This window comes from Oncorhynchus mykiss, chromosome 28, assembly GCF_013265735.2.
Source record: "Oncorhynchus mykiss isolate Arlee chromosome 28, USDA_OmykA_1.1, whole genome shotgun sequence".
Classification (NCBI taxonomy): Eukaryota; Metazoa; Chordata; class Actinopteri; order Salmoniformes; family Salmonidae; genus Oncorhynchus; species Oncorhynchus mykiss.
The window spans coordinates 14,344,634-14,402,944 of NC_048592.1; the positions used below are offsets into that span (position 1 = coordinate 14,344,634).

At 41.3% G+C, this 58,311-nt stretch overlaps 1 protein-coding gene across 1 annotated transcript; it reads left to right on the top strand.

The window, feature by feature from the left end:
• Positions 1-8,811: 8,811 nt before the first annotated feature.
• On the top strand, positions 8,812-52,464 carry klhl14 (kelch-like family member 14). Its single transcript, XM_021589256.2, has 9 exons — positions 8,812-9,277; positions 10,167-11,070; positions 16,872-16,993; positions 41,039-41,128; positions 41,303-41,381; positions 47,179-47,369; positions 47,702-47,860; positions 49,962-50,119; positions 51,082-52,464. Exons 2-9 carry the CDS (start codon positions 10,190-10,192, stop codon positions 51,220-51,222), a joined length of 1,821 nt encoding a protein of 606 aa, XP_021444931.1. The 5' UTR covers positions 8,812-9,277; positions 10,167-10,189; the 3' UTR covers positions 51,223-52,464.
• Positions 52,465-58,311: the final 5,847 nt, after the last annotated feature.

Genomic DNA, 58,311 nt, shown 5'->3' on the forward strand with positions numbered 1-58,311 from the left:
GGCTACTTTGAAGAATCTCAAATATGAAATATATTTTGATTTGTTTAACACTTTTTTGGTACTTCACTATTATTCTACAATGTAGAAAATAGTCAAAATAAAGAAAAACTCTTGAATGTGTAGGTGTGTCCAAACTTTTGACTGTTACTATAGGTAGGGTTAAAAGTGAATAGGCAATCAGGATATGCCTGTATAATAAACACTGTAGCAGCAGGATATGTGGAGAGTGTGAAAGTGTGTGTATGTGCCTGCGTGTGACATCGATATGTGTGTGTGTGTGTGTGTGTGTGTGTGTGTGTGTTGGACACTGATGGAAAAAGTACCCAATTGTCATACTTCAGTAAAAGTAAAGATGCCTTAATAGAAAATGACTCAAGTAAAAGTGAAAGTCACCCAGGAAAATACTACTTGAGTAAAAGTCAAAGAGTATTTGTTTTTAAATATACTTAAGTATCAAAAGTATATGTAATTGCCAAAATATACATAAGATCAAAAGTAAAAGTATAAATCATTACACATTCCTTATATTAAGAAAACCAGACGGCACAACTTTCTTGTTATTTTTATTTAGCCAGGGGCACACTCCAGCAACATAATTTACAAACGAGGCATTTGTGTTTAGTGAGTACACCAGATCAAAGGCAGTAGGATGACCAGAGATGTTCTCTTGATAAGTACATGAAATGGACTTTTCAACTGTCCTGCTAAGCATTTAAAATGTTTCCAGTACTTTTGGGTCTCAGGGAAAATTGATGGAGTAAGTATGTGTGAGTGTGTGGGTAAGAGTTCAGTGAGTGTGCATAGAGTCAGTGTAAGAGAGTCACTGCGTTTTTTGGTTGATCTAAGAATTCAACACGTTACAAGTATTCCTTTTATAAAGGAAAAACTTGATCTGCATGATGTGTATTGGCGACTCTTACCAAAACCCCTCAAACTTTGTCTTGTGTGTTGGTATTGTGATTGTGTGCTTCTACCTTGAGCCTGGGTCATATTTATGTTATGTGTGTTTGTGTTGTGTCTGTGTATGCTGTGCTCTTTATGTGTGATTGTGCTACCTATGCGCCTGTATGTACAGTACCATGCCTCTGTGCTGGTCAGTGATGACCTTGCCTGAGTTGCTGGACATCGATGCATGTCCATGATGTACAGGACAGGACAGTCTGTTGCTATGAAGGGCACTGTATGTACTGTACTGTATATTTACGGTCAGGTTGTATTCATATTGTTCCTGCCATCCACCAGAGCGTTATCAATGTAATGGTGTGAGCAATAACCTGGTAATAACCTGGTAATAACCTGATGATATTAATAAGGTCTTGTTATGGGACCTATATCCATTCTAAGGCCGGAAACCAAACTGAGCATGTCTGTCCGTCCATGCTGGGGACTGTGGTGACTACATCATCAGCTAGGATGACCTCACGGACTGTGTGGTGACTACATCATTCGCTATAACCTCTCACTTAACAGGAAGTAGTATTTTCCTCTCTATCAAAGAGCTCTTCTAAATGGGAGGGCTTATGTGTAGTTTATGTCCCCGGGGTTGGTCATAGCAGCTTGCCATTGTATTAATCATTGTTGGGGAATCCAAGGGGTGTGGATAATACAGAATGCACTGGTTGGTCCCCATTTGTTTTACTTGTCAGTGGAGTGAATAATTGGGAGTGCTGACAATATTAGCCACAAAGAATATTCTAAAAGATACAACTGCGAGAGTAAAAAAATGAAAAGGCATAATGTCTGAACATTTTTCGAATCAATATGACATCGTGTGTAAGGTCCTCGGGTGCCAAGAGCATTTACTATGTCTGTTATATATTATATAATTATATATCAGTTCTGTCCTGTGTCACAGCCAAACTCTGCTTTATGATAGAAAATTATGCTATACATCCCCTTTCATACTACTATGGTTTTAATCAGTGTCGTAAAAATACTTTAAAGTACTACTTAAGTCTTTTTTGGGTATCTGTACCTTACTTTACTATTTCTTTTTTCCAACTTTTACTTCACTTCACTATACATTCCTAAAGAAAATAATGTACTTTTTACTCCTTACATTTTCCCTGACACCCAAAAGTGCTCGTTACCTTTTGACAGGAAAATGGTCAAACTCACACACTTATCAAGAGAACATCCCTAGTCATCCCAACCGCCTCTGATCTGGTTGACTCACCAAACACAAATGCTGTGATTGTAAATAATGTTTGAGTGTGCCCCTGGCTATCCGTCAACAAAAATGTAAAAAATAAAATTGTAATGTCTGGTTTGCTTAATATAGGGAATTTTAAATGGTTTATACTTTTTCTTTTCTTTTCTTTTCTTTTTGATACTTAAGTATATTTGAGCAATTCCATTTACTTTTGATCCTTAAGTATATTTAAAACCAAATACCAGTACTGGGTGACTTTCACTTTTACTTGAGTCATTTTCTATTAAGGTATCTTTACTTTACTTGTCCACCACTGGTTTTAATTGACATGAATACTATAGGGACTGGACTGTATGTTCCATTTAAATGATTGATTCAATAGTTTGGTATAAAAAAAAAACATCTTACCAAAACTGGAAATACAGCATTTGTTTTGCAGATACCACATTTTCTTTGCATCCCTTAAAAAAAAGACGTTCGTGGCTCAACAGCATTGATACAATTTGGGGTGGGGTAGTGAGGGGTTTGCTAATACAATGGGGCTCATCTTACAATTCTCCCAAGGAATAACTATCAGTTGTGCAACAGCAGCTCCAGCGTCCCTAGGTGACCGCGCCACTGAGCCCGTGCTTGCTCCACCGCACCCCACTCCACGTCTGCTGCCACCCTGAAGGTAGATGCATCACGCGGGGGAGACTGCACATTGGCACCCCCTTTCTCCCCCCAGCCTCCAGCCCTCACACACCACTCTAGTCTACACTACCGTGGCTTTGGTTGGCCCCTTTTGTCCTCCACACCTTGATGTCCTCTCCAGTCTCCACCACACCTCTTCCTGTCCCAGTAGCCTCTCCCTAGGTGAGTCTTTCCTCCCACCGTGTCACTTCCCGGTCCCCTCTGTCTTTTCCTCCTCTATCGCTCATCCACTCTCCTTTTGTCATTTGAGAATGCCTCGCTCCCTCTCTCTCACACACACACACACACACACACACACACACACACACACACGTACGCTCCTGTGCTCACTCTGGAGGGGACACCGCCTGTTCTTCTCTCTGCTCACCTCCCGGCTGCTGGCTGACTCTGTGAGCCGTGTCTGTGTCTATGGTGCCTACACTCCGCCATGTGTGAGGATCTGGGGGTTTCAAAAAGCAGCAGCAGGCCCTCTCCATGGTCCCAGAGTTACCAACGGCAGCAGTAGAATTAATACACGGTAGACTTTAGATGAGTTCTAACACTAACTTTTCGCTGACATGAAACCTGTACTGTAGCCGTCCACATATTAGAGGAGTTGATCATTTTATATACATCACAGCTTTACTTCTCCTTACAGTGACGTATTAGCAGCTGGTGCTGTACAGACAACCACACCTTTCACTGTGTAATTGAGGGACTTCCTTCCCATGGTCATGGATCATTTTCAATAACAGAGCAGGCCAATAACTGACTTGGTTTATAACTGGAATAGTTTGTCTCCAGCAAATTCCAACGGCTCTTTTTGTGACTAGACTGTGCAGAGTGGAGATGATTGAACTGGTGAAACTGGCGTCGGAGGCAGTTAACAGTGCTTAAGGTTCTGGAGCAGTGAATCAAATCAAATCAAATTGTATTTGTCACATGCGCCGAATACAACAACCTTACCGTGAAATGCTTACTTTGCAAGCCCTTAACCAACAATACAGTTTAAAAATAGTTAAAAACATATTTACTAAATAACCTAAAGTAAAAAAATATATAAGTAGTAACACAATAAGATAACAATAATGATGCTATATACAGGGGGTAGCCGGTACCGAGTCAATGTGCGGGGGTACAGGTTAGTCAAGGTCATTTGTACATAGGGTTAAGGAGTAAAGTGACTATGCATAGATAATAAACAGTGAGTAGCAGCAGTGTAAAAACAAAGGGAGAGGGGGGTGTCAATGTAAATAGTCCGGGTGGCCATTTTATTAATTGTTCAGCAGTCTTATGGCTTGGGGGTAGAAGCTGTTAAGGAGCCTTTTGGTCCTAGACTTGGCGCTCTGGTACCGATTGCCGTGTGGTAACAGAAAAAACAGTCTATGACTTGGGTGACTGGGCCTTCCTCTGACACTGCCTAGTATATAGGTCTTGGACATCAGGAAGCTTGGCCCCAGTGATGTACTGGGCTGTACGCACTGCCCTCTGTAGCACCTTACGGTGGTCGGATGCCGAGCAGTTGCCATACCAGGAGGTGATGCAACCGGTCAGGACGCTCTCGATGGTGCAGCTGTAGAACTTTTTGAGGATCTGGCGACTCATGCCAAATCTTTTCAGACTCCTGAGGGGGAAAAGGCGTTGTCGTGCCCTCTTCACAACTGTCTTGGTGTGTTTGGACGATGATAGTTTGTTGGTGATGTGGACACCGAGGAACTTGAAACTCTCGACCTGCTCCACTACAGCCCCATCAATGTGAATGGGGATGTGTTTGGGCCTCCTTACCATGAACTGTATTTGTCCCCCACTTTATCTTGAACTGCCTTTACTCACACTAATAATATCCCTCCAACAGGAGTGAAACTCTTATCAAATACAATGAAAGCCTGCAGTGATTAAATAAAGAGGAAAGTGTTGGAGTTTACAGTAGACATCAGATGCAGAGGTAATTTGAGGTTACACCTGGGAAGAACTGCAATTGCTATCGTATTGTCAATGAAAGCTGTTAAATCAATAGTAACTGATCATAAAACATGAATTGTACACGTTATGTACAACAGACATTTTGTATGAAATTACTATTTGATGTGTATAATTTATGCACATTAAAATTGATAGCGTTGGTGATCAAACACAAAAAAATTGGTGTACATACATTTTGCCACATAATGAGATTTTAGAAATGTGCTTCCCATCGCAATATCTTCATATTTTATTCATTTTCCAAAGATTTTTGGAGAAAGGAATATAAAGTCTTTAACCTAGAACACTTACATCGAAAATCTCTAAATTAGAACTTTCCCTCTGATCCAAGGTTGCCATACCACCACACTTAGTTAACAAAATATTTTTTTTACAAACAAGATGATATCACCCTCTCCATGATATTAATATGATATGTTCTGTGATCTGTAAACAGCTGGTTATCTTGCTTTTCCATGATAAGAGAAAGTGCTGAGGATTTCCGGTTTGTGAGCACATTTGGGCTGAATCTTTCACACGTCACAAATTGCAGATGGGATGCAGTGATCTTGAACAGCCGATCACATTTCCGTGACCATCTGACACCTTCCATTTAGGAAAATAATACTTTCTATCTTAGCATACCCTCTGCTGCTGTTGCAGCAGCCAGCAAAATGAATTATGCCTGGTAGACTTTGTTATGCTTTAACCTCCAGATAGATTCTCCATGTTTTGTTTCATTGGATTGATTAGATGAAATGCTTTAATCTTTTATCTGTTCATTCTGGGCGGTAATCATTTTAGCAGTTTTGTATTATTTCGGTATTTCTATGTATTGCTGTTGATATGCCTATCGCCACAATGTTATTTCCATTATTGACATTGTAAGAGCGTCGATATATTTAGTGATATCTTTCACAAAAGTAAACAGTTTAGTTCACATTTTGTTGAGATGCACAAAGCGTATCGCATTCACATTTCTTAACCATTCCTACATATTTCACACAAAATATGTTTTCTTTCTCTGCATATCCTCTATGTAGAAGAGCAGTGGGCAGCAACCTTAGTCTTTGACAGCTACAGGGTATCAGCTTTTCTTTCAGCCTACCACAAACAGAATTGATTCTGCAAATCAAGGTCCTAATAATTAGTTGATTATTTCAATCAGGTGAGCTGAGCTGGAACAAAAGCCTGCATACCCTGTGGTTCTCAATTACCAGGACTGAAAACCACTACTAGGGTTAGCCCCAGCCTTAGAGCTCACACCAAAGCTCAAAACACATTCATATATTCCATATATTAGCAGTACATCAACAAGTCAACTCCGGTCAACAGAAGTAAGTTGATATTCCGGTCAACAGAAGGTCAACAGAAGTAAGTTGATATTCCGGTCAACAGAAGGTCAACAGAAGTAAGTTGATATTCCGGTCAACAGAAGGTCAACAGAAGTAAGTTGATATTCCGGTCAACAGAAGGTCAACAGAAGTAAGTTGATATTCCGGTCAACAGAAGGTCAACAGAAGTAAGTTGATATTCCGGTCAACAGAAGGTCAACAGAAGTAAGTTGATATTCCGGTCAACAGAAGGTCAACAGAAGGTCAACAGAAGGTCAACAGAAGGTCAACAGAAGTAAGTTGATATTTGAATTATGTCTTGAGGTGGTTGTAAAGCATTTTGCTTCTGTTTGATAACAGAGTAGATATAGTGTTCAACCTTATTTTTCAATTACCTTCCATAAAATAGATTGTAATTCCCTCTTCAAGGAATACATTCGGTACAGTGTATGTGATATGAATGTGACAGATAAATATGAGTTGGGTTAACTGGTATAGAGAGAGTTGTAAATCACTGTACTGTGATTCTCTGTCTCAACGGGTTTAATTAGTCCAGAAACTCTTCTCTTGTCTGATGACTGACCCCCCCCCCCCCCCCCCCCCCCCCCACACACACTTCCTCCCTCCCCCTCTCCTCACTGTAACAACCTACCACCATATAAATGCCCTGCAATTTGAAGACCAGTGGCCTCAGGAGACTGAGTTGCTACAAATAGCTGAAAGAGTTGGAAATTGTCATTTCATAGCACTAGAATGGCTCGCCTGAGACTTGCGTAATGCCATCCTAATTGACTGTTGTATTTTCTTTGGCAAATATTATAGTCCCAGACATACCTCAAAATGGGTTATAGCTAGGCACTAGAATGTGATTATACTGTATGTTGAGTCCTTTAAAGGATTGAAGTATAACCAAAACGATTGTGTTTTAACATGATAAAACACTAATTCATTTAACAATATCTAGTGATGGACATTGCTTGAAACATGTACAGCCAAAGCACCAGATGAGTATGCAGGATGCTCAGATGGCCTTGTTCCACTTTACAAGAACAAATGGCTCTGGTAACAACATGATCTTATACACCACACTGAGTTGAGAAGTGGTCCTGTCCTGTTGTCAAACATTCAACCATCAAAAGGCATCAAGAAGGATTATCTTTGAACAACGTTATAAACCCACTGTTTGCGTGGCCTGCTATTATCTGATGGTTGCCTGTGGTGTTACTCTATTTCATAGTACGTGAACAAGCCCATTTATCCCTATCTGTCATTTTCGAACTTGTGAGGAGGTATCTGTCAGTTCTCGTCCCAGGGGACAACTGGATGGGCAGGTTTTTGCTCCAATTGAGCTCTTCATTTAATTGACAGTTCAGTCCAACCTAATAAGTGCTTTAACAGATTTGAAATTGATTTGCTTGAAGGCTTTGTTTTCACCGTTTACTTTGTGTGAAATACATGTTTGATGGACTTGCTTCGTTACACATGGCCCCTCGATATGACAATTGTGATGAGGCATCCATTTTAATGCAGCATATAGTCAATTAAGAATGACAATTGAATTGTAAGTGATAAGATACGGTAATACATAGTGGAAACACCAAAAAGTTGAACCAGACAGTTCTGGACATAAGATGTTACCTCCCAAGATGCGTGTAGTGTTACAACAAAACTTTTAGAAACAGAATTATGTATGGGTTTTTAACATATGTAACATGCTCATAACAGTAGATGTGTTCAAGAGCTCCTTCATTGAGGCCTTGAAGATGGCTGACTCATTGACCCACCTGAACATGAGTTATAAAAGACCAAATATCAGACAAATATGTGGTGTGTCTTTATTCAAGTTGTACACCTTAGATGTACACCAACTATAAGGTGAAATGACTTACAAATGCTGTCAAAATAGGTTGAGGCCTATTTTGTATGGGCTCATTTGTAGTGATGTGTAGGCGGAATATATAGAAAGGGTATCTACTTACATCAAACCTATCCACACAGGATGGATCATGTGAGTCCGGTTCATATTACACTCATTCCTTCTATTGTGTAGGCTCTACAGCAGGACTATATCCATGCAGGACTATATCCATGCAGGACTATATCCATGCCACAATAATTAGTCTATCAAGCTACAAGTATCTGATAGTTAACTTCTGCTTTTAGATAATAATATAATGGATGTTTTTATGCATAGGGATTTAAGTTGATACAATGTGGCTGGTTACTGGAATGATGGCCTTATGATTTGTCAAACATAGAAAAATATGTTTCATTATTCAATTTTGACAAGTATTATACATGTAATGCGATACTCTATGTTCAAATGTGATGCATATAAAGCACTAAAGTTTGTATAGAGCATCTTTTGAAGGACTAGCAGGAGCAGAATGAGATGAGGGGTTATTTTGGTGATGGAGATTAAGGCAGCCTTTTTGTCATTTGTGCGAGACAAGCCATTCATCCATCCAGTTCACAGCCAAAAAAAGGCTGGTCCCAGAAATTAGCAGTTTCAGCTCAGCAGCAAAGTCGTCGGGCTGTGAAGGCAGAGAGAAATTGACTAATTAGCAATGCGCACTAAAACTTGACGGTTCTCTCTATTTACAGCGAGGGAAAGACTCGGTTTTTCTCCCCCTTTCTCTTTTCTTTCTTCCATAGATGTTTGAAATCGCAGTCATTTACGCTCGACAGTTTTTACAATAGCCTTGAGCCATAATTTTGCGAGTCTCTTCAGCATCCATACCCCTGCATGGTCTCTCTCCACCGGCCATGCACGACCGTTTCTCTCCCCAACCGTGGATTTCCTATTACTCTCGTTACGACTCACTGAGCCCCAGGCCCAAGGATAATGATGTGTTGTTTCTTGGTAGCATAATTTGTCACACGTATATTTCTTCTTCTTCTTCTCTTGCAGAAAGCACAGCTCCCTCTCACACACTCACACACTTCTTGTTAATTCAGAAGAACAAATTACCAACGTCAACAAATAACCTGAAATAGTGACTTTATGAGTTGAAATCAATCATTATTTTGAGGCACCGACCATAGACTTTTAAAGGAAAGGAATACAGCAAAAGAAAAAGGAGAACAAAGGAAAGCCAAGTGAGAATATTGGGAACCTAAAGCTTTACTTTCTTTTTTTGTCAAGATCGTAAGTCAGGTAAGTTTGGCTTGTTCTCAAGCAAGCTGCTCACATCATTTAGTTGTGACAGGCGCTTTAGAAAATGTGGCGACTATGAAACGAGGTAGTACAGGACGCTTATATCAAGTTTACAAACATATTTCATACAGTAAATGCATGTTTGGCGTTATACAGCAACATACCCATGTGCGTGTTTCATTTATATTTGAGGGATAACTGCATGGAATTAATAATTTCGGATACTCACGTTTGAATAGTCGTAACTCAGGTATAAGGGAAAACGCACACGCACAGTGATGATGTCGGCTGTGTGAGGGACAAACTAATTGCTTTTGTATCACTCCGTGCGTGCATTTGTGGATGTGTAAATTTCCTCATTGTGGGAGTGCAGCAAGATAAGAGGAGAACGATAAGTGTTAGCTGAATGCTGCATAGTATCCGTGCACGGCACCGTAGGGGTTGCCTTTTCCTCTAATCCAATAACTTAAATTGCGTTATCGAAGATAATAAGGCGATGCAGCATCTCCTATAATATTTTGTTTTGACAGTGCGCTTCAAACAACAGCGTCCATTTAAAATGATATTGTCTTGAACGACTGACAATAGCAAGGGAATAGCACATTATTGGGACTATACGTTTTTGTTTTCTCTTCCGACCTGAGCCAAAGTTCAAATGATACCGGACTGAACGATATTGTTCACTGTAGAATAATATCGGAGGGAGCAGCATGACGGTTTACAAGTTCAGTCGTGTGTATATCCACCATTTAACCATGTTGCTCGGTATAACGTGAAGGTATTAGAGACAATTCCAGCCTGACTGTAATGATGATATCATGTTATGTTATTCACAAATAAATGGGCTAGCGGTAGGCTAAATGGCTTGCGTGGTGTATTTGTTGCCTAGGTGGCGTTAACAGTCAGGAAGTCATGTCCAGATCCGGTGATAGAACCTCCACCTTTGACCCTACACACAGTGACACCCTGCTGCACGGGCTCAACCTGCTATGGAGGAAACAGCTTTTCTGTGATGTGACTCTCACTGCCCAGGGACAGCAGTTCCACTGCCACAAAGCCGTGCTGGCATCCTGCTCACAGTATTTCAGGTCTCTCTTCTCCAGCAGTCATATGCTCAACAACGAGGGGAACAACAACAACAAAGACCAGGGGAGCAGTGGTACCCCGTCTTCCTCCCCAGATGACAAGCTGATGGCCAGCCCCCGGTCCATCAACAACTTGGTCCTTCAGGGCTGCTCCTCCATCGGACTACGGCTAGTGCTGGAGTACCTGTACACTGCCAATGTCACGCTCTCCCTGGACACTGTGGAAGAGGTGCTCTCGGTCAGCAAGATCCTCAACGTCCCTCAGATCACCAAGCTCAGCGTGCAGTTCCTCAACGACCAGATCTCTGTGCAGAACTACAAGCAGATCTGCAAGATCGCGGCGCTGCACGGCTTGGACGAGACCAAGAAGCTGGCCAACAAATACCTGGTGGAAGATGTGCTGCTGCTGAACTTTGAGGAGATGTGCGCCATGCTGGATGCTCTGCCGCCCCCGGTGGAGTCGGAGCTGGCCCTCTTCCAGATGTCGGTCCTCTGGCTGGAGCATGACCGGGAGACTCGCATGCACTACGCCCCGGACCTGATGAAGAGGCTGCGCTTCGCCCTCATCCCGGCCCCAGAGCTGGTGGAGAGGGTGCAGTCGGTTGACTTCATGAGGAGTGACCCTGTATGCCAGAAGCTGCTGATGGACGCCATGAACTACCACCTGATGCCCTTCAGACAGCACTGCAGGCAGACCACAGCCAGCAGGTGAGGACAGATACACACACTCACACACACACACACACACACACACACACACACACACACACACACACACACACACACACGCAAATAAGGGTTAGGAGGAGTGTGTAAGATGTTGTTAGCAAAGGTTAGTAAAGGTACTAATATTGCATACTTGCATAAGGTTAGGGTTAGTGAGGATGCTTTAGAATGGTCTACCTTATTTTGCATACCATCTCAATTCCAACGCAACACTATATAACTTAGTTAACTCTTGGTAAAATATTTTTTTCTCTGTAAAGGTTTTAAGTGCAGAACATATGGAGGAACATACATTTAGTCAATAGTTGTACAGTACATTCAGGCATTTTTTCTGAAATAAGAAATTCATCTCATTATATAATTATGCTAACTTTGGAGAAGGCGACAGGAAAACTTCAACACAAAACAGAATTCAACATATTCACACATGTCAATATATAGGCACACATGTAAATATATAACATAAGAGCACATAACATTTGTGTTGACATAACCTGGGTAGATATCACCTATAACTTATAACCTATTTATACACAACCAGTAGGTATATTTCTTTATTAGCAAGGAATGGAAAACAACTCATGGGTTATAGAGTTATAGGTCTGAGTGATCCATACTTAGGAAAGTTGCTTGGTCTGCCTCACCTACAGTACACAACCATTGGAGATACAGTACTGCATGGCCAGGTATGCTTGTCATGGTCTGTTTGTCATGATGAGCATTTTCAGAGATAATTAATGGACAGGATGTTGACAGGAAGATGATTGATTGGCAGTGCTTTATGATGCCGTTGTTTATAGAACACAATTTAGTTATTATAAGTCTCAAGTATTATGGAGCAATTTTGACTTTTATATTTGTCTAACGTTATCTGCTTCATTCAGAAACAGTAGACTATATGATTGGAAAAATATTTGCACAGTATTGTAGAAAATAGAAATCCACAATTATATTGCAGTTGTAGGGTACTATTCATTTACCGGGGTAATTTATGGCATGGGTAATTTCACTATTTCTTTCTCACAATATCTTTATAGAGCACATAAGTGGAAATCCAATAAACAGTTTTATCATAAATTCAGAGAGGAAACAGCTGTGATATTACAAAGCTGATTTTCTGTATTCAGAGGTAACACTATTATTAGGAAGTATTATCATGTACATTCACATGATTGTTAAGATGTTACAGCTATGATCTACTGGATATAGCTCACCGGCGTTGGCCAATATGGACTTTTCTCCATGATAGGGAACATTATTTTGTTATCTAAGTCTTCCATATAGAAAACGGTTACTGTGCATTCGGAAAGTACTCCAAAAAATACATACAATAAAAAGTTATGTGGAATGGAGAGGGCCTGCATGTGCTGTAGCATGTAGCCATTGCCTCGTAGTCTCAGTGAGATACCCATAGATGGGTCCAGACACAGCACAGATCTAGGGTCTAGACTGCTCATATTCGTATCACAATCCACTGTTTCTCTCCCCTCAATGAATTAGCCTTATCTATGTTTAGTGGCCATTTGCAGGTGAGAATAACCCCCCAAAACACGAGTCGGCCAGTATCCAAGTGGGTGCATGAGAGGGCGGTCATTTAGTCAATCGTAAAACGAGAACGGATGCAAATGCCTGGAATTAATGGCCAATGTTGTTTAAACGACTGTTACTTTGTGGTTAGTTGTTTAATTGCATTGCACTTAATTAGATGACTGGACTCAATGTACAGTAAAGTATGTGGCCCTGAAATTGTGTTTCACAAACCAACCCCACAGCTCAAGAATACGCTGCACAATTGGCTCAGAACTATCACATGGAGAGTCTTTGCCAATGGAATAGCAAGATTTTATGTAGTAGTTGATCTACTGTGTATTGTCCAGTCATAATATTATTTGCCTCACTGTATGGAACCCTGGCACCCTGTAGAAAAGTTCTGATGAGTTCACACCTAATTGAACAGATATCTTTAGGCTGTAAACCCTCTTTAGACCGAAACCGAATGAAAAACAAGCTTTATTGAAAGATTTATCATAAATTCAGAGAAAAAACAGCTGTGATATTACAAAGCTGATTTTCTGTATTTAGAGGTTACAATAGTATTAACATGTTGTTACCAAATACATAGGAAGTATTATCATGTACATACGTGTGATTGTTAAGACGTTACAGCTGTGATCTACTGTATATAGCTCATTTAGCGTTGGCCAATATGGATTTTCCACCATGATGGGAAACATTATTTTGTTATCTAAATCTTCCATATAGAATACAGTTACAGTGCATTCGGAAAGTATTCAGACCCCTTGACATTTTCCACGTTTTGTTATTTTAGAGTTTTATTCTAAATTTTTATTAAATAATTTTCTTCCCTTGTCAATTTACACACAATACCCCATAATGACAATGCAAAAACATAATTTTTGCAAATGTATTACAAATAAAAAACAGTTACTTAAGTATTCAGACCCTTTACTCAGTACTTTGTTGAAGCACCTTTGGCAGCGATTACAGCCTTACAGTTTTCTTGGGTGTGACGCTACAAGCTTGGCACACCTGTATTTAGGGAGTTTCTCCCATTCTTCTCTGCAGATCCTCTCAAGATTTTCAGGTGGGATGGGAAGCGCTGCTGCACAGCTGTTTTCAGGTCTCTCCAGAGATGTTCCATCGGTTTCAAGTTGGGGCTGTGGTTGGGCCACTCAAGGACTTTCAGAGTCTTGGGCCTCCCGGGTGGCGCAGTGGTTAAGGGCGCTGTACTGCAGCGCCAGCTGTGCCATCAGAGACTCCAGGCTCTGTCGTAACCGGCCGCGACCGGGAGGTCTGTGGGGCGACGCACAATTGGCCTAGCGTCGTCCGGGTTAGGGAGGGCTTGACCGGTAGGGATGTCCTTGTCTCATCGTGCACCAGCGACTTCTGTGGCGGGCCAGGTGCAGTGCGCGCTACTAGTCCCTACCACTGAAAAACATATCCACAGCATGATGCTGCCACCACCATGCTTCATTGTAGGGATGGTGCCAGGTTTCCTCCAGACGTGACGCTTGGCATTCAGACCAAAGAGTTCAATCTTGATTTCATCAGACCAGAGAATCTTGTTTGTCATGGTCTGAGAGTCCTTTAGGTGCCTTTTGGAAAACTCCAAGTGGGCTGTCATGTGCCTTTTACTGAGGAGTAGCTTCCGTCTGGCCACACTACCATAAAGTCCTGATTGGTGGAGTGCTGCAAAGATGATTGTCCTTTTGGAAGGTTCTCCCATCTCCACTGAGGAACTCTGGAGCTCTATCAAAGTGACCATCGGGTTCATGGTCACCTCCCTGACCCTTCTCCCCCGATTGCTCAGTTTGGCCAGGCGGCCAGCTCTAGGAAGAGTCTTTGTGGTTACAAACGTATTCCATTTAAGAATGATGAAGGCCACTGTGTTCTTGGGGACCTTCAATGCTGCAGAAATGTTTTTGGTTCCATTCCCCAGATCTGTGCCTCGACACAATCCTGTCTCTGAGCTCTACGGACAATTATTTTGACCTCATGGCTTGGTTTTTGCTCTGTCAACTGTGAGACCTTATATACAGTAGGTGACAGGTGTGTGCCTTTCCAAATCATGTCCAATCAACTGAATTTACCACAGGTGGACTCCATGAAAGTTGTTGAAACATCTCAAGGATGATCAATGGAAACAGGATGCACCTGAGCTCAATTTCGAGTCTCCTAGCAAACAGTCTGAATACTTATGTAAATAATGTATTTCTGTTTTTTATTTGAATACATTTGCAAAAAATGTCTAAAAACCTGTTTTCACTTTGTAATTACCGGGTATTGTGTGTAGATTAGTGAGGAAAACATTTAATTTCATACATTTTAGAATAAGGCTGTAACGTAACAAAATGTGGAAAAAGGAAAGGGGTCTGACTACTTTCCAAATGCGCTGTCCCTGGTGTCATGACTGTCCAGATAATCCAAATAGATCAGGTTTGCAATGAATAACTTCAATCAGACCCCCTCTCACCTGCAGAGGGGGGAGAAAATAACTAGTGGGGTTTGACATTCACGTCCTGTTGTAAATGAAGGGAGAAGATCCAGGCCTGCGCTCTCAAGATTCACCAAAGGAATGTGCTTTGTTTCAACAGACCCTTTTTCCTGCTGAAACGCTAACACATTCAAAAATGAATAGTGGAACAATATTTCTAACGTAGAACGTGGGGAATGGTCTGAGGCGAACTATAGAACACTAATGTAATTTTGTTTGTTATTTTGTGATGTCATTAAAAATGTTATGAAGGAAATACTGTAACTTGGAAAGTATACACACTACATGTATGAAGTTTCCACACTATGCGTTGTGCATGTAATATGAAAATGATAAAAGTGTTTTCCATAACTTTGCACAGTGAGTAATCACCGCCCCGGATTGAGGTCAGGGAGCGTGCCAGCCTGCCGGAACAGCCCCTTTCGAGCAAAGGGTATAAACGATGGGTTAAGAAGTTAACACGGGACCAGAAAAGTGTGAAGCTTCAGCTACATGTTTAAAATGGTTTGAACTTTGAATCTCAACAAGAGGTGGAGACGATAAACTCACCTCCCGGACAATCACTGGTATGGCGGATTAGCTGTCCTAAGTAAAGTTACTTCGAAAGTGAATTTAAGCTCAAACCATCGTATTACGCTACTCTCATCACCACACTGGGGAACCATCGATATGGCTGGCCATTATTTCTTCAAAGAAGCATCTTCAAGAGAAAATGGAAGGAACATCAACTCTGTAGTTCTGTTCAGGACCCAACGACAAGTCACCGGATACTGGATAACTACGAAGAAGGACAACAGTAGAAGACTTGTTGGAACCCATTTCGGATTATCAGAGCCTTACAAGCATGCAGAGAAAATTCCCTACCCCCTTTCCAAGGCTGCCCGGTTCACTGAGAGACCCCCGGCGAACCCAGGCATTTCACGTAAATACATTCATCATTATTTTCTCAAAGCGGGCGGCGGTTCGTGTGCAAAGTATATGGTTACTTTAGGTGGTAGTAGTTTCTGAATGTTGCAATGTTAAGTGTCTCTTTCTCTCTATCTTTTCTTTAACAAGAAGCCATGTTGTTGTCATTCCGCTAGGGACCTATTTTCAACGTGTTAAGTCTCCAGTCAATAACTGGTGCAGAGTGTGTATGTTTATCTGTATTCCCATTTAAGTAGCTAGTAAATAAATAATTCAACCAATTTGTGTAGTACTGAATCATAATTAAGGCTCAGGTTTTTGCAGATGCAAGGTTACGACTGTTCAGAATGACATGATATGAGGTTTTGATTAATACGTTGACTGGTTATAGATGTGACCGGGAAAGACCTTTTAGAGTTTAATTCGGGAGATGGTAACTCTTTAAAGAACCGCTCTTGTGGTGCCCCAGATCCTAATGAGTTAGTTACATGATTAATTGAATTGGGCAACAATTAAACATAGTTAGTTAATTAGATAAATAACAGTCTTCAGATTAATGTTAAAGTCAAGTCACGACAATGGGCTACAATTCAATGACAACCAACACAATGACGTTGTTGGGATTAGTTACAATTGGCTTTCTACTCAACAAAAACGGTTCTCTGTATGTTTATGTGTGCAACTGGTTGTTTTATTTAATCTATATATGTTATGTAATCTATGTTTCCCGGCTCTTGTCCCCCCAACCCACTCCATACCCTAACCCACCTCCACACCCCAACGCCTCCACCCGAATCGCTCCAAATCCCAAACCCCTCTACACCCCGAAACCCTCAACACCTCCTCACCCACACTACTCCAGGATTCGTTCCAATAAGAGGATGCTGTTGTTGGTGGGTGGCTTGCCCCCTGGACCCGATCGACTCCCCAGTAATCTGGTCCAGTACTACGATGACGAGAAGAAGACATGGAAGATCCTCACTAGTGAGTAGAAACCCAATCTTTTACCGATATGCTCTTTCTGTTATAAGCTTAGTTAATAAAGAGGAATCAACGTGCCAACATGTCAACGTACACATTTTTCTACTTCATATTCATCATCTCCAGCAACACCCCAACTTCAACCTATGTGATAATGGAGTGTTTCAATGTTTTGTGGTCAGAAAGATACAGGAAGATAAGTGTTTACAAACCTTTGCCTACTTATAGTTGTTTAGAATCACATAATGTACACCAGATAATGTCAAAATTGCTTCTAATGACATTGTTGATCATCTGGTGTGCATATTTTTGACTACAAAACATAAAAATACACCGTATTCACATTTGTTGATGTTGTGGTGGGGCAGAAGATAATGAACCTTACATGTTCACAATTGTGAAATGTCCCTTCAATCGATTTTTGGGTTGAATTCACAAAAAGCAATCAACATAATAATTTAACCAGATTTCAACCACAAATGAATGACAGGATTTTAAGAAGTGGTTTATTTCAAGTTGAACATTCCTAAGGTTTTGTCTTGAGCACAGGTTCATTTCCAGGTAAAATGAAGGGAAGAACAAAAGGAGTTCCTTAAATCCTAGAGGTAATGATGTATCACTGTCACTTTTAACGCACGTTTTTTTAAACTGAGCGTGGCTTTACAGTAACAGCCCTGTGGCGTGGAGCTTTCCGCCTGGTTTTCCCTTTTTTTGCTGAAATCTCTTGGCAAAGATGCATGGCCAGATTTATAATAATCTAATAATCTTGTGAAGTGTAGATCTAACATTTTATAATTACATGTTACTGTCCAGCTGCTTTAAAATACAATAATATTAAGTTATAATATATTATTATAAAATATTGAATATGCCAGATAGATAGCAGAGCGAGGGAAGGAGAAAACATCCCTCCAAGATGATAAAACCATTTGGTAATTGGACATGCATGGACGTCTTGAAAAACCTTGCAAAGCCAAAAGATAATTGTGTGGGTCTTTTTTTGCCCAATAATATGTTAAAATATATTTTTTCCCGCAAATGTTGACATTGAATTGAATAATTCTAAAATTCCTAATTATATTGATTTTATGGTACAGTTGAAGTCGGAAGTTTACATACACCTTAGCCAACCACATTTAAACTCAGTTTTCACAATTCCTGACATTTAATCCCAGTAAATATTCCCTGTCTTAGGTCAGTTAGGATCACCACTTTATTTTAAGAATGTGACATGTCAGAATAATTGTAGAGAGAATGATTCATCTCAGCTTTTATTTCTTTCATCACATTCCCAGTGGGTCAGAAGTTTACATATACTTAATTAGTATTTGGTAGCATTGCCTTTAAATTGTTTAACTTGGGTCGAACGTTTCGGGGAGCCTTCCACAAGCTTCCCACAATAAGTTGGGTGAATTTTGTCCCATTCCTCCTGACGCCTTCAGGCGTTTGGAAATTGCTCCCAAAGATGAACCAGACTTGTGCAGGTCTACAATTTATTTTCTGAGGTCTTGGCTGATTTCTTTTGATTTTCCCATGATGTCAAGCAAGGAGGCACTGAGTTTGAAGGTAGGCCTTCAAATACATCCACAGGTACACTTCCAATTGACTGAAATGATGTCAATTAGCCTATCAGAAGCTTCTAGAGCTATGACATAATTTTCTGGAATTTTCCAAGCTGTTTAAAGGCACAGTCAACTTAGTGTATGTAAACTTCTGACCCACTGGAATTGTGATACAGTGAAATAATCGGTCTGTAAACAATTGTTGGAAAAATGTCCTAACCGACTTGCCAAAACTATAGTTTGTTAACAAGAAATTTGTGGAGTGGTTGAAAAACGAGTTTGAATTACTTCAACCTAAGTGTATGTAAACTTCCGACGTCAACTATATATAGTTGATGGTAGAACTCCAGAGTATATAATGCACACAGAACTCAAACAAATTATCTAATTGCTCCTGCAAATACAAAGAACAAGCTTTCTATTACAGTACTATCCTGTAATGAAAAAGCAAAAACAGGCTTTTAGAAATGTTTGCAAATTATAAAAAAAAAAAAACTTAAATATAACATTTACATAACAATTCAGACCCTTTAATCAGTACTTTGTTAAAGCACCTTTGGCAGCGATTACAGCCTCCAGTCTTTTTGGGTATGACGCTACAAGCTTGGCACACCTGTATTTGGCGAGTTTCTCCCATCCCTCTCTCCAGATCCTCTCAAGCTCTGTCAGGTTGGATGTAGAGCATCGCTGCACAGCTGTTTTCAGGTCTGTTTTCAGATGTTCGATCGGGTTCAAGTCCGGGCTCTGGCTGGGCCATTCTAGGACATTCAGAGACTTGTCCCTGTTGGAAGGTGAACTTTCACCCCAGTCTGAGGTTCTGAGCACTCTGGAGCAGGTTTTCATCAAGGATCTCTCTTTACTTTGCTCCGTTCATCTTACCCTCAATCCTGACTAGTCTCCCAGTCCCTGCAGCTGAAAAACATCCCCACAGCATGATGCTGCCACCACCATGCTTAACCGTAGTGATGGTGCCAGGTTTCCTCCAGATGTGACGCTTGGCATTCAGTTCAAAGAGTTAAGTCTTGGTTTCATCAGACCAGAGAATCTTGTTTGCCATGGTCTGAGTCCTTTAGGTGCCTTTTGGCAAACTCCAAGCGGGCTGTATTGTGCCTTTTACTGAGGAGTGCCTTCTGTCTGGCCACTCTACTATAAAGGCCTGATTGGTAGAGTGCTGCAAAGATGGTTTTCCTTCTGGAAGGTTCTCCCATCTCCACAGAGGAACTCTGGAGCTCTGTCAGTGTAAGCATCGGCTTCTTGGTCACCTCCCTGACCAATGCCCTTCTCCCCCGATTGCTCAGTTTGGCCAGGCGGCCAGTTCTAGGAAGAGTCTTTGTGTTTCCAAAATTCTTCCATTTAAGATTGGTGGAGGCCACTGTGTTCTTGGGGACCTTCGATGTAGAAATGTTTTGGTACCTTTCCCCAGATCTGTGTCTCGACACAATCATGTCTCGGAGCTCTACTGACAATTACTTCAACCTCGTGACTTGGTTTTTGCTCTGACATGCACTGTCAACTGTTGGCCCTTATATAGACAGGTGTGTGCCTTTCCAAATCATGTCCAATCAATTGAATTTACCACAGGTGGACTCCAGTCAAGTTGTAGAAACATCTCAAGGATGATAAATGGAAACAGGATGCACCTGAGCTCAATTTCAAGTCTCATTGCAAAGGGTCTGAATAGTTATGTAAATAATGTGTTTCTGTTTTTTATTCTTAATACATTTGCAAAAATGTCTAAAAACCTGCTTTCACTTTGTAATTACAAAGTGTTCTATGGGACTCCCGATCGCAGCCGTTTAGGATCGAACCCGGGTCTGTAGTGAAGCCTCTAGCACAGCGATGCAGTGCCTTAGACTGCTGCACCAGTTTAGTGTCCTATGCTCAGTCTCAGTTGAGTATGTTGACCCTTTGAGATACACCATTATATTCTTGCCACGTTCCAAAGATCAAACAGGTGCTAATGGGAAACCTTATCTGTCCTTTGCATCATCATCATCATCATCTTCTGTCTCTCAGTTGAGTTGTTGTCCTCTTGTCTGGCGGGGAGCATCTCTCACTAATGTCTCTCCATTCATCGGTATTAACCACTGGCCGATGCTGTCAAATACCCTGTATACTCTCTCACAATACAATACAACTTTCTAGTCCATTTGTCACAACTGCTCTCAATCCCACCCCAGACAACACACAAACAACAATCACTTTGTGCCCATAGTTATTTCTGGTCCTGGTCTGTTGGTGCGAGTATCATGTTCCATGATGCCATTTTAACACATTCCATCTGTAGCTAGATAGAATTGTTGTAGTGTTCCCAAATATTACCCACCTGTTTACTATCTGTCAATACTCAACAAGTTAATCGTCTGCTCTATTTGGTGTTACATTAATGGTATTTTAACATTTGCCTCAGATTTTTTCATACATGTACCTGTTTTCGAAAAACATTGATATTTCACTGTTGACATTTTTTTCCATTAAAACTCATCGATATGTGTAACCGTGTAAAACAACTAAAAGGTAAATGGGGATTACCATTATTCAAAACTAAAAGTTAACGCTCAAATGGTCCGAGTCTGAGTGGAAGGACAAAACTGCAAAATCATCCCCTTAATGTAACACATCGATCGCCACCTTATGGAGCTGCTATTACACCGGATGTGGAATAGAGCATGATTAACATTCAATCATAACTTTTCAGGACAACGTTTGATTAAGACTTTTATCAACACAGTTTAAGGAGAATCTGATCCCTCTCGTCGCGTCAGATCACTGCAGCTCGTCTGTTCTACAAACTAGAGGAACACTTGCTTGCCATCTAGTGTACCTAAAGCACCGTGAAGAAGCAGGGGAGGAAAGTAAGACAAAGACAGTGGCTCATTTAAAGTAGTGACTGTCTGTCCACAGGCTGATTCTACAGTACCTTGAGTCAACATTGCATTAACACCTCATGGCTTCAAAAATAAATCGTTATCCGTGACGTTAGATGGCAATAGTAATGCAACGTTGGTTGGTCCAGTTGCCGTTGAGTTATTCTGTCGACCCCGACCAAGCGTGTTTCAATGCGAGGTATCTAACTCCCTCTAGTGAGCCTGAGAGCGTACTGTAAAGCTAAGACAAGTCCAATTCTAAGGGGCTGGGTTTGTGCCCCATAGTGGTCTTACTGTTTAGGCTCCAGTTCTAAGTTAGGGAACAATTCATTGACAAAAATGTTTGATATCAACATTCAACTTTCAACATCATGATCCCTGATCAAATGAATTAGCCAACTTGAACGTGTGTTATGGATAGTAAAACCGCTGTTTTGAGTCATGTTATTACCTTTACCCCTTAATGCAGGCAAAGTGTCTGGTTACCTATGTAAATAAGGTATCTGTTTTGTATTTTTTAATAAATTAGCAACAATTTCTAAAAACCTGTTTTTGTTTTGACGTTATGGGGTATTGTGTGTAGATTGATGAGGGGAGAAAATGATGTAATCCATTTTAGAATAAGGCTGTAACATAACAAAATGTGTAAAAATGACGGGGTCTGAATACTTTCCGAATGCACTGTTCTAAAAAATATATATGTTTCTTCATTATATATTTTACTCCCCTAATTGGAGTAAACTAATGGGCAACAACATTTAGGCTTCTACTTCCAGCTTATACATACTATGTACATTTTACGGACACAGTATTCTTTACATTAGTTATCTTGTTGTTTTTTTGTCCCACCCTTCAACTGAACCCCTCCCACCTATCTCTGAACACCATCCAGTTTTGATTTCTGTTTTCCATGTATTTTCCAACTGTGCTGAGATGTTTCACAAGTTCTGGACCTTTCTATTCTCATAGTTTTTCAAGTTTGTAACTTACATTTTTTTGGTTAAGAGCATTATTATATTATTGATCGATTGACTATTACTTTTCACATTACCCATTAGTGCTATTTGCAGAGTTAGGTAAATGTTGCAATTCTTTAGCCATTCCTGAACCTGTGACCAAAATCAAGTCACATACTGTATGGACAGTACCAAAACAAATGATCTAATGGTTCTGTCTCTTCGCAGCAAAATCTGCAGAGCTGTGATGGTTTATTCCCCCTATATATAACATTCTATTGGTTCCAAGGATTTTGTATAATCATTTAAATTGAAAAAATGTAGGTTTTGAATCAAGCGTTTTTCATAAATCATGTGTCATGGAATCGGTACAAAGAAAATCTCTTCACAACTATTTTGCAATCTAATGGCACAGTTGTCAAACCTTAAAATAAACTGGTATAATTTTCTATTATTCACAATTTTCTTTAACCAATTTTGGTCTTTAATGCAGAAAAGTTCCTTACTTTCTCCCCCTTCCACTTGCTCTCCCATTTTTTGCCGTAATGCTGCAATTAGTTGGCTGTAATTTTGATTAGAGCAGACATTTCCTACCCTAACCAGAAATCGTGGATGGATGGCAGCATTCGCACGAAACTTAAAGCGCGTTGAACTGCATTTAACCATGGAAAGAGGTCTGGGAATATGACTGAATATAAACAGTGTAGTTATTCCCTCCGCAAGGCAATCTAACAAATGCCAGTACAGGGACAAGGTGGAGTCGCAATTCAACGGCTCAAACACGAGATGTATTTTGCATGGTCTACAGGAAATCATGGACTACAAAAAGATAACCAGCCACGTCACGGACACCGACGTCACGCTTCCAGACAAACTAAACACCTTCTTTGCCCGCTTTGAGGATAATACAGTGCCACCGTCGCAGCCCGCTAACAAGGACTGCGCCTCCCCCACTCCTTCTCAGTGGCTCACGTGAGTAAAGCATTTAAACGTGTTAACCCTCGCAAGGCTGCTGGCCCAGCCGCATCGTCAGATCATGCGCAGACCAGCTGTCTGGTGTGTTTACAGACAAATTCAATCGCTCCCTATCCCAGTCTGTTGTCCCCACATGCTTAAAGATGGCTATCATTGTTTCTGTACCCAAGAAGGCAAAGACAACTAAATGACTACCTCCCCGTAGCACTCACTTTTGTCATCATGAAGTGATTTGACAGACTTGTCAAGGATCATATCACCTCCACCTTACCGGCCACCCTAGACACACTTCAGTTTGCATATCACCCCAACAGGTCCACAGACGACGCAATCGCCATCACACTGTACACTGCCCTATCCCATCTGGACAAAAGGAATACCTATGTAAGAATGCTGTTCATTGACTACAGGTCAGCGTTCAACACCATAGTACCCTCCAAGCTCATAATCAAGCTGGAGGCCCTGGGTCTCAAGCCCGCCCTGTGCAATTGGGTCCTGGACTTTCTGACGGGCCACCCTCAGGTGGCGAAGGCAGGAAACAACATCTCCACTTCGCTGACCCTCAACACTGGGGCCCCACAAGGGTGCGTGCTCAGCCCCCTCCTGTACACCCTGTTCATCCACGACTGCGTGGCTATGCACGCCTCGAACTCAATCATCAATTTTGCAGACGACACAACAGTAGTGGACTTGATTACCAGCAACGACGAGACAGCCTACAGGGAGTATGTGAGGGCACTCGGAGTGTGGTGTCAGGAAAACTACCTCTCACTCAACGTGATCGTGGACTTCAGGAAACAGAAGATGGAGCACCCCCCTATCCACATTGAAGGGACCTCGGTGGAGAAGGAGGAAGGTTTTAAGTTCCTCGGCGTACATATCACAGACAAACTGAAATGGTCCACTCACACAGACAGTGTGGTGAAGAAGGCGCAATAGCGCCTCTTCAACCTCAGGAGGCTGAAGAAATTTGGCTTGTCACCTAAAAACCTGACAAACTTTTACAGATGCATAATCGAGAGCATCCTGTCGGGCTGTATCACAGCCTGGTACGGCAACTGCACCACCCTCAACCGCAAGGCTTTCCAGAGGGTGGTGCTGCCCTCCATGACACTTACAGCACTCAATGTCACAGGAAGGCCAAAAAAGATAATCAAGGACATCAACCACCCGAGCCACTGCCTGTTCACACAATGCCACTCTAAATAATGCCAGTTTAATAATGTTTACATATCTTACATTATTCATATCACATGTATACACTTGTATTTTCTACCATCTATTGCACCTTGCCTATGCGGCTCAGCCATTGCTCATCCGTATACTTACATGTACATATTATCATTCACCCCTTTAGATTTGTGTGTATTAGGTAGCTGTTGGGGAATTGTTAGATTACTTGTTCGATTTTACTGCACTGTCGGAACTAGATGCACAAGCATTTCGCTACACTCACATTAACATCTGCTAATGTACAGTGCCTTGCGAAAGTATTCGGCCCCCTTGAACTTTGCGACCTTTTGCCACATTTCAGGCTTCAAACATAAAGATATAAAACTGTATTTTTTTGTGAAGAATCAACAACAAGTGGGACACAATCATGAAGTGGAACGACATTTATTGGATATTTCAAACTTTTTTAACAAATCAAAAACTGAAAAATTGGGCGTGCAAAATTATTCAGCCCCTTTACTTTCAGTGCAGCAAACTCTCTCCAGAAGTTCAGTGAGGATCTCTGAATGATCCAATGTTGACCTAAATGACTAATGATGATAAATACAATCCACCTGTGTGTAATCAAGTCTCCGTATAAATGCACCTGCACTGTGATAGTCTCAGAGGTCCGTTAAAAGCGCAGAGAGCATCATGAAGAACAAGGAACACACCAGGCAGGTCCGAGATACTGTTGTGAAGAAGTTTAAAGCCGGATTTGGATACAAAAAGATTTCCCAAGCTTTAAACATCCCAAGGAGCACTGTGCAAGCGATAATATTGAAATGGAAGGAGTATCAGACCACTGCAAATCTACCAAGACCTGGCCGTCCCTCTAAACTTTCAGCTCATACAAGGAGAAGACTGATCAGAGATGCAGCCAAGAGGCCCATGATCACTCTGGATGAACTGCAGAGATCTACAGCTGAGGTGGGAGACTCTGTCCATAGGACAACAATCAGTCAGTCGTATATTGCACAAATCTGGCCTTTATGGAATAGTGGCAAGAAGAAAGCCAAAGATATCCATAAAAAGTGTTGTTTAAAGTTTGCCACAAGCCACCTGGGAGACACACTAAACATTTGGAAGAAGGTCCTCAGGTCAGATGAAACCAAAATTGAACTTTTTGGCAACAATGCAAAACGTTATGTTTGGCGTAAAAGCAACACAGCTGAACACACCATCCCACAAACATGGTGGTGGCAGCATCATGGTTTGGGCCTGCTTTTCTTCAGCAGGGACAGGGAAGATGGTTAAAATTGATGGGAAGATGGATGGAGCCAAATACAGGACCATTCTGGAAGAAAACCTGATGGAGTCTGCAAAAGACCTGAGACTGGGACGGAGATTTGTCTTCCAACAAGACAATGATCCAAAACATAAAGCAAAATCTACAATGGAATGGTTCAAAAATAAACATATCCAGGTGTTAGAATGGCCAAGTCAAAGTCCAGACCTGAATCCAATCGAGAATCTGTGGAAAGAACTGAAAACTGCTGTTCACAAATGCTCTCCATCCAACCTCACTGAGCTCGAGCTGTTTTGCAAGGAGGAATGGGAAAAAATGTCAGTCTCTCGATGTGCAAAACTGATAGAGACATACCCCAAGCGACTTACAGCTGTAATCGCAGCAAAAGGTGGCGCTACAAAGTATTAACTTAAGGTGGCTGAATCATTTTGCACGCCCAATTTTTCAGTTTTTGATTTGTTAAAAAAGTTTGAAATATCCAATAAATGTCGTTCCACTTCATGATTGTGTCCCACTTGTTGTTGATTCTTCACAAAAAAATACAGTTTTATATCTTTATGTTTGAAGCCTGAAATGTGGCAAAAGGTCGCAAAGTTCAAGGGGGCCGAATACTTTCGCAAGGCACTGTACATACAACTTTAATCCATTGAAGAAGAGATTCTCCAAAATTGAAATATTCCAGGCATTTATATATAAATTCCAGTCGTACTTTATCAAAACTATTTTCAAAGTCAGCTATGAATACCAGGCCAGGTGTCCCATATTTTTCATAGTGTTCTATCGTTTCCAGTACTTGTCTTACATTATCTCAAATGTATCATCCATGTAAAAACCTGTCTGATTAGGACATGTTATCCGGGACATGCTATCCATTTTTCTACTAGAATTTCTGCATCACAACAGTGAAGTGTAAGGGGCCTCCAATTTTTTTTATGGACTGGATATTTTTTTCTATCACTTGGGTCATGTTTCAGAACTTATTGTTGAGAATCTGATAATCTATCATTTTTTATGGTTAAAACATACTAATAATTGTCCTCTGGTATACCTCCTTGAATCCACTTGTTCTAATAAATCCATGATATTCGTGATTTCCTTTCCGTGCATGAGGGTAATAGTTTGTAGTGTGATTTCCTTTAGGGTCCATTGAGGTATTTAAAACCGTATTATAATCTCCCACCATAATAACAGAGTCTTGTATGGCTTGTAAGCTTGATCAATTATTATTATTATTTTTAAAGAAGCGTTGATCATCATTATTTGCACCGTAATTTAAAAAGAATCCATCTACTAATTCATATCATCAACCCTTTTTAAATACTTTGCCCATGGGAGAACTATATTCTGTTCCTCATCAATCTACACACAATACCCCATAATGACAAAGCAAAAACAGGTTTTTAGAAATATTTGCAAATGTATAAAAAAACCTGAAATACCTTATTTACATAAATATTCAGACCCTTTGCTATGAGTCTCGAAATTGAGCTGTTTCCATAGATCATCCTTGAGAGGTTTCTACAACTTGATTTGAGTCCACCTGTGGTAAATTCAATTAATTGGACATGATTTGGAAAGGCACACACCTGTCTATATAAGCTGGATGGGTTCCGCTGGTGTACAGCAATCCTTAAGTCATACCACAGTTTCTCAATTGGATTGAGGTCTGGGCTTTGACTAGGTCATTCCAATACATTTTCCCTTAAACCACTCTAGCGCTGCTTTATCAGTATGCTTAGGGTCATTGTCCTGCTGGTAGGTGAACCTCCGTCCCAGTCTCAAACCTCTGGAAGACTGAAACAGGTTTCTCTCAAGAATTTCCCTGTATTTAGCGCCATCCATCACATGTATCATTCCTTCACACCAGTTTCCAAGTCCCTGCTTATTAAAAACATCCCACAGCATGATGCTGCCACCACCATGCTTCACTGTGGGGATGCTGTTCTCGGGGTGATGAGAGGTGTTGGGTTTGATCCAGACATAGCATTTTCCTGGATGGCCGAAAAGCTAAATTTTAGTCTCATCTGACCAGAGTGCCTTCTTCCATATGTTTGGGGAGTCTCCCACATGCCTTATGGCGAACACCAAACATGTTTGTTTATTTCTTTCTTTATGCAATGGCTTTTTTTCTGGTCACTCTTCCGTAAAACCTAGCTCTGATACTCCAATCACCGCTGTGGAGCTTTGCAACTCCTTCAGGGTTATCTTTGGTCTCTTTGTTGCCTCTCTGATTAATGCCCTCCTTGCCTGGAGGTTTGGTGAGTGGCCCTCTCTTGGCAGGTTTGTTGTGGTGCCATATTCTTTCCATTTTTTTAATAATGGATTTAATGGTGCTCTGTGGGATGTTCAAAGTTTTGGGTGTTTTGTTATAACCCAACCCTGATCTGTAGTTCTCCACAACTTTGTCCCTGACCTGTATGGAGAGCTCCTTGGTCTTCATGGTGCCGCATGCTTGGTGGTGCCCCTTGCTTAGTGGTGTTGCAGACTCTGGGGCCTTTCAGAACATGTGTATATATACTGAGATCATGTGACAAATCATGTGACACTTAGATTGCAAACAGGTGGACTTTATTTAACTAATTATGTTACTTCTGAAGGTAATTGGTTGCACTAGATCTTATTTAAGGGCTTCATAGCAAAGGGGGTGAATACATATGCACGCACCACTTTTAAGTTTTGTATTAACTTTTTATTTAAAAAAATTGGGGACTATTTTGTGTACGTCCACTACATGAAATCCAAATAAATTACAGGTTGTATTGCAACAAAATTCAAAAACGCTAAGGGGGATGACTACTTTTGCAAGGACCTGGATACCCAAATACACACAAATCTAAGTAAAGGAATGGAATTAAGAATATAAAAATATATGGACCAGCAATATCAGATCGGCATAGAATAAGACACAGTAGAATAGTATAGGATACAGTATACACATACAGTTGAGTCGGAAGTTTACATAATTTGAGTCAATTGGAGGTGTACTTGTGGATGTATTTCAAGGCCTACCTTCAAACTCAGTGCCTCTTTGCTTGACATCATGGGAAAATCAAAAGAAATCAGCCAAGACCTCAGAATTCTTTTTTTTAGACCTCCACAAGTCAGATTCATCCTTGGGAGCAATTTCCAAATGCCTGAAGGTACCACATTCATCTGTACAAACAATAGTACGCAAGCATAAACACCATGGGACCAACAGCAAATGACCTTGTGAAGATGCTGGAGAAAACAGGTCCAAAAGTATCTATATCCACAGTAAAACGAGTCCTATATCGACAAAACCTGAAAAGCCGCTCAGCAAGGAAAAAGACACTGCTCCAAAACCGGACTGGTGCACTTCACAAAATAGATGGCATTATGAGGTAGGAAAATTATGTGGATATATTGAAGCAACATCTCAAGATATATTGAAGATATATTGAAGCAAGACATGAGTCAGGAAGTTAAAGCTTGGTCGCAAATGGGTCTTCCAAATTGTCAATGACCCCAAGCATACTACCAAAGTTGTGGCAATATGGCTTAAGGACAACAAAGTCAAGGTATTGGAGTGGCCATCACAAAGCCCTGACCTCAATCCTATAGAAAATGTGTGGGCAGAACTGAAAAAGCGTGTGCGAGCAAGGAGGCCTACAAATCTGACTCAGTTATGACTAATTTATCGGCCATGGAGAATGAGAGCCCACTGTTCTTGGTAGCGGGCGGCGTCGGTGGCACGGTGTTATCCTCAAAGCGGGAAAATTGTCCGTGACATGGCTGGTTTTCATTTTGTAGTCCTTGATTGTCTGTGGACCCTGCCACATACGTCTTGTGTCTGAGCCGTTGATTTGCGACTCCACTTTGTCTCTATACTGACGTTTTGCCTGTTTGATTGCCTTGCGGAGGAATAACTAGACTGTTTGTATTCTGCCATATTCCCAGTCACCTTGCCATAGTAAATGCGGTGTTTCGCACTTTCAGTGTTGTGCCAATGCTGCCATCTATCCACGGTTTCTGGTTAGGGTAGGTTTTAATAGTCACAGTGGGTAGATTTCCTATACATTTCCTGATAAACTCAGTCACCATTATCAATATTATTCTCGGAAGCTACCCAGAACATATCCCAGACCGCGTGACCAAAACAATCTTGAAGGCCTACAATAGGCCTACATAGGCCGCACTGCACTGGTTAATGAATGAATGGAATTCTAATGGTTTCCGGTTTCCGTGGTGAATTATTAGCTAGCTAGCCTGCTGGCATGGGAGAGATCGCGTTTGTAAAATGATACATGCTTGCACAGGCCGTAGAGGCATACAGGTAGGTTTATACAACCCCCAACTTTTGCGAACCAAATAGTAATAAGGAAAAAATAATGTGTAGGTGCTTTTTTCCCGAGCGAGATTACGCTTATGAATTTCCTGCATGGGCTGCGGGACAGTGGAATTATGACATTTCCGAAACCAGAGACAGAGAAACAGCTTCTATATCCAGGCCATCAGACTGATTAACAGCCACCACTAGATGACCTCTGCTCAATACCCTGCTCTCTGCCAAGTACCCTACTCTGCCCCTCAGTCACTGTCACTAGCCAGATAGCACCGGGCACTGTACCCTGCACCTTAGGGACTTCTGCCCTATGTTCATAGTCATTGAACACTAGCCACTTGAATTATGTTAACGTACTATTTATATATCTTCTGCTGTAAAATGTTGGATTATTGTGTGCTTGTTGACATTTACTGCATTGATTGATAGGAACTAGGAACATAAGCATTTCGCTGCACCCGCCATAACACCTACTCAGCAGTGTACGCGATCAATAACATTTGATTTAACTAAAATAACCACTCGTTCAAATCTTTAAACATCAACTGAATGTTAAATATTAAGGCATTTAAGGAAATCTGACACCTACATGCTCCTTCCATTGTGATGCACTGAAGTCAGGGACTATAATCCCCTTTCCTCATTCAAGATAAAGCTGTGTTAGTTCCCCTATCTGTCTGAGGCTCAATGGAAGACCTCCGCGTGTCAGCCACACACACACACACACACACACACGTTACACACACACACACGTTACACACACACACACACACACGTTACACACACACACGTTACACACACACACGTTACACACACACACACACGTTACACACACACACACACACGTTACACACACACACACACGTTACACACACACACACACACACACACACACACACACACACACACACACACACACACACACACACACACACACGTTACACACACACATTACACACACAGAGAAGATAATGCTGTGTTAGTCAGTCCCTATCTGTCTGAGCTAGACTCCCCTCAATGAATGGAAGACTTTCACATGTCAGCTAGCCACAGCGATTGAGATTGCAGCTGAGGAGTGAAGAAAATAAATTAGATTCAAGGCTGTCTAATTTTACAGCAACTGTGATCCATCAGACTAGCGGGAGGTGACAGTGGAAATGACGGATGGAGACAGACAGGTGGCCTTACCATTTCACTGACTTACGCTCAAAAGCACGGCACGGGCCCCTAGATTTATTGAGTGAACATGATCCTGTTCATTATGACTGTCACCTAAGACCATTTCTCTCCATCTCAACGGGGGTCACTTTAGCAGGGGAAGATGGAAAGGAGAACATGAGAGGGATAGGAGGACAACTTTAACATATAGACAGTGTACAGGCAGGGAGTTTTTTTGGCCCTGTGAGCTGCCGAGTGTTGTCAAATATAAAACAACAATCAATGAAATGTATTTTTAAAAGCCCTTTTTACATCAGCAGTTGTCACAACGTGCTTTACAGATACCCAGCCTAAACCCCCAAATGAACAAGCAATGCGGAGGCAAAAGCAGAAGCACAATGGCTAGGAAAAACTCCCTAGAAGTCAGGAACCTAGTAATAATAATAATAATACATTTTATTTGCACCTTTCAAGATATACAAGGACACTTACAGAGTAAAACATAAAATAGCAAATATAAACATGGCAATACTAAAAGCAAAGGACCTGATTCCGACCCGAGCTAAGTGCGCATAAATGGAACATAATTAGATTTTTATGCACTTTTCTCTCTACACATATTCTGACCTTGAACTTAAACATGAGAACAGCATGCTATTCACCCGCTATTCGTTTGGGGTAGAGATCAAAGAACTGAAGGTGCGGCGGAGGTATTCTGATCTTGACTCAATTCCCATATAATTCAACCGCCTTTACGCACAATGAAATGATGAATAAGGTCAAGTAACTTGTCGGTTCCAAGTGGAACAACATCTACTTTCTTCTTTTTCAGATAGAAATAACACCATTCTTCATGCAATGTAACTTTTTAATTGATAAGAGCTAGGTTAATTGATAAGAGCTAGGTAAATGAGTAAGCCGTTTGGATGAGGAGATTGTAATATATCCATTTTACCTTACTTGCGTACTATTGTTTGTACAGATTAACGTGGTACCTTCAGTCATTTGGAAATTGCTCCCAAGGGTGAACCAGACTTGTGGAGGTCTCCAATTTTTTTTCTGAGGTCTTGGCTGATTTCTTTTGATTTTCCCATGATGTCAAGCAAAGAGGCCCTCTGTTTGAAGGTAGGCCTTGAAATACATCCACAGGTACACCTCCAATTGTCTCAAATGATGCCAATTAGCCTATCAGAAGCTTCTGAAGCCATAAAATAATTTTCTGGAATTTTCCAAGCTGTTTAAAGGCACAGTCAACTAAGTGTATGTAAACATCTGACCACTGGAATTGTGATAGTGAATTTTAAGTGAAATAATCTGTCTGTAAATAATTGTTGGAAAAATTGCTTGTGTCGTGCACAAAGTAGGAGTCCTAACCGACTTGCCAAAACTATAGTTTGTTAACAAGCAATTTGTGGAGTGGTTGAAAAACAAGTTTTAATTACTCCAACCTAAGTGTATATAAACTTCCGACTTCAACTGTATATATATAGCATTTTACATATTAAATCAAAAGAAGAGATAAATAATATTTGTCCAGCCTTTGCTGCTATGCTTGAGATGTGCATAATATAATGCAACCCTAATCAAAAATAACAAAAACTGAGCTATACTGTGGGTTGTTGTAACATTTAAACTTAAAACATGTTTTATTTGTTTTGCACTGCATGGATCACAGGTGTGGTTGAATGCAGCATTGCTGTATGGTGCACTCAAAATGTATTGTTGTTGAGTAGCCAGCAGTGGTATAAAGTACTTAATTAAAAATACTTTAAAGTACTACTTAAGTCATTTTTTTGGTATCTGTACTTTACTTTTACTTTTACTTCACTACATTCCTAAAGAAAATAACGTACTTTTTACTTTATACATTTTTCCTGACACTGAAAAGTTACATTTTGACAGGGAAATTGTCCAATTCACACACTAATCAAGAGAACATCCCTGGTCATCCCTACTGCCTCTGATCTGGTGGACTCACTAAGCACAAATGCTTCATTTGTAAATTATGTCTAAGTGTTGGAGTGTGTCTCTGGCTATTCGTAAATGAAATTTAAAAAATGGAAATTGTGCCGTTTGGTTGACTTAATAGAAGGAATTGGAAAGATTCATACTTTTACTTTATATTAAAGCAATTCTATTTACTTTTGAGACTTAAGTATATTTAAAACCAAATCCTTTTAGATTTTTACTCAAGTAGTATTTTACTGGGTGACTTTTACTTGAGTCGTTTTCTATTATTAAGGCAGCGTTACCTTTACTCAAGTTTGACATTTGGATACTTTTTCCACGAGTGGTTGCCAGCCTAGGCTACCTGCTCAAATGTTGCTGTAATATACCTACATGTTTCTCCTTTGCATGGTGCTTTGTTCAAGGTTTTGTTTTTTGGTTATTCATTGTCAAGCTTTAAAAACCAAAGCCAGACTGCAACAGTTTGGTAGCCTAGCTAGGACTCTGGCATGTGTCTGTACACTTTCCCACCGCTGCGCGCTGTAAACGGGACACACAAAAGCAACGCAATGGAAGTTGAATTCACTGGTGCATCAGGCTTTAATTTAATAAAGTAGATGACAACTGTTGAGTCATTTATTTTTTCTTTTGGAAAAGTTTTATTGACACATTTCCTTTAAAAACAGCTCATACATTTTTTACATCATTGATACACATAAAAACGGCAACAAAGCATAAAACACAGCATTTGAAAGTTACATTTAAATTTGTTAAAAAGTACATGTTGTTAAAACCAATGAAAACAACCATGAATAAAAGTACTTTCCTTGTAAAAACATAAAATCTGTAAAAGCCATTTAAAATGTGTACTAATGATCTAACAAAGGTAAAACATTTTTAAGACATGAAAAACATGCTAAAAAGTCACTTTGTTAAAAGGCTGTCTTCGGTCCCTTGTACAGGAGCGGGGTGTGTCCTTTATCAAGCTCACCTCATCCTGCTCTTCTGAATAGATCATCGTCCCATCCTTCGGGGCCCAGAGGAGATCCCTCCCCTAGGCGCATCGCCCTAGGCGCCGCAGCGCTGTCAGGCCGTGGCCGCAGGGACCTAGGGTGTTGTGGGGGACCCTTCGCCTGGGGTCGAGGCCCCCTTCCTTCCGTACCACCCCAGGGCTTCCGTGGCTACCATGGCCACTGCCTGGGGGGTGGTCTCTACGTTTTTTGCTACCAGCAGGTTACGGGAGGACCACAGTGCTTCCTTCAGGCACGTGAGGGTGGGCCAGAGCTTGGTGAAGGCCTTCGATGGAATGGGCCTTCGGCCCACCCCATACAGCACGAGCTGAGGTGTTAGGTCCTCCCCTGCTGGCAGACACGAGGTGATCAGGGGGCCTGCTTCCTTCCACAGGTCCCTGGCGGCTCTGCATTCCCAGAGCATGTGCCTCACCGACTCTTCTTGGCCGCAGCCTGGTCGGGGGCACGCGGATGTCCTCGCAATGCCCCGTGAGTGCATAACGGCCCTGACCGGGAGGATCTCGTGGGCGACCATCCAGGACAGGTCCCGATGCCGATTCAGGAGAGCAGGATGGGCCACGTTGCGCCAAACCGTTGTGGGCTCACCTATAGCGAGCCCGCGCACTGGACACACTGGTTCCCGATCCTGCACAAGAGAGAAAAGAGAGCAGTGTTTTGTTAAGACCGTGACTGTTTCTTTTTCCAGTTTAAAATGTCTTAAAAACTTCTGGAGCTGGACGTAGTGCGGGGGTAGCAGGAAAGAGACTGGGGCTCGCAGGTCGACTGGGATCAGCCTCAGAGTCCTGAGGTAAGATCCCAGCCAGAACCGTGCGAGGGCCTGGGTCTTGTTGTTGACCGGGGAGGTGGCAAGAGTCAGATGTAAAGCTGTGTAGCGGCTGCCCAGGAACAAGTAGAGGTCAGGCAAGCCTTTCCCCCCCTTGGACCTGGGCCTCTTGACCACCTCCCTCCTCAGCCTCTCCCACTTGCCTCCCCACAGGAAGTAAAAAAGCATCCGCTCCAGGTCTAAAATACTCCTTCGAGGGGGGGTAAAAACAGAACTGATTAATAAAAGCACAGAGTAATTTATACTCCCTTGTGTGTCCTAGCCTATTAGCCACGTTATGACTGACTTTTGATCAATGCCCTTGCTATATTGATTGCATTGACATTCCCAGCTGTAGGTACAGTAGTCCGTTTTTTCTCAAAATATTGCGTCATTTAAATTTGAACAGTGCATCCCGAATGGGTGGAGGCAGCAAACAATGTACAAGGTCAGCTGTGATTTGCAAACGGATAGCAATATTTTTGGGACTACAAAGAAATATACTGTATTCATGAATTATATTAATCATGCATTGAACTGCATCCATATATTCTGCCAAGAATGCCTTACTGTACATCATGGAATTTTGAGTCAAATAGAACCTATTTTTAAAACATCTTATAAAGTTGGTTTAGAAGCATGAACTAGGAAATTGATATTTTTGACTGATATTATGATTGTCTGTTTCATATCTACAAAGTAGTTCAAATGCTGCCAGTTCCACTTTAAAGGTCCAATGCAGACGTTTTAATCAAAAAATCAAATCATTTCTGGGTAGCATTTACCTTACTGTGATTGTTTTCAATTAAAATGGTCAAAAAGAAACTTCTTAGCAAAGAGCAATTTCTCAAGAAAGAATTTTGCTAGGACTGTCTGGGTGTTAGGGGCTTGAGTGGGGAGGGGATAACTGAAAACGAGCTGTTATTGGCAGAGAGGTTTGGAACTGTCTTTCTAATTGGTCTAATTTACCACCTTGTGGCCAAAACTACTTCCCACCAAGACTACTTCCCACCAAAACAAGCTGAAAATTCAAACAGCACTTACAATAAAAGAGCATCATAATTTTCACAATTTCACAGTATTATTCCAATCTCATAATGTGGATATACAGTACCAGTCAAAAGTTTGGACACACTCAAAAAATATTTTATATTTGAAATTCTTCAAAGTAGCCACCCTTTGGCTTGATGACAACTTTGCACACTCTTGGCATTCTCTCAACCAGATTTATGAGGTAGTCACCTGGAATGAATTTCCATTAACAAGTGTGCCGTGTTAAAAGTTCAATTGTGGAATTTCTTTCCTTCTTAATGCGTTTGAGCCATTCAGTTGTGTTGTGACAAGATGGGGTTGGTATACAGAAGAAAGCCCTATTTGGTAAAAGACCAAGTCCATATTATGACAAGAACAGCTCAAATAAGAAAAGAGAAATGACAGTCCATCATTACTTTAAAGAAATGAAGGTCATTCAATCTGGAAAATTTCAAGAACTTTAAAGTCTATGTTTTCAATTTTTTTGTTTTTGACCGTGTGTGTGGTTCCCAATCAGAGGCAGCTGTCTATCGTTGTCTCTGATTGGGGATCACATATAAGTTGTCATTTTCCTTTTGGGTTTTGTGGAATCTTGTTTTCTGTTCAGTATCTGTACCTGACAGAACTGTGTGCTTTCGTTTTCACTTTTGCTATTTTGTTTGAGTGTTTTTTGAAAATAAAAATCATGAACACTTTCCACACTTTGCGCTTTGGTCCACTCCTTTTGACGAGAGCCGTTACAAAAGTGCAGTTGCAAAAGCCTTCGAGCGCCATGATGAAACTGGCTCTCTTGAGGACCACCACCGGAAAGGAAGACCCAGAGCTACCTCTGCTGCAGAGGATAAGTTCATTAGAGTTACCAGTCTCAGAAATGGGCAATTAACTGCACCTCAGATTGCAGCTCAAATAAATGCTTCACAAAGTTCAAGTAACAGACACATCTCAACATCAACTGTTCAGAGAAGACTGCGTGAATCATGCCTTCATGGTTGAATTGCTGTAAAGCAACCACTACGAAAGGACACCAATTATAAGAAGAGACTTGCTTGGGCCAAGAAACATGAGCAATGGACATTAGACCAGTGGAAATCTGTCCTTTGGTCTGATGAGTCCAAATTTGATATTGTTGGTTCTATCCGCCGTGTCTTTGTGAGACGCAGAGTAGGTGAACGGATGATCTCCGCATGTGTGGTTCCCACTGTGAAGCATGGAGGAGGAGGTGTGATTGTGTGGGTGTGCTTTTGCTGGTTACACTTTTAGGGATTTATTTAGAAATCAAGGCACACTTAAGCAGCATGGCTACCACTGCATTCTGCAGCGATACGCCATCCAATCATACCATCATTTGCGCTTAGTGGGACTATCATTTGTTTTTCAACAGGACAATGATCCAAAACACACCTCCAGGCTGTGTAAGGGCTATTTGACCAAGAAGGAGAGTGATGAAGCGCTGCATCAGATGACCTGGCCTCCACAATCACCCGACCTCAACCCAATTGAGATGGTTTGGGATGAGTTTGTTTCACAATTTGTTGGGTTGTTACATGTTTCCATAAGTGTTATTTCATAGTTTTGATGCCATCTTCACTATTATTCTACAATGTAAAAAATAAAATAAAAACTTGAATGAGTAGGTGTCCAAACTTTTGACTGGTAATGTATATATAAAACACCTTTAAGTCCCCAAGCAGCACTGTGGCAGGGCATGTGGAGCAGGAAGATGTTAATACCTTAGATCATTCAGCGACGAAGACAGGGGAGGATTTGGCAGGCCTTTATATTTTTTTTATATTTTAGCATTATATTTTGAGCGCTAGGCATTCAAATAAGGTCAGATTCTGTACCTGTGTTAATGACATATGTAGGTCTGATCGGTGGAGAACAGCAGGGCCTGTGGAGCGATGTTTCCCTGTGTAGACGTAGCCAGGAGAGGCAGAAATGTTGAGAGACAGAAATTCTTTGGGTTTAGTACAAAGGTTTCATTCAGACAACGATTGCATTTTCTGTGATGACATTGATAATTAGGTTTTTGTTATCGAGGGATTATGTGTTAAATGGAGCAAACTTGCGTTTGACAGAGGGGGCTGGTTCAATGTGGAATAGTCAGATTTTGTATCCTAAAACTCATTGGGCTAAACTCAAACAGCAGCCTACAGCAGTAAAAATCGACAATCCCCACAGAAACGCTAAAAGGATCTGCAGAGTTTCTATATTTCTATGACTTATGACAGGGTGGCAGGTAGCCTAGTGGTTAGAGCATTGGGCCAGTAGCTGAAAAGTTTCTGGATCAAATCCCTTCGCTGCCAAGATAAAAAATCTACCCCTGTTCTACCCCTGAGCAAGGCAATTAACCCACTGTTCCCCGGGTGCTGAAGACATGGATGTCAATTAAGGCAGCTCCTTGCACCTTTTTGATTCAGAGGGGTTGGGTTAAATGCGGAACACACATTTCAGTTGACTGCTGACTTTAGTTAATTACAATATGAGTGAAATAGTTTTCCTTCCCAAAAATTGTAATTAAGTATTTTAAAAAGCAGCTTTTCTGTGTTGGAATGGTGTGGGCATTAAAAATATTAACGCGAATAGACCGCTTATTGGCCAGCTCATTGTCCACAGGAGGAGGACATCATCCTGTATAAGGAAATAGCAAGCATTTTTTAAACGATCTGTTGAGATACAAGTTTGAGGTGGTTTTTTTAAGGGTTTTTCTCAAATGTATGCTTTGGCCTCAAATACGAGTATAGGATTAGTCAACAACTGTATTTGGGTATAAATTCAAATAATATTATATTTTAAAAACAAGATTTTAACTGAACAGTTACTTTAATAGTCCATGCGAAAGGTGATACAAATTAAAATGAGAAACAGTCCGAGAGAAGCTAGCAAGAATCTAGGAAGACACCTACAGAGAAGAAACCTAGAGAGGAAGAAACCTAGAGCAGAACCGGTCTCTGAGGGGTTGGACAGTCCTCTTCTGGCTGTACCAGACAGAGATTTAAGAGTACATGTGGCGTTTCAAGACGTTCAGATGTTCATAGATGACCAGCAGAGACCAGCAACACTCAACGCTTCAAGATTCTATGTCAGTTGACTTTTCATAAGAACCCCAACACACCAATGTCTGAATAAGTTACAACAATTAATTGTTTTGAATCTTTTGGTTGATTTTGTGCTAATGTTCATATTTGATGGATTTCTAGCATTTAAACTGCAAGAGCATGCTCAGTTTACGAACATATGATTTATCAATTATCCCAGGTTTTCTTATTACGTTTCTGACTTACAGTTGAAGTCAGAAGTTTATATACACTGAGGTTGGAGTTATTAAAACTCGTTTTTCAACCACTCCACAAAATTCTTGTTAACGAACTATAGTTTTGTCAAGTTGGTTAGGACATCTACTTTGTGCATTACACAAGTAATTTTTTCAACATTTGCTTACAGACAGATTATTTCACTTATAATTCACTGTATCACAATTCCAGTGGGTCAGAAGTTTACATACACTAAGTTGACTGTGCCTTTAAACAGCTTGGGAAATTCCAGAAAAATTATGTCATAGGCTAATTGACATCATTTGGGTCAATTGGAGGTGTACCTGTGGATGTATTTCAAGGCCTACCTTCAAACCCAGTGCCTCTTTGCTTGACATGATGGGAAAATCAAAAGAAATCAGCCAAGACCTCAGAAAAAAAATTGTAGACCTCCACAAGTCTGGTACATACTTGGGAGCAATTTCCAAACACCTGAAGGTACCACGTTCATCTGTACAAACAATAGTACGCAAGTATAAACACCATGGGACCACGCAGCTGTCATACCGCTCAGGAAGGAGACACGTTCTGTCTCCTGGAGATGAACGTACTTTGGTACGAAAAGTGCAAATCAATCCCAGAACAACAGCAAAGGACCTTGTGAAGATGCTGGAGGAAACCGGTGCAAAAGTATCTATATCCACAGTAAAACAAGTCCTATATCGACTTAACCTGAAAGGTCGCTCAGCAAGGAAGAAGCCACTGCTCCAGAACCGCCATAAAAAAGCCATACTACGGCACATTGGGAAAAAGATTGTACTTTTTGGAGAAATGTCCTCTGGTCTGATGAAACAAAAATAGAACTGTTCGGCCATGATGACCATCATTATGTTTGGAGGAAAAAGGGGAAGCTTGCAAGCCGACGAACACAATCCCAACCGTGAAGCACAGCATCATGTTGTGGGGGTGCTTTGCTGCAGATGTGACTGGTGCACTTCACAAAATAGATGGCATCATGAGGTAGGAAAATGATGTGGCTATATTGAAGCAACATCTCAAGACATCAGTCAGGAAGTTAAAGCTTGGTCGCAAATGGGTCTTCTAAATGGACAATGACCTCAAGCATACTTCCAAAGTTGTGGCAAAATGGCTTAAGGACAACGAAGTCAAGGTATTCGAATGGCCATCACAAAGCCCTGACCTCAATCCTATAGACAATTTGTGGGCAGAACTGAAAAAGCGTGTACGAACAAGGAGGCCTACAAACCTGACTCAGTTACATCAGCTCTGTCAGGAGGAATGGGCCAAAATTCACACAACTTATTGTGGGAAACTTGTGGAAGGCTACCTGAAACGTTTGACCTAAGTTAAACAATTTAAAGGCAATGCTACCAAATACTAATTGAGTGTATGTAAACTTCTGATCCACTGGGAATGTGATGAAAGAAATAAAAGCTGAAATAAATCACTCTACTATTTGTCTGACATTTCACATTCTTAAAATAAAGTGGTGATCCTAACTTTCCTAAGACAGATCATTTTGGGGGGATTAAATGTCAGGAATTGTGAAAAACAGAGTTTAAATGTATTTGGCTAAGGTATATGTTAACTTCTGACTTCAACTGTATGTCCTGCACCATTCTGTGTCCTTTTATAACCCGTTTCTGACATCCTCCACTATGTTGTGTTGTGTCTTCCAGTAATGCCTTACAACAGTGCCCATCACTGTGTGGTGGAGGTGGAAAACTTCATACTACTTCTGGGTGGAGAGGACCAGTGGAACCCCAATGGTAACATCACTACTGATACTACTACTAATACCAGTAGTAATACAAATTAATCTATATATGTGTTTAGTATTTATATTCATAATTTGCACTTTATTTCCCATCAACATTGTTTGATTAGATAAGTGTGGCCATATTAACTATTTATGGATCTTGATTATGTCGTGTATTTTGCAGGAAAGCACAGCACCAATCATGTCAGCCGTTATGATCCACGATTCAACAGTTGGATACAACTTCCCCCTATGCAGGAAAGGTAAGTGAATGTGAACAAGATTGACACAGTAATGCAATACAATAGATGTGTTCATTATTGCACTGATTATTAACACTGAATGATTACGGTGTCTGTGTGTGACATTACACTTTTAAGGAGATGAAATCTGAACTTTTCTGTAGGATAGAAAGACTTCATCCTGGGATGTTTTGAAACATTACATGGTGTCTTGTAACACCACTTTAATCAAGTGTTGTGCAACACCTTGCCAGGGACTGGGAGCATTACTGTGAAAGGTAGAAAACACTATTTTGGTGTTTGTTTCGAGTTCTGTTTAATGCAGAATTAGATACCTTCTTTTATGGTGTTTCCTCTCTGAAGCTCCTAAACACTATTATGGTGTTTCAAATCCTGTCTAGTGCAGAATTAGATCACTTGTTCTGGTGTATTTTCATATTTAAAAACGATTTACATGTATCGGATTATTTGACCAGTTTAACGCATTTTGGCAGGCATTGTTGAGCACAGTGCTCAATCCACAGCAAGCATAGCAGGATACTGTATTTGCCTCTACCATTAGATGTTGGGTTTTGTGGGAATGGGTCATCTCATCATTGACCGTTCATCATGATCCATTACACCTCATGGCAAGCTTCTTAATACTAATATAGAAGTACACTTTTTTTTTAAAAACATGCATACATTGTGTTACCCATAATCCTCTAATAACCTAGCCATGTGGCAAGATATTATAAAGGAGCATTTTTATGATGAAAATGGTCTTCCCCAAACTTGAAACTCACGTGCTGAGTATATATGCCAGTTAAAAAAAAAACATGCGCTGTTTGCCTTAAACTGTGCATCATTCACAAGTGATAATATATCATTAATTAGTAAAAGGCTAATATTGTCACCCATCAGACAACTCTTGATTTAATCTTGGCTTGTACTCAACATGTACTCAACAATGTATGTGTGAAATTAGTTTTTATTTAGAATGGACCATTATCATGCACCTGTCTCGAAACAGGGGCAGCGGAAAACAATAAATGTCATCTATACACTTCAATAGCGAATGTAGGACGTTTTCCCCGTGGTTCATTTTCATTCCAGCCAGGTAGGCTATACTCCTGCTGTAAAGCAAAGCAATGTGCTTAATATTAGGAAAGTTGATAAATAACTATAACAGGCCTAGCTTATAGAAAGCTGATGGAATACTCCACTTTTTAGTGTTTTAGTGTTTTTTTTGTTTTCTTGCGCGATTGCATAGCCAAAATGGCACCGGAAGAAATGGCAGCAGTTTTACGGGCGCCCAACCAATTGTGCTATTATTTTTTTGTAACTTATTTTGTACATAATGTTTCTGCAACTGTATCTTACGGAAGAAAAGAGCTTCTGGATATCAGGACAGCGATCACTCACCTCGGATTAGACAAAGATTTTTTCTTCAACAAGCAAGACGCACAAGACATTCTCCAAACACCCGACAGGGCCAACATCCCCGTTATTTGCAAGAGGAAGCGACGCAGGTACAGAGGACAAAGAGCCGGATGCCTGGTCAGGACCCAGAAAAGGCGAGTGGGAAAACTGCCGTTACCGTCAATACTACTCGCCAACGTGCAATCATTGGACAATAAACTAGACGAGGTACGATCACGAATATCCTACCAACGGGACATCAAAAACTGTAATATCCTATGTTTCACGGAATTGTGGCTGAATGACGACATGGATATTCAGCTAGCAGGATATACGCTGCACCGGCAGGATAGAACAGCACACTCCGTAAGACGAGGGGGGGGGGGGGGGGGGGGGCGGTCTGTGCATATTTGTAAACAACAGCTGGTGCACGAAATCTAAGGAAGTCTAAAGATTTTGCTTGACTGAAGTAGAGTATATTGTGATAAATTGCAGGCCAAACTACTTGCCTAGAGAGTTTTCAGCTATACTTTTCGTGGCTGTTTATTTACCACCACAGACAGATGCTGGCACTAAGACCGCACTCAGTCAGCTGTATAAGGAAATAAGCAAACAGGAAACCACTCACCCAGAGGTGGCACTCCTAGTGGCCAGAGACTTTAATGCAGGGAAACTTAAATCAGTTCTACCAAATTTCCATCAACATGTTAAATGTACAACCAGAAGGAAAACAATTCTAGATCACCTGTACTCTACACACAGAGACGCGTACAAAGATCTCCCTCACCCTCCATTTGGTAAATCCGACCACAACTCTATCTTCCCGATTCCTGCTTACAAGCTAAAATTAAAGCAGGAAGCACCAGTGACTCGATCTATAAAAAAGTAGTCAGATGAAGCAGATGCTAAACTACAAGACTGTTTTGCTATCACAGACTGGAACATGTTCCGGGATTCTTCCAATGGCATTGAGGAGTACACCACATCAGTCACTGGCTTTATCAATAAGTGCATCGAGGACATCTTCCCCACAGTGACTGTACATACATACCCCAACCAGAAGCCATGGATTACAGGCAACATTCGCACGAAGCTAAAGGGGAGAGCTGCCGCTTTCAAGGTGTGGGACTCTAACCCGGAAGCTTATAAGAAAACCCCTCTGCAACTGGATCCTGGACTTCCTGATGGGCTGCCCCCAGGTGGTGAAGGTAGGGAGCAACACATCTGCCACGCTTATCCTCAACACGAGCTCCCCAGGGGTGCATGCTCAATCCCCTCCTGTACTCCCTGTTTACCCACGACTGCATGGCCAGGCATGACTCCAACACCATTATTAAGTTTGCAGACTACACAACAGTGGTAGGCCTGATCACCAACAACGACGAGACAGCCTTTAGGGAGGATGTCAGAAACCTGGCCGGGTGGTGCCAGAATAACAACCTATCCCTCAACGTAACCAAGACTAAGGAGATGATTGTGGACTACAGGAAAAGGAGGACCGGGCACGCCCCCCAAGCAATTAAAATATTTGGCATAGGTCCTGAGATCCTCAAAAGTTTCTACAGCTGCAACATCAAGAGCATCTTGACTGGTTGCATCACTGCCTGGTACAGCAATTGCTCAGCCTCTGACCGCAAGGCACTACAGAGGGTAGTGTGTACGGCCCAGTACATCACTGGGGCTAAGCTGCCTGCCATCCAGGACCTCTACTCCAGGCGGTGTCAGAGAAAGGCCCTACAAATTGTCAAACCCCAGCCACCCCAGTCATAAACTGTTCTCTCTACTACCACATGGCAAGATGTACCGGAGTGCCAAGTCTAGGACAAAAAGGCTTCTCAACAGTTTTTACCTCCAAGCCATAAGACTCCTGAACAGGTAATGAAATGGCTACCCGGACTATTTGCATTGTGTGTCCCCAACCCCTCTTTTTACGCTGCTGCTACTCTGTTTATCATATATGCATAGTCACTTTTACTATACATTCATGTACATACTACCTCAATTGGGCCGACCAACCAGTGCTCCCGCACATTGGCTAACCGGGCTATCTGCATTGTGTCCCACCCACCACCCGCCAACCCCTTTTACTATACTGCTACTCTCTGTTCATTGTATATGCATAATCACTTGAACCATATCTACATGTACATACTTCCTCAATCAGCCCGACTAACCGGTGTCTGTATGTAGCCTCGCTACTGTATATAGCCTGTCTTTTTTACTGTTGTTTCTTTACCTACCTATTGTTCACCAAATACTATATTTTTTGCACTATTGGTTACACCTGTTTGTATTCGGTGCACGTGACAAAGAAACTTTGATTTGATTTTGATTTGATTTTGAAATGTTGATCAACATAAGCTTATAGGTTCTCATGGAGTTTTTGATTAGATTTTCGATTACATTTGCATTGATGTCAGAGTGATTAGAGGGGCAATAGTGTGGAGTTAGCAAGTTTGGTAGGCTACTAACTTGCAGAATCCTACAGTAATTACCGTGACTAAATGGTCACGTGGAATTTGACTGCCGTCACGACTGGTGATTGCCGTTGTGGTGTTAATACGGTCACCGTAACAGCCGTACACACACACACACACACACACACACACATTAGTGTTAATATCGTCAACAATACCTATGATGAAAAATACTTTTCAACAAACTGTTTTTCCTGATGAAAACGAATGACAATAACGAGATGCCCTGAAAAAAGGAGAACTATTACCAATGGCTTTTTATTTTAGTTTACGAAAAGGTAACGAGATGAGAATTCCATGTGAGACTAATGGTCATTCCATTTGACATGAAACGCCTTTTCATCTGTTTTGTCCAATCATAAGCATGCATCCCTGTGCATAATATATAACGCAATCCTCTCATTGGCTGCTAAAGTCTTTCTGTTGCGTGGGCTGATTGCATTGATCTGGCTCCCCACACACTCACAGCTCCCGGTCACTTCAATCACTCGTCTCTGTTTTGAACGGATGCACTTGTAACAAACTAACAATAATGTCTTTCATCATCTTTGCTTTTTCACATCAGAAGCTCTGTTTTGCCATGTGCGCTGTTATTCATCTGTTTTGGCAATAACGAGTTTTGCTGAATATTAGGACTGCAGTAATACTTCTGACATTGTTGCAAAGCTCATGTTCTCCACTTTTCAAGGACATCACTGTTATTTAACCCCTTCGATGGTTATGATGCTGAAAAAATCAGAACCTAAATTGTTTAACCTGTAGGATTTATATCCTATAATCTATGATAAATTGTGGCTGGCATTGGTTACCAGCTAAGGTATACATGGTGATAGTGACGCCTCTATTTGGACAAGGCTATCTGAGTGTGCACATGGTGCAAGTAAGAGCTAAGAAATGCACCAACTAATATGTGACTAAAATGACTGACTAAACCAGACTAAAATTGTCCAGCATTTTCGGCGACTGATAATAATTAAAATGAACGAAGGATGAAAAGACTAAAATGTGACTAAGACTAAAATATATATATATTTGTGTTGTTACTTTTTACCCCTTTTTCTCCACAATTTCATGATATCCAATTGGTAGTTAGTCATCCCATTACTGCAATTCCCGTACGGGTTCAGGAGAGGCGGAGGTGGAGAGCCATGCGTCCTCCGAAACACGACCCCATCAAGCCGCACTGCTTCTTGACACACTGCTCGCTAAACCCGGAAGCCAGCCTCACCAATGTGTCGGAGGAAACACTTTACAGCTGGCGTCCGAAGTCAGCGTACATGCCACCGGCCCGCCACTAGGAGTCGCTAGAGCGCGATGGGACAAGGACATCCCGGGCCGGCTAAACCCTCCCCTAACCCGGACGTCACTGGGCCAATTGTGCCTCATGGGTCTCGCGGTCGCGGAAGGCTGCAGATCGAACCCGGGACTATAGTGACGCCTCTAGCACTGCGATGTGGTGCCTTAGACCAAATATATTTTAAGACCAAAACTCAATCTAAAATAGCTGCAGAAATGAACACTGACACACACACACCACTGGCATAGCACACACCCCCACAGCCCCTGGGGGGGCCCAAGAGCTATATATATTTGTTTTTAATTACAGGAAATGTGCTTTAAAACGCAAAATGTTACCTCACCCTTATGGCAAAATGTGTAGAATAGCAGGAAATTTGCCCTATAACAGCAACATTTTCTCTCAGCCTCATGGCAAAATGTGTAAAATAGCATGAGATTAGCTATAAAACTGCACATTTTTCTCTCTGCCCCATGGCAACAACAAAAAAGATGTGACCCTTGCTCGAACCTTGTGGGTGGGCCCCTCAAAACTGTGCATACCACTGACACTGACACACACACACACATACACACACACACACACACACACACACTGTCCTGCTTGTTTTAATTATGTTGTCTGGTTGACACCTCCTGCTCAGGAGAGCCAGTTTCTTCGCCTGCTGCCTGGATAAGCACCTGTATGTGATTGGCGGGAGGAACGAGTCGGGCTACCTCTCCAGTGTGGAGTCCTACAAGCTAGAGACTAACGAGTGGAACTACGTGTCCTCCCTGCCCCAGCCTCTAGCCGCACACGCTGGAGCAGTGCACAATGGGAAAATATACATCTCAGGTCAGACCTCACTCATTTTATAGAACCTTTATTTTACAAGGTTGTCCCATTTGTCCAAATACCTATTTTTCAAGGGACACCCACTGATCATCTTATTCATGAGAAATTAGTTCATGTTGGAAAATAAAAGCTGAAAAATTATTCACTCAGACACAGTCAAAATGAGAGTACAAAATCTACTGATCTGTAGTATTGTGATGAGTGCAGGACTGCTAAATATCACCTATCAATGCATACAGACTTTCCAAAAGCAGAGTGATGTGTCCATGGATCCTGATCCTGCCATTCGCAGCTAATAGGTCTTTATGTGTGTATCTGACATTCCACTATAGGAGGAGTCCACAATGGAGAGTACGTATCCTGGCTGTATTGCTACGACCCCATCATGGATGTGTGGGCCAGGAAACAGGATATGAACACAAAGAGAGCTATTCATGCCCTGGCTGGGATGAACGACCGCCTCTACGCTATCGGGGGCAACCATCTGAAAGGTAAGGACTGGCATGTCTCAGCTACTGTACTGTGCAGAATAGACTATGTGGATTACAAGATGGATTTTTTTGAATAGTTGTACTTAGGGTTGTTGCGGTGAGCATATTACCACACCAGGAGCCATGACTGTATTAAAATTCTATGTGACCGTTGAGTCACGATAATCTCCTTTATGCACTCTGGACCTGCGTACCCTTAGTACCCAACTCACTAACGACCATCAGGTCGCTGATGGCTCGGTACTCAGCACTCTATTGTCCCTCTAACCACTCTGACATCAATGCAAATACAATCGAAAATCACATCAAACACTTATCATCAAAACAGTATGTGCTTTTAAAACTCACCTCAATGTGGTTGATCATTTTGACGAAAGAAGTTCCAACAACAGGTTGAAACTGAGTAGAAAACAAAGTCGTCGTGGACGTTGTTTCAAAGCCTAACACAACGAAATGGACAGAGCTTTCTAAAGTCATTATTAATTCAAAACACCTATAGGCATATTATGCATATGCATAGGCCTATGAACCCAAGCCCGAAAAAAAATTCTGGAATTAACATAATTAACATAATACATTATATAGCCTACCACATATGCACGCAAGAAAAACATTTACGTGTTTTTATTTATTTAAGATATCTTTGGTACATAATTGGTTTAGCCTATACTTCAAAATTCAACCAATTCTAGTAATCTCCTTTGAATGTGTAGTGTATTATGCATCCTGGATGGACTTGTTACCTTATGCTACGCTCTAAACTTTCTATCCATGAGTCTGGGAGATAATGTATAGGCCTAGGCGATGCTGTTTGTTCATTGATTGTGCAGAGCGGTTTACAGAGTTAGCCTAAAATTGATAGTGAATTTCTATTTTAATAATTAATGGGCTGACACATTACCTTTAGCTGCAGAATATCTCACCAATGTGAGTTTCCATCTCCTTCCCTCTCTTCTTCGTTCTTTTCTTGAACCCGCATAGAGAGGGGCGGTCAGAACTATATACATTGACATTTGTTTGGTAAAAACAGTAGGAGTCTATTCCATTCCAACTTTGATGCTGAAGTAGAGACACCTGAGTTGCCTAACCCGTTCACAGGATTGGTTAACTTTTGAAGTTCCTAGGGTCTCTCCACCGAGTTAGGTATATCTGGTTTTAGTTTTAATGTGCCGTATTGCTGGAATAAACTCAAAATACATTTCATATTCATGTTCTGGTGCCGTTCGGGCAGGTCAGAGTATTGATTGGGGACTTGTGGAGGAATGAAACTGTTTTTCTGGGTGATTTGTGATGTTTTATTTGTGCTTCCCATGATTGTGTTTTTTATTTTGACGGAAACTTCCGCCCAAAAAACTAGTCCCAAAATGTTTTTCTTGTCAGCGAACAAGTTTTCAAGATATGTAACTTTCCAAAAACATTCATCATACCCGTTTGATACATTTTATATCATATGATACTTTGTTTTGCATCATATGTATCATTTCTGTATTTTGAAAGTTTTATATCTTGAAAACTTCATTGCCGGCAAGCAAAGCATTTTGGGACTGTCAACAACGGACCAATGAAACAAATACCAAGAGATCGTTTTTGGGTGGAATTTTCCTTATGTATATATTACAGTACCAGTCAAAAGTTTGGACACACCTACTCATTCAAGGGTTTTTCTTTATTTTGACTATTTTCTACATTGCAGAAAAATAGCGAAGTCATCAAAACTATGAAATAACACATATGGAATCATGTAGTGCGATAAAAGTGTGAAACAAATCCAAATACATTTTATATTTGAGATTCTTCAAAGTAGCCACCCTTTGCCTTGATGACATGTGATAATGTATCTGTGACACTGTGATTCTGTAGCAGCTGATGCTGTGACTCCTTACAAGAGTCTCGGGCAGGTGTTTACAGAACATTAAGGCCTGTGTGATTAATAAGTTCTTCCTCAGAGAAGGCCCGTTAGACATTTCTGTGCTGAGGTTGCAACTTGTATTAAACCAAATAGATTTTGATTGACTTTATCTGCGATCGCTCTTCTTTTTTTATTCACCTGTAAAATCCTATTTACAATCGCATGTATCATTAACTGTTATTTTGTGCTCAGGGTTCTCACACCTGGATGTGATGCTGGTGGAGTGTTACGACCCCAAAGCAGACCAGTGGAACATCCTCCAGACGCCCATCCTGGAGGGCCGCAGTGGCCCCGGCTGTTGCATACTGGACGATAGCATCTTCCTAGTGGGCGGATACAGCTGGAGCATGGTAAAGACGCATCTCACTATCAACTTGATATCATTCATTCACGGCAAACCTAGGTAGGTCGTTTCACAAAAAAGAGTGCCTTTTGCGTCCCTTTGATATTTTAAGTAGAAATTGTGTACCAATATTGAATTTTAAAAACCTGTTATATTAAAGGGATACTTCGGAATGTTGGCAATGAGGACCTTTATCTACTTCCCTAACGTTAGCAGAATGACTGTAAGTCCATGGTTATCTGCTAGCATGTTGGTAGATAGCCATAGACTTCCAGTCATTCATTCCGCGAATGCTAGTTAGCATTGGCTTGAGAAACTACCTTTAACTTCCTTCATATTGGACACAGAGACATAAAAATGGTATCCACAAATTAATCTGGGTCTGGGGAAGTATCTAAAGGGCGTCATTGCCAAAATCCCAAAGTATCCCTTTAAATTAAATTCCCTTTAATATAGACCACATGGATAATTCAGTAAATCAGATAAATGTCCCTCCATCAACTCTGTATCACTTAAAGGGAAGTTTTCAACCCACAATCCAAACATTTCTCCAAGTTTCACCATCATTATAAAGCCTTAGTTATTTTGTTGCTTTGGCAAAGTCATTTTTTGAAGATTAAATGAATAACAATGTGATTAGTGATTCATTTATGTCTGTCCCTCATTTGAAGGTCAACCCTGTTATGTGAACTGAACTCTCGTTTTAATATGGTGAAACACTTTTTTTTGTGGTGGTGGTGGAAAACTGAGCGGGTCTGGAATAACATGTCAACCCCGGTACCCAGAGATAGACAGGCTAGAAATGTTTTATAAATGTCATACATTTTTTTTGTGAAGGTTGCGTTCAATTGCCACTCACTGTTGTACATAACAAGCTTCCATTCCCTCTGTCACGAGGGGATTTATGGTTGATTTAAGAAAATCGGCAACTCTATTTCAGTCATCGCTATTATTATTATTATGTTGCAGGGAGCCTACAAGTCTTCCACCATATGCTACAGCCCAGAGAAGGGGACCTGGACAGAGCTAGAGGGAGAGGTGGCTGAACCCTTAGCAGGCCCATCCTGCTCCACTGTCACACTGCCTGCCTGTCTGCCCTTCAACAAATAACACATCACTAGGTACAGAGCAGGATGAGGAGGGAAATAGGTGAGGAAGAGGATGGGGGATGGAGAAAAGGACCATCGATAAATGAACATTTGTAAACAAATTTTGTGATGAAGTACTCCAATCAGCCAATGGGATGTGTGTAAATTATTTTTTTACAGGTTTGACAAAAGAGCACTTTCGTTATTATTGCCTACTGAAGGTTTGAAAAAGTAAGTAATCATGTATTTCATGTATTTAAATCCCCATCTGTGTTGAACTTTTTCCCAGACAATAGTCACATTTCATGTCAGACTTTTTCTTTAATTGATAGTAAGTGTTTTTGGCTTATCTTGATATAGCACGCATAGTGTTTAACTGAATTGTTATAGCTTTAAAAAAATCAATTTGTATCTTGTTATTAGTAGGAGACATAAATCCAAAACAGAATGCAGTGTTGTTAAAAAGAATAGACACTGGAAACAAACTGTCTTGTCGACCAAATCACACTGAAACTGAGTTCTGGTTAATATGCTCTTTTTTTCCCAACCAAAATCATGATTCTGTGTACAGTATATTGTAAACCAGAGACTAACTAACAGTTCATCTGCAGCAAATGAATCATTCTTTAAGCTGCAAGCGAGAACAATTTTTACATTCAACATCGATTCTGACCTTTGTAAAAACGGCACTAAAAAACGAATAGGGTTATTTAAGGATGTTACAATCAAATGATTATTATTCATTGCTAGCCATTGGTATCCACGGGTAGCAAGTTTAACTGAGTGATAAGCTAGGTTTTATGTTTTATGTTCAATGTTACCTGTTAATGTTTAACAGAGCCTATTTCCAGAGAGCACACAATAAATTCCTCAAAAAGGGTACATCCCATTTACGATTATGATAAAGCACACAGTGGTCCTCAATGCACTAATGGTGAACCTTAAAAACAGTTGTGTGTAAGAATGGTTCACAAAACTAAAAGTTGAATTGTTGTTACCTTTAGTATGCTATGTTCAGAAACATGATGAAAAGTGAATTCAACTGTCATGTCCGCGTTCTACTATTTTGTCTAAGTAAGTGTGCAAGGTCCACACTGAATGTTGGTACCTGTTGAATTACATATAGATACGGTATGGTACTTTTTTTCTTGTAAATAATAGCTTGCAGTGGAACATTTTTGTGCACTCAACCTGGGATTTATTCTCAAATCCTGTTATGTCCTTTGCATTTTAGAATATGAAAATAAAAAGGAAACTTGACAACTACAAACGTCTCTGCAGCTTGTTTCAGGTACTGCAAATATTTCCAGTCAACAGACACTGCCTTTACATTGAACTTCCAGTATACAAGGACATTCACAGATCCATTCAAACAAAGTAACCATTCAGACATTTCTTGAATGTAATAACTGTCAAGCAGGGTTGGGTACGTTACTTTCTTAATGAAATCCATTACAGTCACTAGTAACCTGTCCAAGATTGTAATCAGTAACGAAACTTTCCGATGACCCAAATTTGGTAATGTAATCTGATTACATTCGGTTACTTTTAGATTACTTTCCCTTTAAGAGGCATTAGATGAAGACAAAAAATGTATGTTACCATTTGAATGACATATATTGCAGGATAAATCAATGTTAAAGCTTACATAGCTGGCATATATGGATGTTAAATTTTACCCTATGGGCTGGTTATTTAGGATTCTTCTAACCCATTTCTTTCTATTACAGATAATAATACGATTAAATTGTCTTTACATTAAAAATCTATCAAAATTTAGTCATTCCAATAAATGTTATACCCCTTAGGACTTGGATATATTGAAGTATAGATTAGCCAAATTGTTTTACCTGAGCATGATCCCAAAATGAAGGATTTATTAGCCAGCCCTATTCTGTTTATGATTTTGTTGTCATGGAGGACTGATTGGGCTCATTGATTCGAGTTGAAAAATAAATGCTACGCTCATGGAATGACATGTTTTGAGCACTACTGAAAAGTGCTATTTACATGTGAAGAATGAATGCCATATGCTGTATTTGCTATAGGCCTATTGTTTACATTCTTTGTTGGTGACACTTTGATATCTTCATAATATGCAGCTGTTAAAGGGCAAGAAATTGCCAAGAAACTGAAGCTCTCGTACAACGCTGTGTACTATTCCCTTCACAGAACAGCACAAACCCGCTCTAACAAGAATAGAAAGAGGAGTGGGAGGCCCCGGTGCACAACTGAGCAAGAGGACAAGTACATTAGACTGTCTAGTTTGAGAAACAGACACCTCACAAGTCCTCAACTGGCAGCTTCATTAAATAGTACCCGCAAAACACCAGTCTCAACGTCAACAGTGAAGAGGCAACTCCGGATGCTGGCCTTCTTGACTCAAATGATGTCAGTTAGCCCATCAGAAGCTTCTAAAGCCATGACATAATTTACTGGAATTTTCCAAGCTGTTTAAAGGCACAGTCAACTTAGTGTATGTAAACTTCTGACCCACTGGAATTCTGATACAGTGAATTATAAGTTAAATAATCTGTCTGTAAACAATTACTGTAAAAATTACTTGTGTCATGCACAAAGTAGATGTCCTAACCGACTTGCCAAAAACTATAGTTTGTTAACAAGAAATTTGGTTGGTTGAAAAACTAGTTTTAATGACTCCAACCTAAGTGTATGTAAACTTCCGACTTCAACTGCATATATATAATTTATAAGTCCAAAAATGAATGTAGCAACTATAGATTGCCCATTTAAGTCTCTCAAAAGTGTGCATGTTTGAGCATGTCTCCATTAGTCATATATATATATATTTTATCAGCATGAATTAGATTGAGCAATAAAAGCCCCGCTTTTATTCCATAGGCTTGGATTCGCACTATGCAGCTGTTTTTCCATAGGCTGGGATCCGCACTATGCAGCTGTTGTTCCATAGGCTTGGATCCGCACTATGCAGCTGTTGTTCCATAGGCTTGGATCCGCACTATGCAGCTGTTGTTCCATAGGCTTGGATCCGCACTATGCAGCTGTTGTTCCATAGGCTTGGATCCGCACTATGCAGCTGTTGTTCCATAGGCTTGGCTCCGCACTATGCAGCTGTTGTTCCATAGGCTGGGATCCGCACTATGCAACTGTTGCAAGAGCGCAATTTTCACTGGCTGTCCACTGGTTTCAAAAACAATGAGCTTAAACTTATTGAATTCAACCATCGTGTTCAAAAACACATTTAGATTTGTGAACAGCCATCCACAACAACCACAATCCGTGAGGCGCTAAATGAGAGAGCAGAGGTGTGATTCACGTATCGCCGCAGACTACACCACTGCTGTCATCCTTACCGCCAAGCGTTTATTCAAGTTGGATAATCTTTGGATGCCGACAGCAGTCGCACCATTGGAAGACATAGCTTGGACTGTAGCCTTCAAAAGCCTATTCCTGCTCTTTTCCCCCGCGATCCAAACACATTTGGTGTGTCATCATAGCGGTCTCAGATTTAGTGGTCATCAATGTGGTCTCTGACTTGTGGTCAGATACGCTCAGGTGTCCAATATTTTTTTCTGCAAATATCATTAAATTTAAAAGTAATCCTTGAAGTAATCATCTAGTTTTTCCAAAAGTACCTGTAATCTAATTACAATATTTTTTACTGGTAACGTAACAGATTACAGTTAGATTACATGTAATCCGTTACTCCCCAACCCTGCAATTAAGTAGTACTGCATCTTCTTGAGAGATGATATAGATACATCTGCATTACAGGGGTGAATTGAGTTTGGATGATGCAGAGTGAAAGCCTGTGGATTTAAATAACCACTGTAAAAAACTGCAGACAAGAGTTCTGAAAGACTACTGACAACCTTAATTTCTCCTACACTAAGCAACAATGAGCAGCAGTAAAACAACAATAGCAATGGGGGGGGGGGGGGGGGGGGCAATGCAAATAGTCGGGGAGGTCAATGCAAATAGTCTGGATAGCCATTTCATTAGGAGTTCAGGAGTCTTATGGCTTGGGGGTAGAAGCTATTAGAGGCCTCTTGGACCTAGACTTGGTGCTCCAGTACCGCTTGCTGTGCGGTAACAGAGAGAACAGTCTATGACTAGGGGGGGCTGGAGTCTTTGACAATATTTAGGGCCTTCCTCTGACACCGCCTGGTATAGAGGTCCTAGATGGCAGGATGCTTGGTGATGTACTGGGCCGTTCGCACTACCCTCTGTAGTACCTTGCGGTCAGAAGCCGAGCAGTTGCCATACCAGGCAGTGATGCAACCAGTGCTCTCGATGGTGCAGCTTTTGAGGATCTGCGGACCCATGCCAAATCTTTTCAGTTTCCTGAGGGGGAATAGGTTTTGTCGTGCCCTCTTCAAAACTGTCTTGGTGCGCTTGGACCATGTTAGTTTGTTGGTGATGTGGACACCGAGGAACTTGAAGCTCTCAACCTGTCCCCTGCAGCCCCCTTGATGAGAATGGTCCTCTTTTTCCTGTAGTCCACAATAATCTCCTTTGTCTTGATCACGTTGAGGTTGTTGTCCTGGCACCACACGGCCAGGTTTCTGACCTACTCCCTATAGGCTGTCTCGTTGTTGTCGGTATGTATCAAGTTGAGGGAGCATGCAATTGGCATGCTGACTGCAGGAATGTCAACCAGCACTGTTGCCAGAAAATCGAATGTTTATTTCTCTACCATAAGCCACCTTCAACGTCATTTTAGAGAATTTGGCAGTACGTCCAACCAGCCTCGCAACCACAGACCACATGTATGGCGTCGTATAGGCTGATTTCAACTTTGAACAGAGTGCTCCATGGTGGCTGTGGGGTTATGGTATGGGCAGACATAAGCTACGGGCAACGAACACAATTGTATTTTATTGATGGCAATTGGAATGCAAAGAGATACCGTGACGCGATCCTGAGGCTGGGCGATTGTCGTGCCATTCATCCGCCGCCATTGCCTCATGTTTCAGCATGATAATGCACACGTCATGTCACAAGGATCTGTACACAATTCCTGGAAGCTTAACATGTCCCAGTTCTTCCATGACCTGCATACTCACCAGACATGTCACCCATTGAGTATGTTTGGGATGCTCTGGATCGACGTTTATGACACCCTTTTCCAGTTCCCGCCAATATCCAACAACTTTGCACAGCCATTGAAGAAGAGTGGGGCAACATTCCACAATCAACAGCCTGATCAATTGGTGGTCATAACAGATACTGATTGGTTTTCTGATCCACGCCCCTACATGTTTTTGAGGGATCTGTGACCAACAGATGCATATCTGTATTTCCTGTCATGTGAAATCCATAGATTTGGGCCTAATTAATTAATTTAAATTGACTGACATCCTTGTATGAACTATAACTCAGTAAAATCTTTTAAAATGATGCGTGTTGCATTTATATTTTTGTTCAGTATATGTAAGAAGTTGTTGGGTTGTTCTGCTGGTTAACTTTCCTTTCGTTGATCTGGTTGTCTTATTTAAGACTTAATTATTGGCAGTGTACAAGATTTTCTTTCAATGCATCACACAACAGAACACTTAAACTGGATCAGTTCCTGGATGGGAGACCAGATGCTGCTGGAAGTGGTGTTGGAGGGCCAATAGGAGGCACTCTTTCCTCTGGTCTAAAAAAAATATCCCAATGCCCCAGGGCAGTGATTGATTGACACTGCCCTGTGTAGGGTGCCGTCTTTCGGATGGGATGTTAAACGGATGTCCTGACTCTCTGAGGTCATTAAAGATCCCATGGCACTTATTGTAAGAGTAGGGGTGTTAAACCTGGTCCGCTGTCCAGTTTCCTCTGGCTTGAGGCTTGTTGCGAAGGTCTGGCCAAACTTATTGGTTAGTTCCACCTCTACCTTCTTGCAGCCATTGGCCTTTAAAACCTCACAAGCAGTGATAATAAACATGCACAGATGCAAGTCCACACAGAAACACACCCAAACACGGGAAGACTTGACTCCACAAATCCTGCTTCTGTTTCACCTGAACCTCTGCCATATTATCAAAGCTGAGGGTGCACTTGTAGGTGTGGTGTCTGTCCTCGGGCTTCTCCCATGGCAGCCTCTTAACTTTTCCTTCTGGGAAGATGTCCTTTAGGTCCTTGAGGTCAACAACAGAGACATACGAGGGTCACTCCAAACCACACAAACAATGAGCAACCACCTGTAAAACGAACGTGTCAGGTCAGGAGATTCCCATTCCCTAGTGTTCCATATCATGTTAGCTAATTCACACTTATTGGGTGAAATAGCTGATTGCGTGAATCGATGTGTGAAAAGTGGTAATCTATGCGTTTATGCCAAGGTTTACCATCCTGTAGCTATGCTTGCTGTGGGTATCCAGATCACATCCCTCTGCATATATCCCCAGATGGATGTCTGGTTTGTCCTTGTATTCCAGGATGCGTGGCCCGTGCCAGCTTGCAGTGGGTCCAAATGTGCCCAGTGGCCAGATACACCAGCCTGGTCACCCCAGGCACTGTGCGGGCCACCGCCATAGGGATCTTAGCCTTCTTTGGCTTAGGCTTTGGCTTGTTTGGTTCTTTGGCAGGCTCTTTTGCCACCTGCTTCAGCCTGGAGCTGCTGGTTTCCACCTGCCATTGCCAGTGGCTGCTGCAGCTTACTGGGCTGCTTCATCTTTGCCCCACTGACGCCAAAATCATCATCGAACCCATCATCCCCGAGTTAGTCCAGAAGCTCATCGAGCTCATCTTGAGGTTTGGTCTTTTTCACCTCTTTGTCTGGACTGACTTCGGTGACAGTGGTGCGGCTGGCCTTTGTCTGGACAGAGTCTGGAACAGGGAATAGTTCTAGTAGGAGACAGTACTGGACACTTCAGAAAGGAACTTTTCAAGACACGGACAATACAAAAGCATCCAAAAACATCAACCAATATGAAGGGATAACTCACCTGGCTTTTGCTCTGCTCAGGAGGAGATGGTAAGTGCTTGCCAGTGCTGTTGGTGCTGCTGCTTTAGCCACTGCTGGAGCTGTGGCTGAACCTGGAATTGCTCTCCTTACTCACGCTCTCCCCAGAGGAATGAAAGTCCTCCTCATAGTCAGCCTCAGCTTGGTGACAGACACATTCAGTTACCCACAGTAACAGGACAT

Coding starts and splice junctions, on each gene's coding strand:
- klhl14 (XM_021589256.2), top strand. CDS start 10,190: ATGTCCAGATCCGGTGATAGAACCTCCACCTTTGACCCTACACACAGT. Junction 16,994..41,038: donor GACATGGAAGATCCTCACTA/GTGAGTAGAAAC, acceptor TGTGTCTTCCAG/TAATGCCTTACAACAGTGCC. Junction 41,129..41,302: donor GGACCAGTGGAACCCCAATG/GTAACATCACTA, acceptor TGTATTTTGCAG/GAAAGCACAGCACCAATCAT.